Below are 56401 nucleotides of genomic sequence, written 5' to 3' on the forward strand. Positions count from 1 at the left end.
GTCATCTGGACAAAGCTAGCAGCACTGTGAGGATCATGTTCTTTGATTTCTCCAGTGCATTTAATAGAATCCAACCTGATTTGCTTTGTCAGAAACTCCAGAAGACTCAGGTGGAGGCCTCAACAATCTCCTGGATCAAAGACTACCTGACAAACAGACCGCAGTTTGTGAGACTGAAGGGTTGTGAGTCTAACCAGGTAGTCAGCAGCACAGGAGCATCACAGGGGACTGTACTCTCACCATTCCTTTTCACTCTGTACACCTCAGACTTCCAGTACAAGACAGACTAGTGTCATCTGCAGAAATACTCTTATGATTCTGCAGTCATAGGGTGGATCAGAGATGGACAAGAAGCTGAGTACAGGAAGGTGGTGGACTGCTTTGTGGCATGGTGCGGAAACAATCATCTCATTTTGAACGTGACTAAAACAAAGGAGATGATTGTAGATTTTAAGAGAAACAGGAATAAGTACTCGTACTCGTACTCGTCGTCTTCCGCTTTATCCGGGACCAGGTCGCGGGAGCAGCAGACTCAGCAGAGACGCCCAGACATCCCTCTCCCCAGACACCTCCTCCAGCTCCTCCGAGGGGAGCCCAAGGCGTTCCCAGGCCAGCCGAGAGACATAGTCCCTCCAGCGTGTCCTGGGCCGTCCCCTGGGCCTCCTCCCGGTGGGACGTGCCTGGAACACCTCCCACGGAAGGTGTCCAGGAAGCTTCCGGTATAGATGCCCGAGCCACCTCAACTGGCTCCTCTCGATGTGGAGGAGCAGCGGCTCTACTCCGAGCCCCTCTCAGATGGCCGAGCTCCTCATCCTATCTCTAAGGGAGTGCCAGGCCACCCTACGGAGGAAGCGCATTTCAGCCGCTTGTATCCGGGATCTTGTACTTTCGGTCATGACCCAAAGTTCATGGCCATAGGTGAGGGTAGGAACATGGACCGACCGGTAAATCAAGAGCTTCGCTTTTCGACTCAGCTCTCTCTTCACCACAACGGACCGGCACAGCGCCCCCATTACTGTGGCAGCCGCACCGATCCGTCTGTCGATCTCCCGCTCCATTCTTCCCTCACTCGTGAACAAGACCCCGAGATACTTAAACTCCTCCACTTGAGGCAGGAACTCCCCTCCAACCTGAAGAGGACAAGCCACCCTTTTCCGGTCGAGAACCATGGCCTCGGACTTGGAGGAGCTGATTTTCATCCCTGCCCCTTCACACTCGGCTGCGAACTGCCCCAGTGCGTGCTGTAGGTCTTGGCTAGAGGGGGCCAGCAGGACCACGTCATCTGAAAAAAGAAGAGACGAAATCCTCTGGTCCCCAAACCAGACCCCTCTGGCCCTTGGCTGCGTCTAGAAATCCTGTCCATAAAAGTTATGAACAGGACCGCTGACAAAGGGCAGCCCTGCCGGAGTCCAACATGCACCGGGAACAGGTCCGACTTAGTGCCGACAATGCGAACCAAACTCCTGCTCCATTTGCCCTAGTAAAGGGCTCGTGATTCCATACTCCTGGAGCAACCCCACAGGGCATCATGAGGGACACAGTCGAATGCTTTCTCCAGGTCCACAAAACACGTTTGGACTGGTTGGGCAAACTCCGATGAACCCTCGAATACCCTGTAGATGGTATAGAGCTGGGCTGGTCCAGTGTTCCACGGCTGGGACGAAAACCAAACTGGTCCTCCTGAAGCCGGGGTTCGACTATCGCCCGGACTCTCCTCTCCAATACCCTGGCCTGCCTTACCAGGGAGGCTGAGGAGTGTGATCCCCCTGTAGTTGGAACACACCCTCCGGTCACCCTTCTTATGTAGGGGGACCACCACCCCAGTCTGCCAATCCAGAGGCACTGTCCCTGTCCGCCACGCAATGTTGAAGAGGCGTGTCAACCATGACAGCCCCACAACATTCAAAGACTTGAGGTACTCAGGGCGGATCTCATCCAACCCCGAAGCCCTGCCACCACAGAGCTTTTTAACCACCTCGGTGACTTCAGCCTGGGTGATGAAAGAGTCCAACCCCGAGTCCCCAGCCTCTGTTTCCACCAGGGAATGCGTGATGGCAGGATTGAGGAGATCCTCGAAGTACTCCTTCCACCGCCCGATAATGTCCCCAGTCGAGGTCAGCAGCTCCCCACCCCCACTATAAACAGTGTTGGCGGAGCACTGCTTCCCCCTCCTGAGGCGCCGGACGGTTTGCCAGAATCGCTTCGGGGTCAACCGGTAGTCCTTCTCCATGGCCTCAACGAACTCCTCCCAGGTCCGAGTTTTTGCCTCTGCCACCGCCCGGGCCATGGCACGCTTGGCCCCACGGTACCCGTCAGCCTCCTCAGGAGTCCCACAAGTCCCCATAACAATACACCGCTCGGATTCCGATCGGGGAGGCCATTCCTCCCGATCACGCCTCTCCAGGTGTCACTGTTGTTTCCCACGTGGGCGTTGAAGTCCCCCAGCAGAATAATGGAGTCCCCGGGAGGGGCACTATCCAGCACCCCCGACAGGGACGCCAAGAAGGCCGTGTACTCCGCACTACCACTCAGCCCGTAGGCTGAAATGATAGTCAGAGACCTCTCCCCAACCCGAAGGCGCAGGGATGCTACCCTCTCATGCACTGAGGTAAACCCCAACACTAGACGGCTGAGCTGGGGGGCGTTAAGCAAACCTACCCCATACCGCCGCCTGTTCATATGGATGTTGATGAGACACTAAATTATGATAACGTGAAAACAGCAATTTTGAAGAAGTATGACATTAATCCAGAGACCTATAGACAAAGGTTTCGTTCCCTGTATATTTATCCTGATGAGAGCCCCAAAGAGCTATATGCGAGGCTAAAGGAGTTGTTTGGGAAATGGATTCTACCCAGAGGTAAAACAGTGGAAGAAGTTGGTGAAATATTTATCCTGGAACAGTATTTAAGAATGTTGTCCCCTGAGCTCAGGTGTGGATAAAAGAGCATGATCCGAAATCAGCTGCAGAAGCCTCCACCTTCGCTGATGTGTTTGTGGCTGCTCGAAGGAAGGGCCAGCCAAGGAGTAACACTTCCTTTAAAGACAAGGACACCTGCAGGCCAGCTCCATCTCGGCATCAACAGGGTTCAGCAACAGGTGTGAGTAAAATCCCCGCCAGAAATGAACTGCCCGCAAATATTCATAATAAATTTAATAAAATAATTCCAGTTTGTTACCTTTGTGGGCTGGAAGGGCACATCAAACCTATGTGTCCACAAACCCCTTTAAAACTGACCCAGATGTGCTTTGTGCCATGCCAAGCCTCGGATGTAAAACAAGAAAAGGGATTTCAATGAGAATGACCACAGTAAAAATCAATGGGAGAAGACATAAAGCCTTGATAGATACTGGCAGTACTCAGTATCAAGTAGTATGTGTACTTATGAGACCATCCCAATCTGTTGCGTACATGGTGATGAGAAGCCTTACCCTACTGCTGACATATTTATTGAAGTACAAGGACAAGCATATTCATTGAATGTAGGTGTGGCTGATAACCTGCCATTCCCAGTAGTTTTGGGTGAAGACCTGCCAGTGCTCTATGATTTGTTAAAACCAGCAAATGACTGTAATGTGGCTATTACGAGGACCAAAGCTAAAGAAGTCAACGAGTATCTTCCAACTTTGAGTACCTTACCTTTCTTTGATGCTGACTTAGAAACTAAACCCAGGAGATCTAAGAAATCAAGAAGTCAAAGAAAGCAAGAGAAGTTTAGAGGTACTGTTGTTAAGTTGCCAGATAAGGCTACCCCTGATGAACCATTGGGATTTCAAATGCTTATAAACATCATTCAAGTGCAACAAAATGACCCAGCGCTGTCAGGCATTCTTTTGAGAGCTAAGCAGAAGGATTCTGAGGGTGAGCTTGGCAACAACAAAGAGGGGTATTTTTTACAGAACGGCATACTTTACCATCGGTGTGGTCAGGCTAAGTGGCTAGTGGTCCCTCAAGAGGCCCGAGATGTTGTACTTAATCTGGGCCATTCCATTCCATGGGCTGGCCACCTAGGGAAACACAAGACCACTAGTCGTATTAAGCGTTACTTCCACTGGCCTGGCCTACGTTCAGATGTTGCAAAATTCTGTAAGAGCTGTCCCCAGTGTCAGAAGACATCAATTAAAAGCCCCTCCAGAGTTCCACTTCAGCCTATGCCCATTATAGGCACACCATTTGAACGTCTCGGAATGGACATTGTTGGACCCCTGGAAAAAAGCCACACAGGGTATCGGTATATGTTGGTGGTCACAGATTATGCAATCAAATACCCTGAAGTCTTTCCATTGAAAACAATAAAGGCAAAAGCTGTAGCCTTCTCTTTAATACAGTTATTTTCAAGAGTGGGTTTCCTCGTGAAATTCTCACAAATCAAGGAACTAATTTTATGTCTGTTTTATTGAAACAGGTATATAAACTATTGGGGATTAGAAGTGTGAAGACCCCCCCATACCATCCCCAAACAGATGGGTTAACAGAGCGGTTTAACCAGACCCTGAAACAAATGCTTCGCAAGTTTGTGGATGAAATGGACTTTGACTGCCCTACCTTTTTGCTTATAGGGAAGTTCCCCAGGCCTGCACTGGGTTCTCACCTTTTGAACTCCTATATGGTTATGAGGTCAGGGGCCCTCTTATCCTGTTAAAGGAGATGTGGGAAGGGACCCAAGAAGGAGAGAAGCCAGTTAATGTCATTTCCTATGTCCTACAGATGAGGGAGAAACTGGAAAAAATGAGTGCATTAGCTCAAACACATATGGCAGTTGCACAAATGTCCCAAAAACCTGGTATGATCATTCAGCAAGGGAAAGAAGTTTTGAACCAGGTCAAAAGGTGCTGGTAATGTTGCCTACAAATGATAGTAAGCTTCCGGCAAAGTGGCAGGGTCCCTTTGAAGTGCAGAAGAAGTTAGGTCCAACAACCTACCAGGTTGCCACCCCGGGGCTCCAACGATCTACCAGAGTGCTGCATGTAAATCTGCTTAAAGAGTGGGTCCCACGATTTGGGAAAGAAGCAGATGTCTTGTTCATCCAGCGTGTGGAACAGGATGAAGAAACTGATGAATACTTGCCATCACAGTCTGCCTCCAACGTGGATCTGAGCCACCTCACTGACGACCAACGCCATGTGGTAAAAACTCTCATAACTTCAGATGTATTCCAAGAATTTCCAGGTCGCACAAATTTGGTGGAACATAACATTGTCTTAAAAGAGAAGGTGCCAGTCAGACGCATGAGTTACAGGGTTCCTGAACGTCTTCAGGGAGCACTGAAGAAAGAAGTGGATCTCATGCTGTCCTTGGGAATTATTCGGCCCTCAAAAAGTGAGTGGTGTAATCCAGTTGTTCTAGTTTCAAAGAAAGATGGAACCATAAGGTTTTATATTGATTTCAGGTATCTGAACTCTGTTTCAAAATTTGATTACCACGAATGGATGAACTGATAGAGCGTCTGGGGAAAGCTAAATATTTATCCACCATTGACCTCTCTAAGGGTTATTGGCAGGTTGTTCTTGGTGAAGGCTCACAGGAGTTAACAGCTTTCCGCACATCCTGGGGGCTGTTTGAGTTAACTGTTCTGCCATTTGGTCTACATGGAGCCCCTGCCACTTTTCAAAGACTGATGGACCAGGTACTGTATGGTCTTGCTGATTATGCCTGTGCATATCTTGATGACATTGTCATTTACAGTGGAACCTGGGAAGAACACCTGAAACATCTAAGAACGGTTTTGGACCGACTGAAGACGGCAGGTCTTGCAATCAACCCAGCAAAGTGTTCCCTGGTCAAGACTGAAACACAGTATCTTGGTTTCACAGTTGGAGGTCTACATGGAGCCCCTGCCACTTTTCAAAGCCACAAGTTGATAAAGTCAGAGCTATTGCATCTGCTCCGCTTCCACAGACTAAAAAGCAGCTGAGATCCTTCCTTGGGATGACCACCTTCTACAATCGCTTTATTGCAAACTTTTCAGCTAGAACAGCTGCCTTGACGGATTTGACAGGTTTGCGGTGCCCAAATCAGGTTCAGTGGAGTCAAGAAGCAGTTGCAGCTTTTCGAGACATCCAGCAATCTCTGAGTAAGAATCCAGTTCTCCAGTTCATAGCCCAGATTTTGAAAAGGATTTTGTATTGCAAACAGATGCTTCTGAAAGAGGTGTTGGAGCAGTACTTCTACAGGGCTCACTAGAGGACCAGCATCCCATAGCCTACATCAGTCGCAAGCTACTACCCTGAGAAGAGCGCTATGCCACAGTGGAGAAGGAAGCTTTGGCTATCAAATGGGCGCTCGATTCCTTCAAATACTACCTTCTTGGGAGAGAGTTTATCTTGCAGACTGACCACAAGGCACTTCAATGGCTGAGCTGCATGAAAGACACTAATGGAAGAATCACGCGGTGGTACCTGGCTATGCAACTTTATCGGTTTAAGGTCCAGCACATTCCTGGGAAAGAGAATGTGACAGCTGACTTTCTCTCTCGCTGTCCTAGTGGCAGTTTCAAAGAGGGGGTGTGTGTGATGGCCACACCTGCAGCCACACAGTCGGTAACCCCCCACACAAACACTTTTTCATTTTGAGTTTTCATATACACATTCACTGCAGCATAAATACATGGGTTTCCGTTTATATTTTCATTTGACAATATTGAAATATATTAGTTCTAATTGTAGCGTGCACATTTGGTTAACTTTTGTATATATAATTTTGTCAAATATTTAAAATGTTTTGTGTTTTCTTTGCTGGTGCTGTGGGGGAGTACCTTGAACAGAAGCAATGGACTCTGGCTAGCACACTCCAATTCCAATTGACTGATTGGGTGATACCATCTGGAGTTCCACAATGGGGGAAGACCATGGAGTCTTTATTCTAATTTTTGCATAAGTTCTTTTTGCTTTTGTGATTTGCTTATTTTGTTTAGTTATTAGTCATTTAAGTAACTTTTGAAGCTAACTGTGTTTAGTTATTTTTGTAAAATTTCTGTATGTGTTTTCCTTCCCTCTTCCTAAGTGTGTCAGTCTGGTCTGATCAGCCAGTATTTAGGTCCCCTTTGTTTGTTGTGTAGGTGGTCAGTTTGTTTGTTTGAGCAATTAGTTTGAGGTTTTGTTATGTTTAACCCTGATTTTTTTGTCTTGAGTTTAGCATCTTTATTGGACCTATTTTAAGGGCACTGTAACCGTCATTTGAATTTTGTTATTTTGGGGAAATAAAACCTTCTTTGCACTTGTCAAAATAAGGTGAGATCTTTCCATGTAATCCATGCAACATATAGCAAACTTCTTATATTTGACTATAGAACAAATGTAATAAAGAATATCCCCAAGTGTAATTCATGGAGTTGATCTGAAGTTGATCTGAAGTTCTGGAGCTGGTGAAGTAAAGAGGACTGTAATGAACAAAGTATAATCTGTGAAATGTTATGTGTTTTATCTGTGAGAGGTTAGGTGGTTTATCTCTAGCAGCAATATGAACAAAAGTTCATATGTTGCAGGTTCAGCAGACTCTTTTCTGTTGCAGGTGTAAAGATTATGATATTTTGCATATAAACTGTAACGAACAAAGTGTAAGTTGTGAAATGCTATGTGGTTTATCTCTAGCAGCTTCAGCACACTCTTTTCTGTTGCAGGTGTAAAGATTATGATCTTTTGCATGTAAACTGTAACAAACAAAGTGTGAGATGTGAAATGCTACGTGGTTTATCTCTAGCAGCAATATGAACAAAAGTTCATATGTTGCAGGTTCAGCAGACTCTTTTCTGTTGCAGGTGTAAAGATTATGATCTTTTGCATATAAACTGTAACGAACAAAGTGTAAGTTGTGAAATGCTATGTGGTTTATCTCTAGCAGCTTCAGCACACTCTTTTCTGTTACAGGTGTAAAGATTATGATCTTTTGCATGTAAACTGTAACGAACAAAGTGTGAGATGTGAAATGCTATGTGGTTTATCTCTAGCAGCAATATGAACAAAAGTTCATATGTTGCAGGTTCAGCAGACTCTTTTCTGTTGCAGGTGTAAAGATTATGATCTTTTGCATATAAACTGTAACGAACAAAGTGTAAGTTGTGAAATCCTATGTGGTTTATCTCTAGCAGCTTCAGCAGACTCTTTTCTGTTGCAGGTGTAAAGATTGTGATCTTTTGCATGTACAGCGAGCTAAAATAACTGCTGAAAATGTATGATAACATGTTGAGGTTAGGGAACAGTGTGGGCGGTTTGGAACTTGCCATGACTGAGAAGCAGCTGAGTGGTTTTGGAACTTTCCATGACGGAGAAACAGAAAGACGTTCAAACAGAAAAACGTTGAAGACCGGATCAAGGTTGTCAGTATAACCAAATAAGGTATATTTCCTGGACTATAAAGACAGTGAGTGAGTGTAGAAACGTTGTTGTTTTCCTCGCAGAAGATCAGTGAACAAGATCGGAGATAAGCCACAGGTGGATCAGAGTACCAGAGTCACAGCCAGACTGATTAAGAGAGAGGATCAACCCGATGCCATTGAATGACTGTGTCTCAGATTTAAGGATCTGATTTCATCTAAAGCCTTTTTTATCCATACAACAGAAGTGAACTTGATCGGTGGCCAGCTGATTGCTCTATGATTCAGGCTTCTGGAAGTCCTGAATCTAACTCATTTGGGCCTCTGGATTCACCCAAACTTTTCCAATTAAAGAAGCCATTACGTCCAGAGGGAAACTGCAACCAAGATCTGGGTAAATCATCGAACGTTCGGAGCATCAGTATTTGTCACTTAAAGGAAGAAACCTGAGGATCAAGTCCTATTTCCTTCAAGAAATCACTCGTTGTTACCAGAGGGAATCATTCGGTCTATGGAAGAATCTCCGTCTTCAAAGCCTCTCAAACCCACTAGTTTCAGCTTCAGGGAAAGACAGGTTGAGTTGATTGATTTGTTTTTATTATCGTTTAAATAATCATTATTGCTGAATTAAAGCTGTTGCTTGCTCCTGCCAAAGCTCTACTAATTAAAGAAAGCATCTAAAATTCTAGTTAAGTTGTAGACATTCAATTATTTAAGTCACCGTATTGTTGGTTTTTCATTGGTGGTAAAAAGTCTTGTTGCTTGGTCCTAATAGATTATAGGAGGTTTTTAACGGTTGCCTTAGTCAAATAAGTTAAAACAGTGTCCTTGAAGCTCATGCCGAGCTACTAAAATTATCCTAGTCCATATACCAAGTGCCAGTTGTAAAATAGGGAATGAGCAGCCGTGAACAAAAGTGACTGTGCAAGGTGAGGATGACCGCGAAGGGCTACTCGGTCACCCGGGCCTCCAGTTGAAGAAGGGCGAGACTTTTGGATGAAGGCTGTCAGGGGCTAGGCGAGTCATTTCCCGACACCAGCTTAAACAGAACTTTCAGTAAGCCTGTTAGGCAAGGCCCTTCAGGTTTAGGGAAGTCCGGGCCCGTTGGATGGAGAGCTGGTTTGAGCAATACCTCTAAGGAAAGGGAAGTAAGTGGGAGGGGTTAGCTCATCGGACAACGAAACACTCTAAAGTCCTTGTCCTCATTATTGCCATAGTCAACTTTGGAGCAGAACAAGTCCAAACAGCAGTGTCTCTCTTCTCTGTTTCTCCTGCCACAACCCTCCCGAGTGGAGTGGAGCCGCACCACCTAATGGTGCGTTCACACCGAATGCAGATTCTGCGAATATTTTGCGTTATTTGTGTGCTTTTGCCCTCTTGACATTCCGCGTGAACTCCACGTTGCCATTTGGCAACAAGCGGCAATGCTTCGCCGCGTCATCAAATAGGAGGAGCTTCCATCTGCTGCTTGCTGGTTTCAACTGAACATGGCGGACATGGATTTCACGGACCTAATTACGGTGTTTTACCTGTGGGGAGCCGAAAAACGCCGCTGACGTCGACGTCCCTGCGTTCACCAGATTCTTCAGGGACAGGAACAGTTTGGAGAGTACCACCACCTACTCCGGGAGCTGCGTCTGGATGACGGTCGATTTCAGCGGTTCTTCCGTTTATCCAGGACCCAGTTCAAAGATCTGCTATCCTGCGTTGGTAGACGAATTGGCCTCTGGGATACAAACTACCGGCGTTGTATCCCCGCTGCTGAATGCCTGTCCATCTGTCTTTGGTGAGTAAATAAAAAAACAGCCGATTTTTAATGTCCACATCTCCTAAATATAAGATATTTGTGCCTAAACATAACCAGGCCAGGCCCTTTCTGTACTTGTCTTGGTAAAAATAATTAGTTGAGTCATACAACTCTGCCTTGCCGCACACTGCCACTATGATCTGGTCCTCCATCTTCACTGACAACCGCTTCTTTTCCGCTTCGGTCCTGCACCCTACGTCACAGCCACATCCAGTCCCTGATTGGTTGACGCGAATTTAGGGAAAAGTTCAGATTTTTCAATTCGTCCATCGCTCTTGCTTTGCTACCGCTTCGCTCGGCGCGCCTTCCGCACCGCGTCCTTCGTCTCCTTCGCACCGCCTCGCGCCGCTCCGCTCCTGAATGCGCCTCTACATAGGGATAACATGTAAATCGGCCACTCCTATCGCAGAATCTGCATTCGGTGTGAACGCACCATTAAACGAGCCAGTGGAAAAGGGGCATTATTGTTGCAGTCTATGCCCATCCTGCCATTATTCCGCAAACAAAGCCAAGTCACTCTCTTGATTGCATCTGCTATAGTACACAAGAGACCCCGGCAAAGGAAAATAACCGAGGGTAGCTCCTACCAATGAGCACCTGTCCACACTTTGCTCAGATGTGCATTTTGGACATTGAGAGTAATTTTGACGCTCGATGTAACAGCAGCTGGAATACTATTAGTTCATTTTTTTATCCCTAGATGTAGCTGTGGTACTGTTAATGCCATGGAGAAGGTTAAGGTAACATGTTTCTTTTAAGTGTTTTGTTTTTTATTTTCAAAATTTTTCGTAGCATTTTTGAGAGTAAAGACTTAATAATAGTTGATATTTGAGTGAAATCTAAATGGTAAATTCAATAAGTCTAGTTCAACAGCACAGTGATGTCACTTTCGGTTCCGCCAAGCTCGAAAAATAGTTGCTGCAAACGGATTTGCCAATTCAGAACAATTAAGAGGGATAATAAGTGTTTTCAAGTCCACCGTTTTGGGAAGGCAAGTATCCGTGGCAATGTCAGTAAACGGCATTGTGATCAAGGCACTAATTTTATTGGTGCCAAAAAATGAACTTTTCATGCAAGAAACTCAAGAACAGGTCAAATAACTGGGTATAAGCTTAATTTTTAACCCATCTGCTGCTAGTCACATGGGAGGTCTCTGGGAGAGACAGATTTGGACAATAAGAAATGTTCCATTCTCAACCAGTCAGCTTTAAGACTAGATACTTCATCATTGAGAACATTCATTTATGAAGCCAAGTTAATAGCCGACCCCTAACTCTAGAGTTTATCAACGACCCAGTGGGGTCAGAGCTGCTGACGCCAAACCATATTTTGACAATGAAATCAGCAGTAATCTAACCACCATCTGGTGAATTTGTCAAAGAAGATGTCTACCTGCAGAAAAGATGGAAAAGAGTGCAGTATTTGGCGAATGTCTTCTGGAACAAATAAAAAAAGGAGATCCTGTTAAACTTGCAGCAGAGAAACAAATGGAAAAAGAATCAAAGGAATGCAAAAATAAATTACATTGTTCTGCTACAAGAGGATTATGTTCCAAGAAACCAATGGAAACTAGCCAAATTAGTAGAAGTGACTCTACTCAAGACAACAAAGGAACACGTTCAGCAAGGACACTTTTAGAAAGACTCATACGTAAGACAATACTTTTACTTGAAGCAGATTAAGGACCCAAAAGTAATGCTTATTTGGTAACATTTATAAAGTTCACTGTTTGTTAACCTCTGTGTAGGATCCCATATGCTATAGTAGCAGTGTGATGGTGGGAATGAAAAAGCCGGCATACTCGATATCAAGTATCAAGCATCTTTTCGATCCTCAAATCGCGTTTGGTCTGAACGCATTTCCAATAAAGAACCCGCCTCTCAATCTTTTCTTTGTACTACAGTTTAGTCCTACTCAAAATTGTCCTCAGCTCATTCATTGTCCTCAGCTTGCATTAGTATAGATACACACACACTTAAACAGGAAACCCCTGTTGGTAAAAAGATAAAGCCCTTAGGCAGCACATGTGACTAACTGATACATAGAAGGTTGTTCCTGAACCCTCGCATGGGAGTAGTTGTAGGATATAAAAGTGAAGGAGCCTAAAGATTGGGGCTCTCTTCTTGGACTCTGACTTCTGCTCCTGTATCTCCTTGTAAAAAAAGCCCCAGCGCAGGTAACTGTACCTTTTCTCTGTCTTATTAGAATAAAGTGTTGAAGTCTATTTACAATCTTCTGTCGTTATTAGTGGATTTGCAATTGGTATTTAAAGGACTGGACTAAAAGGAAAATAGAAAGTTCAGTGCAACACTTTAATCTCAGAATTCTGACTTTTTTTTCTTAGAATTTTGACTTGGGAATGCAGATGGGCACCTGGAAGCAACTGGGTGGAACTAGCTTCATTGCCTGAGATGTGAGATGTGCAGGAGGACAACCAACTTTCTTGGGGAACATATGAGTTTTAAGTACCTTTTTACGTGGCCAAGAGCAGAAAGTAAATAAAACAAGAGAGTTGGTTTGGTGTCTAAAATGAAATGTTTATGGCTAGCTCTTAGCATGTTTGTTAGCTTATGTGATGATTATGAATACTGATTAATTATAAATATTGTATAATTATTAATATAAATACATCAATATATATATATATAAATTAATAGATTTATTAAATATTATAAATATTTATCAAACATTTGAATTAAAAATCATAATTCAGGAAAATAATGTCTCAACCAAAAATCATTACTTACAAATAGAAATCAGAGATGTCCTCTGGTGTTGTGATTATGGGCTCAAAGCCCTTAATAATTACAATTAGTCATTTATCATTAATAATTGCTAATTATTAACAAAAACCACTAAATGTCACTGTTTACTCAACCACTCCACCAAAGGTGGGGGAACTTTGACCTTAATTTGACAAATAAATCACTATTGCGCGAAATAAACACAAAGGCTTTTGATAAATATATATGTGAAAATATACTGAAGCCATATAGCCCTGATATACTACTATTCTGGTCCAAAAACCTTCGCCTAACTAGCAAGCACTACTTACAGAAGCCCTGAAAGGCAAGTGAGAAAAAATAAATCTTGATTAGAATATTTCTAAGTATTTCAGGTTTTTTTTTCTGTTCTGCCCTGAGAAAAAATATTTTTGAGAGGCTTATTTTGTCCTTGTAATACTTTCTCTGCTACTAGAGGCACTGGAATAAAACCACCAGCCTTCACTAACAGCTGTGTTGTTCAAATGGATGGTTTCCAAGAACCAATGTCCCATTTTCTAAATGAGATTGTTGTAAAGTAAAATAAAATACAGTAAAACCACACAAATAGTGTGCTTGTTGGCCATGCTATGTTGTTATCATACCAAGTTTGTATATTCATGTCCAATATAGAATTAACCACAGTATTGATCCTACAGATATCAAATATCAGATATCATTTGTCCTACAGACAACAAAAACTTGTTGTCAGTACTTGCTTATCATAACTTGTCACAATCACTTTGAAAGGTGTATGATAAATCACCAGACAAAAATTCAAATATGAACCCTTTAATGATTTATATATGTATTTATTTTTTTATGGATTTATATTTTAGGGACAACAGCTGAATAAAAAACTCCCCGGGAAAAATTACGTTTTTTACAAGTATAATTAAATATCCCATGTTTCGGTAGTGACGGCAGATTTTCGGTAGTGACAATACTGTTTCGGTAGTGACCACAATATCTTGTTTGTCAAAGCTGAATAAGACTGTCATAATTTTCTGTTAATAAAAATAACTAATAACTCATAAATGTTGTATATCTGACACACATCTGACATTAAACATCTGAAAATGACATAACAGTGCTTGAATTTTAGACTACCCCTCACTGAAGAGGTATTGGATAGTTTCGGTATTGATGAGACTGCAAGTGAAAAATCATAACCCTTATCCTATCTAAAAAAAGAAAACATCTCACAATATAAACAGTTTAAGAATCACTTTATTTTATTAGTAACAGCAACATAAACATTGAAAAGCTTTGCAGAGCTGAAAAGAAATGCAGAGTGATAATAATTCTCTGTATGCTCATCACTACAAGCAGTGCCTTCCACATTTCATCTCATATTATTTGTACATGTAATCTGTAAAAGGTGTTTTAACAATGTAACAAAACTGAAATATAGTGCTTTAATTTCATTTAGTTCTATAAGCACACAGTTCGATTTCATCTCTAAAAGTCAAAGTCAACAAAACAGCATCACCACAGTGAGGCTTCTGTTCCAGTCCACTGAGCCACCAGTCTCCACTGCTCCTCTTCTTAAACAACAGGATAAAGCCCACAGTGTGTATTTCATCAGCATGATGTTTTCTCTTATGCGTATGTGTGTGTGTGTGTGTGTGTGTGTGTGTGTGTGAGTGAGAGAGTGAGTGAGTGAGAGTTTCAATGTGTATTGCAGGTTAAAAAGATGAGAACACCTGCTTCACAAACGTCTACAGAACATGAAAACAGAAATGATTGAGTATGTGTATGCATGTGTGTGAAGCTCGGAAGTGTGTTCAGTACTCTAACTTTTCACACATAGCCTTTGTTGAAGAAAAATTTTATTTTCTAAAGAAAGAGAACGATGATAACCACTCAATCAGCTTTATTAATTTAGCCTTATAAGGTAGAAAGGTCTTTCACCATCAGACGTATTACTGAGTAGAGCCGAGACCAATCCCGATAAGACAAAGGCTGACACCTCCTTATATCAGCTTAGCAAAAACCCCATGTGGTCTGGCACCCCCTCTATGAAGAGCAGAGGTAAGAATCAACCTAACTTTCATGCAGACATCTCGACTCCTCTGTGATAAACATTTCCCTTTAGCTTGAAAATGCAGTGGGGATGATCAACAGGAGGGAGCAGGAAGGAAGGTGGAAACCATTGTCATTTCAGATGGATCGTCACCTCAGAAGGACAAAAGCTATTTAAATTTTTACATCACACCTTATACATTGGTGGGTTTATTTGGACATGCCTGCTCGTGACCTGTTGAGGTGGACAGAAAGACCTTTCAGAATCAGAATTTTTTATTTGTCATTGCTCCACATGGGTGCAACGACATTTTCAAAACAAAACAAAACAAAACAAAACAAAACCAAACAGTGCAGGCAAGTAGTGCAAATTAAAGAAAATAAAAATTAAAAAGTTTAAAAGTTATAAAAAGTTATACAAAATTTATAAAATAAAGGACTGTGCAGGTGGAAAAAATATATAGATACAAGAATATTTACAGGTTGTTCCAGTATTGCACGAGGTAGCATATTGCACTTATCGTTGAAGAAATTGCTCAGAATGTATTTACTGTTAATGTCATTATTGATAGTGACAGTTGTTACAGTGTACATGAGGCAACAACAGCTCTCGGAAAAAAGCTGTTTTTCGGTTTGTTTGTTTTTGTCCTTATTGCCCTGAAACGCCTCCCAGAGGGGAGGAGTTGAAAAAGATGGTGACTGGGGTGTGAGGAGTCCCTGATGATGCTGCGGGCTCTCCTGAGGCAGCGGGTGGAGTAAATCTCCTCCAGGGAGGGGAGAGGGCAGCCAGTCAGTTTCTGGGTGGTGTTGATGACCCATTGGAGCTGCTTCCTCTGCTGCAGTGCAGCTGGAGAACCACAGCGAGATGCCGCAGCTCAGCACTGACTCCACAGAGCAGCGGTAGAAGGACAGCAGCAGCTCTGGTCGCAGGTTGTTCTTCTTGAGAATCCTCAGGAAGTACAGTCTCTGCTGCGCCTTCTTCAGGATTGCCGTAGAGTTAGTAGTCCAAGTCAGATCCTCGCTGATGTGGGTGCCCAGGAACCTGAAGTCTGGCACCATCTCCACCATGTCCCCGTTGATGGTGATGGGCTGTGTGTCCTGTCACCTCCGAAAGTCAACGATGAGCTCCTTTGACTTGGAGGTGTTCACGAGATGTTCACGTTATTGTCCATGCACCATGCTGACAGATGCTCCACCTCCGCCCTGTAAGCCGTCTCATCCCCTCCTGAGATGAGCCCCACCACTGTGGTGTTGTCCGCGAACTTGATGATGGTGTTGCTCGGGTGGGTGGGGTGCAGTCATGGGTGTAGAGGGTGTAGAGCAGGGGGCTCAGCACACAGCCCTGTGGAGAGCCCGTGCTGGTCCTCAGTGGAGAGGACAGGTGGTGTCCTACTCTCACCTTCTGAGAGTGGTCTGTCACAAAGTCCATAATCCAACTACAGGTGCTGTTGGGGAGACCCAGGTGTCCCAGTTTGCTCACCAGCCGGCTCGGGATGATGGTGTTGAACGCTGAGCTGCAGTCCAGGAAGAGCAGCCTCGCATAGCTCCCTCGCTGCTCCACGTGGGTCAGCGTGGTGTGCAGAGTGGTGGTCTGCGCAGTCCCTCAACACCCTCCCAGTCACCCTGTCGGGTCCAGCAGCTTTGCGCGGGTTCACTGCCCTCAAGTCTCTCCTCCCCTCCTGTGTCTCCACAGTAAGGTCTGGTTGTCGAGGGGTGTAGACTGCAGTGTGGGCCCCGCTGGTGGTTCAACCTCAAAGCGGGCGAAGAAGTGGTTAAGCTCCTCCACCAGTGAAGCGTACCCAGAGATCACTGTGGTGTTGCTGGATCTGTAGTTGGTCAGGTGCTGGAGTCCCTGCCACATCTGTCTGCTGTTATTGCTGCTTCGATCCTCTGCCTGTAGTCGACCTTGGCTTCTCTGATGCCTGTCTTCAGCGCAGCACAAGCACAGCTGTAACGCTCCCCATCTCCAGACCTGAAGGCGCTGTTTCTGTCCCTCAGCAGTGCCTTGACATCCTTGTTCATCCAAGGTTTCTGGTTAGGAAACACCTGGATGCACTTCTCCACTGTGACAGTGTTGACACAGTGGTGGTTGTAGCCAAGCACTGCCGAGGTAAACACCTCCAGGTCCTGGTGGCTGAAAACGTCCCAGTCTGTGCTTTCAAAGCAGTCCTGCAGCTGCAGAGAGGCACCGTTGGGCCAAGTCCGGGTTGTGGGGAGTGAACGCTTCCTCAGCGGTGTGTAGGCCGGAATCAGGAACAGGGACATGTGGTCGGAAGCTCCCAGGTGGGGCAGCTGGGTGGCCCTGTAACCATGCTTAATGTTCAAGTAGGCCTTGTCCAGAGTCCTGGTTCCCCTGGTGGCACATTTAATGTGCTGGTGGAATTTCGGGAGCACTACTTTCAGTTCAGCATGGTTAAAATCCTCCGCGACTACATGCACTGCTTCCCAGTGTTTATTCTGTTGCCGACTGAGCGTGTTGTGGAGGTGGCCAAGGGCCGAGCTAGCGTTAGCATGCGGTGGTATGTACACAGCAGTTACCGAGACAACGGTAAGCTCACGGGGAAGGTAAACAGGCCTGCATCTGACCGTGATGAACTCCAGGTCAGCGGAGCAGTGCCTATTGATGTAAATACACAGTCCTCCTCCCCTGATCTTACCTGAGTCGCAGCTCCTGTTGTGCCGGTGTGCTGTGCGGCCTGCTAGCTCGGTAGCCGTGTCTAGAATGGATGAATGAAGCCAGGTCTCCCTGATCAGCAGGATGCAACAGTCCCGAATGAGCCTATTTGCTTCCAGCTGGAGCTTCATCTCGTCCATCTTGTTTGTGAGGGATCTGGCGTTGGAGAAGAAAACGCTGGGCAGCGACGGTCGGTGTGGTCGCTTCCACATTTGGACGAGGACCCCAGCCCGGCATCCACGCTTTTGCTTCCTCTCCCTGCAATAATCAAAGCAAAAGGTGGCTACTTTGAAGAACCTAGAATATAAGACATATTTTCAGTTGTTTCACACTTTTTTGTTCAGTATATAATTCCACATATGTTCATTCATAGTTTTGATGCCTTCAGTGTGAACCCTATAACCCTATATTCATAGTCATGAAAATAAAGACAACTCTTTGAATGAGAAGGTGTGTCCAAACTTTTGGTCTGTACTGTATGTCAGTACCTCTGGCTACCTGTGAATCTGCTGTTCTCTTTATGGTTGCTCCAATACCGTTAGCTGGCCCTTTACCATGACCAGCTTAAAGAAAACTCCAGTTCACAGTAGTAAAACCCATCTGGAAAGGAATGGTGCTCATGAAGTAAAAGCTCTTCTTGCCTCTATACTGCATGGTTGGCCCATCACAAACAAAGAAGAGTTTTTTTGTTCTTTTGGATGGTTCACCCTCAGGAATTTCAGAACCGGTTCAAGTTCAGCCCAAATGGCAGCAGGATCATGTTTCATTGAGGGTGACAAGGCACAGAGTGTCAGAGTATTTTCTTTGGTGTACAAAGCAGCACTGTGTGGTGTTGTCTGTCTATGAGATGCTCCAAAATGGACTTGCTGTACCTCCTTTGAATATTTGCACTGCCAATTTTCTGCATAGTCAATGTGAAGAATAGCCTCATCTTCTTTCAGAGATCTGTGCAAAGAGTGTAGCTGTGTGTATTGATCATGGATATTGAAGAGGCGGTTGCACACCTTCTCTTTCATTTCTTTTTCAAAATCTTCCAGTAGGTGCTTAATGCTAACCGCACATCTCTGTTTAATGGTTTTTGTCACAGTGATTGTCTCTGTTTTCTGTGGAAATATAAAAGCCTTATCATTATCATTAATATAAATGACTTATCATTAGTAGCTAAAGCTAAGATATATTTGGGATTTGCTGCTTATAGATTGATTATTATTAGGAGTTTTTAGTTATGCTTTTGACAGTTAGAAAAATCCTTAGACAGTAGCTTCTAGTGTGGTCACACAATGAGTGTTTATTATTCAAGGTTAAAGCTTGCAGGTGTTTTCTGTCTGTATCGTGAGAAGCCACCAGTATATTAGGGAGGCATGGTAACTCCTCTCCCTGAAGATTCGTGAAGACGTGTGAGAAACTGTCCTTCAGCAAAGGAATGTGTGAGAAAATTGAGAAGGGCTGCACAAGCATTGTAAAATGTATACTTCAGCAACAGAATGTGTGAGAAACTGAGAAAAGGCTGCACAACAAATGTAAAATGTATATTTCTGTAGTATGTGTATGTTCAATAAAAGAACGGTGCAGGGGAGAGACAAACAGATGTGTTCCTGACTACGCAGATGCAGCACCTCTCTCCCCGGCCGGGTGAATCAGCTTCAACCTCTAGTCCGTGTTTTGTTTTCTTAGACAATTAAGTTTAGTTTTTCTCGTGCAGAATTAAGATGCTTTGACCAAATAAACGAACACGCAGGAGTTTAGAAGGACAACTCCAACAACTTGGTGACCACCGACGTGATTTGGGAAAAGCGAGGACTTTCGGCTAAATCAGAACTTCACCAAAAGACGTCTGACACCGGGGTACCCCCGCACTTCTTACAAGGTAAGCAGAAACCTGTTTAAAACGAACTCTGCACTTTTGGCATTGTCGATAGGCCTAAATTCTTGGTGTCAGATGTCTGAGTAAGTGAAAAGTTCTGCTAAATTTAAAATGCGTAGACCAGTGTGTTAAGATAATATAAAAGAGGTCAAATACTGTTTAAGTGAGCAACAACATAAATTTTAGCCGAGATACTTGAATGTTGAGGCTGTAACATACTTTTCACTGAAGATACTTAAATGATGACGGTGTTGAAGGACCCCGAGACCCTGTACTGGCAGGTGAGGGAAGACAGTTGAGATACTTAAATGGTGAAACTGTAATAATAAGCGAGAATTCAACAGTTTTCTTGGAGTCAGAAAGCTAAGAACGGGCAAAACACAAAGGTTTGAATGCTGTGTTTTATTCGAGTTCTGTCTCAATAAAACCAGATTACAGATTGTATGAATCTGTAAGACCAGTAACAGTGAGAGCATAACTGCGTTATGAATGACATTTGTAACAAGACCAGCATGAGAAAACTATGAGCTGAATAGGATAATTCAGCAAGACTAGTCAGAAACTGGAGCGCATTTAGTGCACTCCAATAATAGAAAAAGTGCACAAACATAAAGACACATAAAATAAATTAGCTGTCTTCGGAAGAATAATCTGTGAGACAGACTTGTTAGGAGGAGTGTGTGAAAAATACAGTGTGACTGGAGAGAGGCACAGCGGTTCGCCAGACTCATTGGCAGGTGAATGAATGCAGCATTCCTGTATGGAAACCTAACTGGTGTCAACAATGACAGAGTGCTGATAAGCTGCTTGGTTTGGGGGAAAATTGAGGTGTCTTGAGACGTGTTTATATCACTCGCAAATAGTCCAGATACCAGGGACACAGCGTATTTTCTGGACGGCCTCAGTTGACCAGTGAATGAACAGAGTGGAGTGAAGAAAGGTGTGAATACAATTGAAATCTTGACGGAGCATCTGATTTTTTTCAATCAGGTGAACGGTTCATTCAGAAATTTTGCAAGGGTTAAAGTCTCCATCTAGTGGTCACACGGAGGAATTACACAAGTGGCTGGCAGTGCAGTCGAATTTCAATATAGGAACACACATTCTGACTTAAAAATGCGGTTGGAATGTTAATTACTTAAGCGAAAATAAAATGAATTTGTTGTATATAGGGTGAAGTGGCTTGTAGTGGATTGTTTTTGCATATTTGTGCATATTTCCTGTGGGCGAGTGGCTGTCAGAATTGTGTTGAATTGAGGAAAATACGAACTGGAATGTGTTTCTGTGAGGAGCTCTGACCGTGTGTGTGTGTGGGTACAGCCAGTGGAGAAGCAGCTGTGTCATTGCAGATGAATAAATGCACTGTGTTGTTAACGAAGACAACACAGTGATAAGCGGATTTTGTGCGCATATTGTGTAGAGGTCATTGAACATTTATTTCACAAAATAAAATAAAATACGGATTTGAAAAACTTTGAGAGTAATTGGTTTTGTTAAACACATTTTCCTTGGCCAAACAAACCTTTACTGGACAAATTGGGTTATTTTTGGAGGTAAGAAAGATTCTGATTGGACAGTGGTACCACACAAAAATTAAACTAATCTCGTGTTCCCTAAGATTGGAAAACGTTTGAGGGTGCTAAAACTTTTGGTGAAGAATTTATACAGGCTAGCAGGATGGATGGTGAATTTGACTGGGACACAGATGACTCAGATTGGGGTGAAGAGGCACCAATGTGGAAAACATTTAAGGAACAGGTGTGTGTGGTGAGGCAGTTGGTGCAGCAGACTCAGGAAGAAAAACAGGCAGAAAGGTTGATTAAGAAGATGAATCAGAAAATACAGGAGGAGGTCAAAAAAGATGGAACTGATGAAAAGAGCAGAAAAAACGTGGGAAGGTGGTTTTGGCTAAATATGAACAAGGCTAAGACAGAAAGAGAGTTGGCTGAGGAAAAATGCAAAAATAGTGGACGGTTTAAAGGGAAGTTTAAAGAAACAAGAGATAAAGCGGCAAAGAATGAGACGTTTTGGTCGCAAATGGTGCTGATATGGCAGGGAGGTAAACATGCTATGTTTGACAAACCCCACACAACACCCACCAACACACACACTGGACATAAACCGCCACCATATGGTCTTCCTCCTCCAAAATCCACCAATAAGGAATCTTTTCCTCCCACTCCAGTGGGCCTTTACCCCACATTGGACATTTCTGGGGGCAGACTGAGGATTACTGGTTTGCCTGAACAAAACTCTCCAGCAGGCGGAGCTTCAGCTCCCCCACCGCAACCACCCCCCACAACATCTTTCTCTACTGTGTCTTCTGGACCTCTGTCCGGTCATATATCTCCCGGAAATCCTTTCTCTTCATCCGATTGTACCTCTAAATCATCCACAGGTGAAAAACCGTCGCTTGACAAATACAGAGGGTTGCCTCTTGACAATTGGAACGTGCGTCAGATGAGAGAACGTCTCCAACAGATTGTTGACTCTGCAGGTCCTCTTGACTCATCTCTGCCCCCACAGCCGCATACCAATTACTGCGAGCTTAACCAAACTCCCACCCAACCCGCTCCTCAACACACTCCACAAACCATGGATCACCGCGGACCATCAATGCTTCCACCCCTGCGTATCCAGCCCCCCCAGTCAATGAGCCCACTAGTCTAGCGGAAGAAAATGAGGAAGGTGTGGGGCCCTCATCCATGCATAGTGGGCCCATACCTAACAGGTATCTTTTGCGTACGGTGGCGTCTAGGGAGCCAGGACATACGTACAATTTACCGCTTCTTGAACAGCCGGGGTCCAGAGGTCAAACAAAATATAAACCTTTCTCCTTAGGAGATCTCACCACTCTGTGCGACAAATTACCCCCTATTACAGAGGGTGCATCTATTTGGTTGCAAACATTGGATTCTTTAACTGCAGGATCCACTTTCGCTCTAAGGGACTACCGTGCAATTGCAGCACGTTGCATGAAACCACACAGCTGTAGAGAGGTTGAAGCGAATGCTCGCTCCCTTCTCTTCCCAGACACAGCTCCTTTCTCTTTCCATGCCCAAGACATAGGGGACGCGTTGAGGGAGTTATACCCTGTAACCAGGGGGCGCACTGTCCCTAAATTTGAATGGAATCCAAATACCAATCCAAGAGAATATTTGGACCAGTGTAAATCCATTTGGCAAACACAAACCGGTACTAATCCAGCCAATGAGGGCTCACAGAGGGATTGGTTCAGAGATGCTGTGTTAAGAGGCTTACCCACACAGGTTAAAACCAACATGGAGGACAATCCTGATTTGCTAGGGGCTGATACTGGAATATGGGACCGCCATTTAATTCACCATTTATCTAAAATAAGAGAGGAACATAAGAAAAATGAGGAAGAACTTAAAACCTTACAAACTCAGCTACTGAAAATGCAGTTAGCTGAAGCACAACAAAAAGCTGGAGAAAAGAAGAAAGAAGGTAAAACCCCTAAAATAATGTATGAAAGTGCTGTGTCCCAACCACCACAAGCACCTCCCTTTCCTGGCCACCAGGACACGTTTGCACAGGGGCCTATGGCCTCTGGTCCTTCTCAGGCACATGCTGGTCGCTTCAGGGGAGGGGGTGGGCCCAGGGGAAGGGGATTCCAGCGAGGACCGCCAAGGAGGGGGGGGGAATGCTGATGTGTGCTATTACTGCGAAGAGCCTGGTCATTGGAGCAGGGATTGTCCCTACAAACGCGGTGCGGTCCACATGTGGGTTATGGATGGCATGGACCTATGGGAGGGCCTGCAAGACGCCCACAAAGGGGACGAGGTGGTCCATCACATGGAGGCCAACAGCAGCAGCCTTCACTCCAATTGCCAGCCTGGGATGAGCCCAGTCACTGGCCAGAGAACCATTGAGGGTCCCCACAGAACCCCCCGGACAGAGGGACTGAGGACCCCTTACTGTCCGTGACGGTGTATGGACAAAGTCTTCCTTTTCTAGTGGACACTGGGGCAACATGCTCAACCATCCAAGAAGCCCCTCCTAACACTCTCTCCACATGGACTACCACTGTCATGGGGTTTTCTGGGGCTAAACAGGTCCTACCTTACACCAAGCCCCTAAGAACTGAAATAGGAGGGCAACTTTTGAACCACAGCTACTTAGTGTCCGCAGACACACCAGTAAATTTACTGGGCAGAGACATGTTGATCAAAATGGGCGCAACCATTCTGTTTGGTTCAGGTGCATCTTCCTAATGGCACCCAACTCTCATGTGGCAGAAACACATTTTTTTCATATGGACAGTATTTAATCCAGCCCTTGCCCGATCCTAAGGCTGACATTTACTGGGTCTTGCTACACCCAGAAACCACGGCATGCAGAGGTGTTCTCTCTTCCTTCCTTCAGTGGAAATCCTGGATCTCCACTCTGGCACCCTATGTTCCTTCCCCTGACCCACCACATGTCACGCTGTTTTATGACAGACATAACTGTGAATGCTACCAGGAAAGCTTTGCTGATGAGCTGGAGGGTAAGACATGGGACATTGTCACCACTGACATTTATGTAGCTCCAGAGGGCGTTGTCGCATCTGTACAGTTATCAAAAGAACAGGAAGAGTGGTTTAAAATGTGGTCTGATGGCGTTCCCCACGTTTCTTTAGCCCTCCATCCAGGACATGAAGCACGTGAGTTAGGGGGTGTGTTAAAACGCTCCCTCTCCCTACAGGATTGGCATCTCCCACTCCTAACCTCTCCTATTCACCTTCAGGGAACACTTATTGCATTCTTAATCATTCCACAGATGTAGGCACCCTGGAACATGTACAGTTAGACAGACATCATGGCAGAGAAAAATCAGATCACCCACTGGCAGCTGCAGTTGTACAGAGCATGCCCTCCACACTTTGGGCTGAAGGTCCTACGGACGTAGGTCTCATACACTGTACTCCTATTAACTTTCAGCTTACTTCTGATCAACCAATCTGGAGATCTCAATACCCTCATAAACCCGCTGCTGAACTGGGCATTAGGAGCACAATAGAGGGGCTGTGGAATGCAGGTGTGTTGGAGTCGGCTGACTCCTCCTCGTGGAATACACCTATCTTGCCAGTAGAGAAAAAAGGGACAGGAAAATGGAGGATGGCACATGATTTGAGAGCTATTAATGCAGCACTGTCCACTCCCACTGTCCCAGTTCCAAATCCTTATGTCGCTCTCACTAACCTTAATCCGGAACATGCATGGTTCACATGCATTGACCTGGCCAATGCTTTCTTTTGCCTGCCTTTAGCTGAGGAATGCAGGGACATTTTTGCTTTTACCTATAGATCACATAGGTATCGATACACTCGTTTGCCACAGGGTTTTGCTCTGTCTCCAGGAATCTTTAACCAAGTTCTTAAAGACTCTCTACAGGACTGCCCCCTTCCACCACACACCACATTGATTCAATATGTGGATGACATCCTTTTGGCATCGCCAACTGTTTCAGAATGTTTGGAGGCCACAGCTGTGGTCCTCTCACACCTTGCTAAAGCCGGTTACAAGGTCAGCAAAGCCAAACTGCAAACTTGCAGAAAACAGGTTGACTTTTTAGGTAGAGTTATCTCCCAACCGGGCACTGGGATGTCCCCTACTCATCGGTCAGCTGTTCTTTCCCATCCCAAACCCGTTTTTGTGAAAGACATGCTTTCCTTCTTGGGTCTCACTGGATGCAGCAGATCTTTTGTTCCAGGATACACTGATCTCACTGCTCCACTTAGGGCCCTGGTCAAAGAACAGGGCATGAGAAATCTCACTGCCCCACTTGAATGGACTCGCGAAGCTGAGGAAGCTTTTATAGCTTTGAAAACCAGCCTATCCCAAGCTGCACACTTGGCGCACCCCGACTACACATTGCCGTTCTATTTAGATGTTTCTGTAACAGCACACACAGTCAATGGCGTGCTGTTTCAGAAAAAAGGGGGAATAAGAACAGTGCTAATGTACATAAGTGTTTTGTTGGACAACATGGAACAAAGACATCGTGAATGCACCAGACATGCAGCAGGGATGGCTAAAATAATCCAGAAAACAGCCCATGTAGTTATGGGACACTCACTCCACATTCTCACATCACATGGAGTAGTGGCTTTTGTGAACTCAAAGAGATTCACACTATCACCACTGAGACAACAGAGACTGAGCAAGGTGCTGGAAGCTCCCAACATCACATACACACATGAAGGCATAAGCATGGCAGACAGAATGACATCAGGAGAACCACATGTCTGTGCAGAAAAAGTGGAGTTTAATGAAAAAATCAGACCAGATTTACAAAGCACATCCTTAACAGAGGCAAGAAACCTGTATACAGATGGTTGCTGTTTCAGACATGACACAGAAGGACTGAAAGCAGCGTATGCAGTTGTGGAGGACACAGGGACAGACTTTGTAACAGTGAAAGCGGAAAGGCTGACAGACACACAATCAGCACAGAAAGCAGAAGTCTTGGCAGTGATCGTAGCCCTAGAATTAGGAGAAGGACAAAAAATAAACATTTACACAGACTCAGCATATGCTACGGGCGCAGTGCATGTTGAACTGAAGCAATGGTTGAGAACAGGGTTTAGGACAGCAGGACAGAAACCCATCAAGCATGAACAGGAAATGAGAAGGTTGGCTGAAGCATTGCTCTTACCACAGGAGGTGGCAGTTATCAAGTATAAAGGACATGACAGCAGTGATACCAGAGTAGCACTAGGGAATCAGGCGGCAGATCAAGCAGCAAAGCAGTGTGCGGGGTATCAACCAAAAAATATATTGTTGTGTTCAGAGGTAGGGTGGACAACAGAGCCCACTCTGGAGGAAGTAGTGAAACTACAAAAGGGGGCCTCACCAGAAGAAAAGTTGATGTGGAAGGTGAGAGGAGGCAGTGAGGACCAAAATGGACTTTGGAGGAGTCCAGACGGACGTCCAATCTTGCCACCAGGGCTCACTACAGCAGCCCTGGAGGAAGCCCATGGCATGGGGCATGTAGGAACCACACAGATGCTGAAAAATCTCGAACATTGGTGGCATCCTTATTTAAAACCAATGGCAGTGCATTGGATAAATTCATGTGAAATCTGCAGACAGTTCAATGCCAAACCTACCCTGAAGCCAGCGCCAGGGAAATTCCCAGTGGATCCTATTGCAGGGAAATAAATCATCATTGACTATACAGATATGACTGAGAGACTGAATGGGTTCAGATATCTGTTGGTATGTGTGGATGCATTCACAGGATGGCCTGAGGCCTGGCCAGCAAAAAAGGAAGACAGCAAAACAGGGGTGAAGTGTCTGATTAATCACTACATCCCCAGGCACGGTTTTTCTGCCAAAATCAGATCAGACAATGGCACACACTTTAAAAATGAAGAGCTGAAAGAAGTGGAAAAGTTTTTGGGTCTCAAACATTCTTTTGGGACAGTGTACCATCCACAGTCCCAGGGCAAGGTGGAAAGGATGAACCAGACAATCAAAACCAAATTGGCTAAAATCTGTGCACAGACCAAAATGAATTGGGTCACAGCTTTACCATTAGCCTTAATGTCAGTAAGAAGCTCTGTAAATCAGAGGCATGGTCTAACTCCACATGAACTGCAGACTGGAAGACCTTTTCCAGGCCCAAAAACCAGGTTACCTTTTCTGACTGAATGTGAACAATCTATGTCTCACCGTGATTACTATAGATCTCGCCACAGCTTGGTTGCAGCATTCTCAAAACAGGTGGCCGCCCAACCATCCGAGGCTCGAGCCACAACCTCAGACGCGGAGTGGATCCTTCTGAAAGTCATCAAACGGAAGTGGTCAGAGCCCAGGTGGACGGGTCCATTCCAGGTCACAGAGAGAACCTCACATGCGGTGAGGGTCAAGGGCAAAGGAGACACGTGGTATCATTGGAGCCAGTGTGCAGCAGCAGAGGCACCACAGAGATCGCTGCCAGAGGTCCAGCAGAACCTGAGGGACAACACCAGCACACCTCAAGACCTTTCTCACCCAATTCAAGGGGCAGAATAATCCCCTAGGGTGAGAAAGTTTTCATTTACACCGAAAGGTTAGTCTACACCTTAGGTGCACCGTTAAATCAGTGGTCTCACCAAATAGGGGCAGAATAATCCCCTGGTGAGACCACTTAGCTCCAGGTCATTCTACACCTGTGAGTGAAGACCAGGACATCACACAGAAGAGGCGGATGTGATAGAGCTTTCCTCTCTTTCACTGGTGGTTGTAGCTGCTCTCCCACCAAAGAACTGAACTGAACATTCTGAAAAAAAAAAAAAAGAAGTTATTTTTGTGTTTCACCATATTGTTAATCCTTATCTTCTTTTACAGGTTTTTTGTGTTTCACCATATTGTTAATCCTTATCTTCTTTTACAGGTACCTTTGAAAAGAATGGGAGATCAAAAGTTAGGACCCAGGCCCCGTGAGGGTTGGGTCATGGGAGGTATAGGTGTTTTATCAGTTTTCATTGTCACATTGATTCTAGGTTTGTATTGTGAACTTCCTTTCCAGACATGCTCCAGTCATCCTCAGATCAGTAAAAGACAATCCAAACCCCAGGGTCCAGATAAATGCCTCCAGGCGTTTGGGGGAATAGAATTAAATTACACTCTCGGTGCGACCACGACTTTCCAATTTGATCTCTGCGATGTTATCAATTGTAGCTCTTACCAAATCCCAGGCAGCACATGGTCGACGAGGCTCCACTATTACCTATGCGCTAATGTTGAACTCTCCACACACTGCGCGTCCACAAGTACAGACACACCCACCCCTTTGTGCGGTAGGGGGTGGAAAAATACTATATATTACAGCGGATCATGGAATACCGATATTTTTAACCTTGACCCGACACCTAAACTTGAAGCGCTAAACATTTCTCTGATACGCGGTAGTTTACCGAATACCGCCTCAAACGGCCCACAGACATTTCTTTTATCACTTAAAGCCTTGACACACAACCCCCAAGGAACACACAATGTCTTCGACTGGGATGGAACATACAGAATCCGGAAGGCATCATCAAGATAAATTTCGTAAATCACTCCAATCAGGCAGAGTCAAGCAAGGGGAGGATAAAAATAGACTACAACACCTTAAAACCCATAGAAGTTATCCAGATGGCCACGGGAAATACCGACGATAACCTCTGGCTCCAATGGATATCTCAGACTGCCAAAGAACAAAGTGAATCAGATTGTGTGGCATGCGCGGCTGCAAGACCACATTTAACTACTGACCCGCTCCCCTGTATCCAGAGGACCAGTGGGGTTATAGCTGTATGCTACAGCTGACTAGAGTGGCTACTCCCACAAACTGTACCACTTTGGCCAGTCTGTTCCCACCCATTGCCAATAACACCAGAGCAGGCCCTTTCACCCCTCAACGAAGAAATGGCACATACATTTGCTTTACCTTCACTTCCACAACACCACAGGTAAATGTAGGACAAATTCCTCGCGATTGGTGTAACATCACGGTGCCAGGCTCAGTGATAGGTCCCTGGGCAAGATCAGGACTCTACTATTATTGTGGAGGACATTGGCTATTAACTAGGATTCAAAATAATACTATTGGAATGTGTGCCATGGTTAGGTTGCAGGCACCTCTCATTCTGTTAGGTAAAGACTTTAAGTATCTTCCCTCAAAACATGCAGAAAGCACAGCTCTCACCCGCAGAAGGCGACGGCATATTATGAAACGAAGCACTGCTGGATTTGATTTAAGTCAGGGCTCCCCCACCTATATAGATGCTATAGGTGTCCCTAGGGGAGTACCAAATGAATATAAATTGGCTGACCAAATTTCTGCTGGATTTGAGAATATACCAATCATTGCTGCCCTTTTCCCTGTGACCCCTAACAAGAATGTCGACCGCATCAATTATCTTCATTACAATATCCTACGCCTCGCAAACTTAACTCGAGATGCAGTTGAGGGACTCGCTGATCAATCAGGACCTACTTTCCTTATGGCAGTACAAAATAGGATGGCCCTGGACATGGTGTTAGCTGAAAAAGGGGGCATATGTGCTATGTTTGGAGACATGTGTTGTACTTTCATACCCAATAATACCGCCCCTGATGGTTCCGTCTCAAAAGCGTTAGAAGGGTTAAAAACACTTTCAGCCACTATGCATGAGCACTCAGGAATAGACAATCTGTTCGAAGACTGGATGACTGGTATGTTTGGACACTGGAAAGGGTTAATTATGTCAATGTTTATATCCATTGCTGTTTTTGTTGCTATTATGGTAACATGTGGATGTTGTTGTGTACCATGTATTAGATCTTTGATTGTACATTTTATTACTGCAACTATTGAAGGCAAGGCAACCACACCCCCTCATATGATGCCTTTATTGGCTATCCCTGATGACGACGAGGAACATGAAGGGGTGTTGAGAATTTGATTCAATTTCGCTGTGCTTAGGCTTCTGGTATAGATGTTTACTTTCTGTATTCTTTTAGTGAAGTCTTAACAGACTTCAAAAGGGGGAATTGTGGAAATATAAAAGCCTTATCATTATCATTAATATAAGTGACTTATCATTAGTAGCTAAAGCTAAGATATATTTGGGATTTGCTGCTTATAGATTGATTATTATTAGGAGTTTTTAGTTATGCTTTTGACAGTTAGAAAAATCTTTAGACAGTAGCTTCTAGTGTGGTCACACAATGAGTGTTTATTATTCAAGGTTAAAGCTTGCAGGTGTTTTCTGTCTGTATCGTGAGAATCCACCAGTATATTAGGGAGGCATGGTAACTCCTCTCCCTGAAGATTCATGAAGACGTGTGAGAAACTGTCCTTCAGCAAAGGAATGCGTGAGAAAACTGAGAAGGGCTGCACAAGCATTGTAAAATGTATACTTCAGCAACAGAATGTGTGAGAAACTGAGAAAAGGCTGCACAACAAATGTAAAATGCATATTTCTGTAGTATGTGTATGTTCAATAAAAGAACGGTGCAGGGGAGAGACAAACAGATGTGTTCCTGACTACGCAGATGCAGCACCTCTCTCCCCGGCCGGGTGAATCAGCTTCAACCTCTAGTCCGTGTTTTGTTTTCTTAGACATTTAAGTTTAGTTTTTCTCGTGCAGAATTAAGATGCTTTGACCCAATAAACGAACACGCAGGAGTTTAGAAGGACAACTCCAACATTTCCCACCCTTTTCTTTTTCATAGTGTTCTTTTTTTTGTGAGCCACTTGTACCACCATGTAACCCCTGCTCCTGAAGTCTTTTTGCTATGTGTGAGCGAGTTGTTCTTGCATGAGATACATTCTCTGCTACCTGCAGAAAGCTATACCTATAAAAGTGAAGCTTGGCACACGTCATGGCTTGACCATTGCATTAGCTCTGCTGATGCCCATGCTGTTGTAAAATCAATAGAAATCTTATATGAGTATTCTATGTCAGATCATGTTCCATTTTCAATGATGCTGGATATTGAACGTCTTCCAGAGTTTATATGGGGGGCAAATGATGCACCCACAGTTAAGTTCAAATGGTCCAGACTATCTAAAGATGACTTATTAGCATATTATATGAAAACTGATCTTCTTTTGAGTAAAATAAGTCTTCCTCTTCAATCTATTATGTGCTCAGATGTTAATTGCAGTGATATTTCTCACTGTACTGACCTTCATACTATGTATGATGGCATTGTGGATGCTTTGTATGAGAGTACAAGACCATACCTTACATGCAGAAAAGCAAATAACATAAGGCCAGGTTGGAATAAACATGTGGCCGGATATCATGCAGAAGCTAAACAGGCATATAAGATGTGGGTACAAGCAGGTAGACCAAGAGAAGGGACTCTCCTAGATTATAAAAAAAACTCACCAGTGCAAAATTAAAATATGCCATTCAATAAATTTCTAAATGTGAGCAGAACATGAGAGCAGACTCCATGGCTGAAAAACTGCTTTGTAATAATGCCATTGGCTTCTGGAATGATGTCAGAGCCTTAAACAGGTCTGCTACATTACTCCCCAGTGCCATAGAGGGCATATCTGGGGCTCATAATATAGCAGATCTATGGAGACAGCACTATTCTGCCTTATTTAATTGTGTAAAAAGTGAACCTTATGGACTGGGAAACATTGCTAAGAGTGATGCGGTTATAATAACCCCTAGTGAAGTCCAGCAGGCTATAGTGTATTTGTGTGAAAATAAGGCAACAGGTTCTGATAGCATTACAGCAGAACATCTGAAATATGCCAGCCAAAAAGTGGCTGTGCTGCTTGCAATGTGTTTTTTCTGGGTTTATGACCCATGGGCAGTTGCCTGATTCCTTATTATCTGTTACCCTTGTGCCGGTAATTAAGGACAAAGCTAGTAAGGTTGGTAGCCTTAATAATTATAGACCAATAGCTTTAGCTAGCGTGATATCTAAAGTATTAGAAAAATTCCTGCTTGGTCGGCTCAATCAGTTTATTAGTACAACAGATAGTCAATTTGGTTTTAAAGCCAAGTTGAGAACTGATTTCTGTATTTATGGCCTGAAAGAAGCAGCAAGAGCATATCTAAGGGAAAATTCATCGGTGTTAATTGGGTATATTGATGCCTCTAAGGCCTTTGATCGTGTCAACCACTTTAAGTTGACGCGAGAAATGAACCTCTGTATAACTGGATGTATGATTGGTGATACGTTGGTCAATCACTTCATGTATGCTGATGACCTGGCTGTCCTCTCACCCAGCAGTGTAGGTTTTCAGCAGTTACTGAACATCTGCTTTGATTATGGGTTGAGTTTTAATGTGCAGTATAATGCTAAGAAAACTGTTGTACTAGTTTGTAAGACTAAAGCTGACAAACAACTTTGCTTCCCTGATTTTTTTCTGTCAGGACAAAAGTTAAATGTTTGTTCCAAAACTAAATATCTGGGTCACTACATCACAGACCAGCTCTGTGATGATGATGACATTTATCGGCAGTGTTGCATGTTGTACGCCCAGGCAAACATTCTGGGGACGAAATTCCATATGTGCACTGATGAGGTAAAAATAAGCCTATTTAAAGCTCACTGTACATCCTTGTATACAGCTCCTTTGTGGTGTAAATTTAAAAAAGCTAGTATGCAGAAGCTTAAGGTTGCCTATAATGACGCTTTGAGAATTCTGCTCAAGAAACCCAGGTTCAGCAGTGCAAGTGAGATGTTTTGTAATGCACATGTCAGAACATTCCAGGCACTTGTGAGAAATCTGATATATAAGTTTATGTGTTGTTTGTGCAGCTCATTGAACAGTCTTATAGTAATGTTTTCACATCAATCTCTTAGTGCGCTAAGATACCAGTCGGCTCTGTGGAAACATTGGTATGCAAGTCTTTTATAATTTTTTTTTCTTTTCTATCTTCTCTTTTTTATATGTTGTGTTGTTGTTTTCTTGTGGAACATGAGTCTGTTGAATAAAGTAATCAATCTGTACATACAAGCCTTCACCTGTGTGTCACAGCACAAGTCCTCTGCCACTTTGTTCAAACTCTGTGAGTTAATGATGCCAAGCTGTTTAAGCCTCTCTGCTTTCATTTTCGCATTGTCATGCACTTTGCAGACACATTTCTCCCTGTCACTGTTGTTTGGAGCAACAATCCAAAATGGCTTTATCCTACAGAAAGGTGAACAGGATAGCTTCAGATGAGGCATCTCGAGCATCAGTTTTTGATACAAATTCTGCATTGTGTCAGACAGAAACCTCTTTTGTTTCTTCGTTTTAAATCTTGTGATTTGTTTACTTCTTCCCTGTTGATATCCGACAATTGTCATCTCGACTTAGAAATGTTTTGACAATGTCCATGTTTTTTTGTTTGTGATTTTTCTGATAGGTGAAGGTAAGACATGGGTAGTTTTCAGTCTTGTTGAACACCTTGTGGGAGACACCAACACATTTTCTCATTGTAGAGACAAGTTTGTACTTCCTCAGTAGCCCAGTTGTGAGAGATGTTATGAATGAATGTTTGTGTTTCATTTTATGACGTTTGGTTTTGTTTGTGTTAAACTCAACTATATTGGTGCTAGCAGGGTATCTGCTCACCACGTGCTCAGTTTTGTGTTCTGTGTTTGTGTGTTTTTAAAGTTAAGACAAACTTTATTTAAAGGGTGATTTTAAACATAGAAGATTGATCATAACGCGCCATATGCGCTTGTGCATTTTAACCCTTTTATTAACGGTATTTTAAAGGTGTGTGTTTGATTCAGGTGCTAAGCTATCAGCTTCTTTTGTTAGCTTTAACTGCTAACAGCTAAGAACACGTGTTTGCCTGCTAAAGAATATTTACCCAGAAAGGTTGTCAGTTTTCAATCCAGTAAATAATATATCCCAAAACATTATTGTACTAAACTTGATAACTAAGAAAAACACCATTAAGCCCCATTTCTCTAGAAAGGTTTGGCTCTTTTCCAAAATATTTCCTGAAATATTTTACCATTTCCTTAATAATATTTCTTTAAATATCATTTAATAAATAAAGGCAGCTAATGAGACACCGTTGAGAATTGGTCATCCAGAAGGTTGGTTTTATTCAGCAGATCATTCTTTAAAACATTATTTTATTAAAATAATATTTTATCTGATCTTGCATTGTGAATGGTGGTCTAAAGGTGTACTGATTATTGCCTACGTTGGTTCTAAGACTAACTTAACTTAATTTCCAGATTCCTCAAGATAATCCTTGGTTCTCAAACATAAACATTGTATGGTAATGTAGCATCACTTTTTTGGTCATGGTTTCAACCATCTTTAATCAACTTGTTTATATTGTATATAGACCATTAGTCTTCCCTATTCTTTAATTCTGCTTGGTAGTTAGTTGAATTGTTTTAACATAGTGAAGAGTTTATTGATTGAAATATGTTTGACTTTGAGTTGACTTATTTTTGTTAATAAATTATTGTATTTTAAGAAATTGTGTGAATTCATTCCATGTGTGTGCAGAGTTTTTCTGTTCAATAATGTCAGAGCTTGGCTCACCCTTTTCGATTTTGTCCTATTACCACAGCCTTACTGGGCTGGTATTCACAGGACGACCCTTAACAGACCGAAATATTATTTGATAAAATATTTAAGTATTAATATTAAATATTAAATAATATATTCATAATCATATTCACAACAACTTTTTGTCAATTTCAGCAAATATTTCTTCACATTCCTTAATGACTGTTCAGTGTGTGCACTCAAAAATATAGTGGTGTTCATACACAGTAGGTAAAGGTAAAGCCAAGTAAAGTGGAGTATCCACAAACAGAGGGAGGAGTTTCCATTTTGTCACTACTGATACAATCATGTCACTACCGAAACGTCATCACATGTTTTGGTAGTGACTGTTTCGGTAGTGACAATTTTAGATAACTTTGAGCTTAGTTTAAAGAGGCTAATCAGCACATGGTTAGCTAACACTTTTCTGAACTATTGCACACACATAAAAACTGTTTTTTCTGCCATAAAACCAAAAAAGGTGTGCAGAAAATAGGTGTTCGGTAGTGATGTCTATTAAAGTTACACACTGATTTTCAGACTTTTGAACACCTTTTCTTCAGAATGATGAGACCTAGCTACTCACCACACAGCCAAAACATGAGAGGGACAAAGGAACACTTCCTGATAAAACAAATTAGAGGTGTGGCTTAAATCAGTCTTAGCCTATGGACTAAAACCTACAATGTTTCAGTAGTGACAAGAAAATGAGGGACAAGATTTTTTACATAAATCTTCATGATTTACATAAAATATATAAAACCGACTTACTTTTTTACAGTTCACTTTCACATAAATCAAAAAGACCCTTTTAAAAACAACAATAGAAAATGTTATAAAAATCGTTTCACTATCATGATTAGAAATTTAGGAATTGGGGTTGGGGACAGCCACCTCCCAATGTAAAGTACCCTATAAATGATGATTTTATATATATTAAACATCTTTTAGGGTTTCAATAGATAATTGCAGGATCTTAGTAAACATTTAAATTTGCATAACTAAATGTTTTTTAAATTAGATTTTTTGTTTGGGGACAGCAGTTTGCACCAATTCGGTAGAATGGCCCATTTATGCTTGATACATGGAATTAAATATTTGCATTCTGAATTGCAGGCTCAAGCTGTCAAGCTAATAAATATGCTACTTCCTGATAGTAGAGACAGACAGTGTCCTTCAAAATAAGTGTCACAGCACGATGGCATTCAGGAACATTAGATTATCATACAATATAACACTTTCTACAAACATATACATCGAATAAGTAGTTTTTATATTCAGCTACCCGTAATTGTCAATCACAAAGCCTTATATCTCACATATACAAACTATAAACATCAAACAGGTAGCAGTAAAATGACACTGTGCCCTGCCGAGATCACACGTCCATAATGACCTAAAAAAAAAAAAAAAAACGGTAAACTTCTCATCCGTCCGAAATGGGGAAAATATGAAGAACTGTGCAGTCAACTGAATCAACAAAGAGGAAACTCATCTCCTTGGAAATAAAACCTCTGTGGGTTTTTCACCTGCACCGGGTATACAAATATATGAAGTATAAGTACATAAGTCTTCTAACCCTCTTGTATCAGACAGATTTCCAGCTTTCAAGCTCTTCCAGGAATGGCCTTGTGGAGGAAAAGTTCGCCTGCGAGCTTTTGCAAGTTTATTTTTTTATAATCCCGAGTGACGTCACAGCTGCGACGTCTGTTGAGCTGTGCATGTTGAACTGACCAGCCCAGCGGGTCTATCCCCCAAAATGGGTGACCCCAACAATTACATAATAATTGTGGAGGAATAAACGTGTCTCACAATGCTATATCACATGCAATTAATAGAGGGTTCAATAGCTGCTGGTTGCTGGAATTATCCCAGATGGGTGTGCTTTGTTTTATTTTATAGTTTTCTTCTAGTTGAATGCTTTCCAATGAAATTAACCACTAGATGTATGACAGATGGTAGCCACGTGCCAACATGAGTAATATATTTGATGTGTTCAATTGAGTACATTTTAGTACAGCGGAGAGAAAAAAAAATTAAAAAATAAATACAATATATATATATATATATATATATATATATATATATATATGTCAGAGTTAGACGCACTGATAAACTCAGAAAAGGTATTCAATAAAGACGCAAGCGAGTCAAAGTTATAGTGGTAGTGCAGCATCGGGTCGAATAATTAGTGATGCACTCTTTTCCAGAGTAGCACAGTGCTGATAGATTGAAACATGTTTTAATTGATGAGATCACTGTGTGTATGGAAGAGTGTACGCCAAAAGGCCATTATCCCAGCGATGAAACAATCTTTGAACTTTATGTCAAAGTCAATGCAAGCAACACATGCTCATCCAGGAATTAATGCTGCAAGTCACTGACTCGATGCAATCTGCTGGGTTTCCTTAGATAGAAAAACTTTAAACCAATTTGAATAATAAACTGAATATGACTGCTCTGTTAGTTAGGATTAAATGGAATGTATTTACCCGACATGAAATCTGTATGATTCAATTGAATTGACTTAGTAAGGTGCCTTGAGACAACATGTGTCGTGAATTGGCGCTATATAAATAAAACTGAATTGAGTTAATTTGACTTGTATTTGTAGCATCCCTGCACCTATATGACAGAACAGTGTCCAGAAGTTCCAAGTTACTGTCCCATCAAGTGGGAGAGACCATTACAATTATTAAATGTATATCTTTAACTATTTCTAATAAAATGTTAAAAAATAATGGCATTCATCCATGTTACTGTGTTCGTGTGCCAGTCTCTGGAATTCTAATTCCATTGTTTTCATTTTCTCACAATACATTATTTACCTTGTGGTTAATTATTATCCTGTAAAGTTAAATATTACTCTCAATTAAATAAGCTGATCACAGTCTTTAATCCGGTCGATGAAACCCAAGCCACATGTTTCAATATCGACGCGAATCAGGTTTGTGATACAGCTTTTTCAATATTGACGCGAAAGATTCTCGTTTTGTGTTCGCAAGAGCAAATCCTCACTCTTTCGGGCTTGCTATACAGCTTTTTCAATATCGACGCGAAAGGTTCTCGTTTTGTTGTCATATGAGCAAGTCCTCACTCTTTCAGGCTTGTGATACAGCTTTTTCAATATTGACGCGAAGGTGCTCGTTTTGTGTTCACGGGAGCAAATCCTAATACTTTCAGGCTTGCAATAACGTTTTTCAATATCGACGTGAACGGTGCTCGTTTTGTGATCTTAGGAGCAAATCCACAGTCTTTCTGGCTTGCGATACAGCTTTTTCAATATCGACGCGATGGTGCTCGTTTTGTGTTTGCAGGAGCAAATCCGTTCTCCTTCAGGCTTGCGATACAGCTTTTTCAATATCGACGCGAACGGTGCTCGTTTTGTGTTCTTAGGAGCAAATCCACATTCTTTCAGGCTTACGATACAGCTTTTTCAATATCGACCCGAATCAGGCTTGCGATACAGCTTTTTCAATATCGATGCGAACTGTGCTTATTTTGTTTTCTTAGGAGCAAATCCATTCTCCTTCAGGATTGCGATACAGCTTTTTCAATATCAATGCGAACGGTGCTAGTTTATTTTTCTTAGGAGGAAATCCTGACTCTTTCAGGCTTGCAATACAGCTTTTTCAATATCTACGCGAATCAGGCTTGCAATACAGCTATTTTAATATCGATGCTAACGGTGCTTGTTTTGTGTTCACGAGGAGCAAATCCTCACTCTTTCAGGCTTGCGATACAACTTTTTCAATATCGACCCAAATCAGGCTTGCAATACAGCTTTTTCAATATCGACTAGAACGGTGCTCGTTTTGTTTTCTTAGGAGCAAATCCTCACTCTTTCAGGCTTGCGATACAGCTTTTTCACTATTGACGCGATGGTGCTGGTTTTGAGTTTGCGGGAGCAAATCCATTCTCCTTCAGGTTTGCGATACAGCTTTTTCAATATCGACGCGAATCAGGCTTGCGATGCAGCTTTTTCAATATTGACGCGAATCAGGCTTGTGATACAGCTTTTTCAATATTGACGCGAACGGTGCTCGCTTTGTTTTCTTAGGAGCAAGTCCTCACTCTTTCAGGTTTGTGATACAGCTTTTTCAATATCGACGCAAACGGTGATCGTTTTGTGATCTTAGGAGCAAATCCTCACTCTTTTGGGCTTGGGATACAGCTTTTTCAATATCGACGCAAATCAGGCTTGCAATACAGCTTTTTCAATATTGATGCGACGGTGTTCGTTTTGTGTTCGCGGGAGCAAATCCTCACTCTTTCAGGCTTGCGATATAGCTTTTTCAATATCGACGCCAACGGTGCTCGTTTTGTGATCTTAGGAGCAAATCCTCACTCTTTCAGGCTTGCGATACAGCTTTTCAATATTGACGCAAACGGTGCTTGTTTTGTGTTCTAAAGACCAAAAACTCATTCTTTCAGGCTTACGAAACAGCTTTTTCAATAACGACGCAAATGGTGCTCGTTTTGTGTTCTAAAGACCAAAAACTCACTCTTTCAGGCTTGCGAAACAGGTTTTTCAATATCAATGCAAAAGGTGCTCGATTTTTGTTTGCGGGACCAAAAAGTCATTCTTTCAGGCTTACAAAACAGATTTTTCAATATCGACGCAAAAGGTGCTCGTTTTGTGTTCGCGGGACCAAAAAGTCATTCTTTCAGGCTTGCGAAACAGCTTTTTCAATATCGACGCAAAAGGTGCTCGTTTTGTGATCTAAAGACCAAAAAGTAATTCTTTCAGGCTTGCGAAACAGCTTTTTCAATAACGACGCAAACGGTGCTCGTTTTGTGTTCTAAAGACCAAAAACTCATTATTTCAGGCTTGCGAAACAGCTTTTTCAATATCAATGCAAAAGGTGCTCGTTTTGTGTTCGTGGGACCAAAAACTCAATCTTTCAGGCTTGCGAAACAGCTTTTTCAATATTGACGCAAACGGAGCTCGTTTTGTGTTCGTGGGACCAAAAACTCATTCTTTCAGGCTTGCGAAACAGCTTTTTCAATATCGACGCAAAAGGTGCTCGTTTTGTGTTCGCGGGACCAAAAAGTCATTCTTTCAGGCTTGCGAAACAGCTTTTTCAATATCTACGTAAACGGTGCTTGTTTTGTGTTCTAAAAACCAAAAACTCATTCTTTCAGGCTTACGAAACAGCTTTTTCAATATCGACGCAAACAGAGCTCGTTTTGTGTTCGCAGGACCAAAAACTCATTCTTTCAGGCTTGCGAAACAGCTTTTTCAATATCGACGCAAACGGTGCTCGTTTTGTGTTCTACACACCAAAAAGTCATTATTTCGGGCTTGCAAAACAGCTTTTTCAATATCGACGCAAACGGTGCTCGTTTTGTGTTCGCAGGACCAAAAAGTCATTCTTTCAGGCTTGCGAAACAGCTTTTTCAATATCGATGCAAACGGTGCTCGTTTTGTGTTCTACACACCAAAAACTCATTCTTTCAGGCTTGCGAAACAGATTTTTCAATATCGACGCAAAAGGTGCTCGTTTTGTGTTCTACAGACCAAGAACTCATTCTTTCAGGCTTGCGAAACAACTTTTTCAATATCGATGCAAACGGTGCTCGTTTTGTGTTCTAAAGACCAAAAACTCATTCTTTCAGGCTTGCGAAACAGCTTTTTCAATATCGACGCAAACGGTGCTCGTTTTGTGTTCGCAGGACCAAAAAGTCATTCTTTCAGGCTTGCGAAACAACTTTTTCAATATCGACGAAAACGGTGCTCGTTTTGTGTTCTAAAGACCAAAAACTCATTCTTTCAGGCTTGCGAAACAGCTTTTTCAATATCGACGCAAACGGTGCTCGTTTTGTGTTCGCAGGACCAAAAAGTCATTATTTCAGGCTTGCGAAACAACTTTTTCAATATCGACGCAAAAGGTGCTCGTTTTGTGTTCGCAGGACCAAAAAGTCATTCTTTCAGCCTTGCGAAACAGCTTTTTCAATATCGACGCAAACGGTGCTCGTTTTGTGTTCGCTGGACAAAAAACTCATTCTTTCAGGCTTGCGAAACAACTTTTTCAATATCGACGCAAACGGTGCTCGTTTTGTGTTCTAAAGACCAAAAACTCATTCTTTCAGGCTTGCGAAACAACTTTTTCAATATCGACGCAAACGGTGCTCGTTTTGTATTCTACAGACCAAAAACTCATTCTTTCAGGCTTGCGAAACAACTTTTTCAATATCGACGCAAACGGTGCTCGTTTTGTGTTCTACACACCAAAAACTCATTCTTTTAGGCTTGCCAAACAACTTTTTCAATATCGATGCAAACGGTGCTCGTTTTGTGTTCCCTGGACCAAAAACTCATTATTTCAGGCTTGCGAAACAACTTTTTCAATATCGATGCAAACGGTGCTCGTTTTGTGTTCTACAGACCAAAAACTCATTATTTCAGGCTTGCTAAACAACTTTTTCAATATCGACGCAAACGGTGCTCGTTTTGTGTTCTAAAGACCAAAAACTCATTCTTTCAGGCTTGCGAAACAACTTTTTCAATATCGACGCAAACGGTGCTCGTTTTGTGTTCTACAGACCAAAAACTCATTCTTTCAGGCTTGCGAAACAACTTTTTCAATATCGACGCAAACGGTGCTCGTTTTGTGTGCGCTGGACCAAAAACTCATTCTTTCAGGCTTGCGAAACAACTTTTTCAATATCGACGCAAACGGTGCTCGTTTTGTGTTCTACAGACCAAAAACTCATTCTTTCAGGCTTGCGAAACAGCTTTTTCAATATCGACGCAAACGGTGCTCGTTTTGTGTTCTACACACCAAAAACTCATTCTTTCAGGCTCGCGAAACAGCTTTTTCAATATCGATGCAAACGGTGCTCGTTTTGTGTTCTACACACCAAAAACTCATTCTTTCAGGCTTGCGAAACAGCTTTTTCAATATCGACGCAAACGGTGCTCGTTTTGTGTTCGCAGGACCAAAAAGTCATTCTTTCCGGCTTGCGAAACAACTTTTTCAATATCGACGAAAACGGTGCTCGTTCTGTGTTCTAAAGACCAAAAATTCATTCTTTCAGGCTTGCGAAACAGCTTTTTCAATATCGACGCAAACGGTGCTCGTTTTGTGTTCGCAGGACCAAAAAGTCATTCTTTCAGGCTTGCGAAACAACTTTTTCAATATCGACGCAAAAGGTGCTCGTTTTGTGTTCGCAGGACCAAAAAGTCATTCTTTCAGCCTTGCGAAACAGCTTTTTCAATATCGACGCAAACGGTGCTCGTTTTGTGTTCGCTGGACAAAAAACTAATTCTTTTAGGCTTGCGAAACAATTTTTTCAATATCGACGCAAACGGTGCTCGTTTTGTGTTCTAAAGACCAAAAACTCATTCTTTCAGGCTTGCGAAACAACTTTTTCAATATCGACGCAAACGGTGCTCGTTTTGTATTCTACAGACCAAAAACTCATTCTTTCAGGCTTGCGAAACAACTTTTTCAATATCGACGCAAACGGTGCTCGTTTTGTGTTCTACACACCAAAAACTCATTCTTTCAGGCTTGTGAAACAACTTTTTCAATATCGACGCAAACGGTGCTCGTTTTGTGTTCGCTGGACCAAAAACTCATTATTTCAGGCTTGCGAAACAACTATTTCAATATCGATGCAAACGGTGCTCGTTTTGTGTTCTACAGACCAAAAACTCATTATTTCAGGCTTGCGAAACAGCTTTTTCAATATCGACGCAAACGGTGCTCGTTTTGTGTTCGCAGGACCAAAAACTCATTCTTTCAGGCTTGCGAAACAACTTTTTCAATATCGACGCAAACGGTGCTCGTTTTGTGTTCTAAAGACCAAAAACTCATTCTTTCAGGCTTGCGAAACAACTTTTTCAATATCGACGCAAACGGTGCTCGTTTTGTGTTCTACAGACCAAAAACTCATTCTTTCAGGCTTGCGAAACAACTTTTTCAATATCGACGCAAACGGTGCTCGTTTTGTGTTCTACAGACCAAAAACTCATTCTTTCAGGCTTGCGAAACAACTTTTTCAATATCGACGCAAACGGTGCTCGTTTTGTGTTCTACAGACCAAAAACTCATTCTTTCAGGCTTGCGAAACAACTTTTTCAATATCGACGCAAACGGTGCTCGTTTTGTGTGCGCTGGACCAAAAACTCATTCTTTCAGGCTTGCGAAACAACTTTTTCAATATCGATGCAAACGGTGCTCGTTTTGTGTTCTACAGACCAAAAACTCATTCTTTCAGGCTTGCGAAACAACTTTTTCAATATCGATGCAAACGGTGCTCGTTTTGTGTTCTACACACCAGAAACTCATTCTTTCAGGCTTGCGAAACAACTTTTTCAATATCGATGCAAACGGTGCTCGTTTTGTGTTCTACACACCAAAAACTCATTCTTTCAGGCTTGCGAAACAGCTTTTTCAATATCGACGCAAACGGTGCTCGTTTTGTGTTCGCAGGACCAAAAAGTCCTTCTTTTAGGCTTGCGAAACAGCTTTTTCAATATCGACGCAAACGGTGCTCGTTTTGTGTTCTACAGACCAAAAACTCATTCTTTCAGGCTTGCGAAACAACTTTTTCAATATCGACGCAAACGGTGCTCGTTTTGTGTTCTACAGACCAAAAACTCAATCTTTCAGGCTTGCCAAACAACTTTTTCAATATCGATGCAAACGGTGCTCGTTTTGTGTTCGCAGGACCAAAAACTCATTCTTTCAGGCTTGTGAAACAACTTTTTCAATATCGATGCAAACGGTGCTCGTTTTGTGTTCTACAGACCAAAAACTCATTATTTCAGGCTTGCGAAACAACTTTTTCAATATCGACGCAAACGGTGCTCGTTTTGTGTTCTAAAGACCAAAAACTCATTCTTTCAGGCTTGCGAAACAACTTTTTCAATATCGACGCAAACGGTGCTCGTTTTGTGTTCTACAGACCAAAAACTCATTCTTTCAGGCTTGCGAAACAACTTTTTCAATATCGACGCAAACGGTGCTCGTTTTGTGTTCTACAGACCAAAAACTCATTCTTTCAGGCTTGCGAAACAACTTTTTCAATATCGACGCAAACGGTGCTCGTTTTGTGTTCTACACACCAAAAACTCATTCTTTCAGGCTTGCGAAACAACTTTTTCAATATCGATGCAAACGGTGCTCGTTTTGTGTTCTACACACCAAAAACTCATTCTTTCAGGCTTACGAAACAGCTTTTTCAATATCGACGCAAACGGTGCTCGTTTTGTGTTCGCAGGACCAAAAAGTCCTTCTTTTAGGCTTGCGAAACAGCTTTTTCAATATCGACGCAAACGGTGCTCGTTTTGTGTTCTACAGACCAAAAACTCATTCTTTCAGGCTTGTGAAACAACTTTTTCAATATCGATGCAAACGGTGCTCGTTTTGTGTTCGCGGGACCAAAAACTCATTATTTCAGGCTTGCGAAACAACTTTTTCAATATCGATGCAAACGGTGCTCGTTTTGTGTTCTACAGACCAAAAACTCATTATTTCAGGCTTGCGAAACAACTTTTTCAATATCGATGCAAACGGTGCTCGTTTTGTGTTCTAAAGACCAAAAACTCATTCTTTCAGGCTTGCGAAACAACTTTTTCAATATCGACGCAAACGGTGCTCGTTTTGTGTTCTACAGACCAAAAACTCATTCTTTCAGGCTTGCGAAACAACTTTTTCAATATCGACGCAAACGGTGCTCGTTTTGTGTTCTACAGACCAAAAACTCATTCTTTCAGGCTTGCGAAACAACTTTTTCAATATCGACGCAAACGGTGCTCGTTTTGTGTTCTACACACCAGAAACTCATTCTTTCAGGCTTGCGAAACAACTTTTTCAATATCGATGCAAACGGTGCTCGTTTTGTGTTCTACACACCAAAAACTCATTCTTTCAGGCTTACGAAACAGCTTTTTCAATATCGACGCAAACGGTGCTCGTTTTGTGTTCGCAGGACCAAAAAGTCCTTCTTTTAGGCTTGCGAAACAGCTTTTTCAATATCGATGCAAACGGTGCTCGTTTTGTGTTCTACAGACCAAAAACTCATTCTTTCAGGCTTGTGAAACAACTTTTTCAATATCGATGCAAACGGTGCTCGTTTTGTTTTCGCGGGACCAAAAACTCATTATTTCAGGCTTGCGAAACAACTTTTTCAATATCGATGCAAACGGTGCTCGTTTTGTGTTCTACAGACCAAAAACTCATTATTTCAGGCTTGCGAAACAACTTTTTCAATATCGACGCAAACGGTGCTCGTTTTGTGTTCTAAAGACCAAAAACTCATTCTTTCAGGCTTGCGAAACAACTTTTTCAATATCGACGCAAACGGTGCTCGTTTTGTGTTCTACAGACCAAAAACTCATTCTTTCAGGCTTGCGAAACAACTTTTTCAATATCGACGCAAACGGTGCTCGTTTTGTGTTCTACAGACCAAAAACTCATTCTTTCAGGCTTGCGAAACAACTTTTTCAATATCGACGCAAACGGTGCTCGTTTTGTGTTCTACACACCAAAAACTCATTCTTTCAGGCTTGCGAAACAACTTTTTCAATATCGATGCAAACGGTGCTCGTTTTGTGTTCTACACACCAAAAACTCATTATTTCAGGCTTGCGAAACAGCTTTTTCAATATCGACGCAAACGGTGCTCGTTTTGTGTTCGCAGGACCAAAAAGTCCTTCTTTTAGGCTTGCGAAACAGCTTTTTCAATATCGACGCAAACGGTGCTCGTTTTGTGTTCTACAGACCAAAAACTCATTCTTTCAGGCTTGCGAAACAACTTTTTCAATATCGACGCAAACGGTGCTCGTTTTGTGTTCTACAGACCAAAAACTCATTCTTTCAGGCTTGCGAAACAACTTTTTCAATATCGACGCAAACGGTGCTCGTTTTGTGTTCTACAGACCAAAAACTCATTCTTTCAGGCTTGCGAAACAACTTTTTCAATATCGACGCAAACGATGCTCGTTTTGTGTGCGCTGGACCAAAAACTCATTCTTTCAGGCTTGCGAAACAACTTTTTCAATATCGACGCAAACGGTGCTCGTTTTGTGTTCTACAGACCAAAAACTCATTCTTTCAGGCTTGCGAAACAACTTTTTCAATATCGATGCAAACGGTGCTCGTTTTGTGTTCTACACACCAAAAACTCATTCTTTCAGGCTTGCGAAACAACTTTTTCAATATCGATGCAAACGGTGCTCGTTTTGTGTTCTACACACCAAAAACTCATTCTTTCAGGCTTGCGAAACAGCTTTTTCAATATCGACGCAAACGGTGCTCGTTTTGTGTTCTACAGACCAAAAACTCATTCTTTCAGGCTTGCGAAACAACTTTTTCAATATCGACGCAAACGGTGCTCGTTTTGTGTTCTACAGACCAAAAACTCAATCTTTCAGGCTTGCCAAACAACTTTTTCAATATCGATGCAAACGGTGCTCGTTTTGTGTTCGCTGGACCAAAAACTCATTCTTTCAGGCTTGTGAAACAACTTTTTCAATATCGACGCAAACGGTGCTCGTTTTGTGTTCGCTGGACCAAAAACTCATTATTTCAGGCTTGCGAAACAACTTTTTCAATATCGATGCAAACGGTGCTCGTTTTGTGTTCTACAGACCAAAAACTCATTATTTCAGGCTTGCGAAACAACTTTTTCAATATCGACGCAAACGGTGCTCGTTTTGTGTTCTAAAGACCAAAAACTCATTCTTTCAGGCTTGCGAAACAACTTTTTCAATATCGACGCAAACGGTGCTCGTTTTGTGTTCTACAGACCAAAAACTCATTCTTTCAGGCTTGCGAAACAACTTTTTCAATATCGACGCAAACGGTGCTCGTTTTGTGTTCTACAGACCAAAAACTCATTCTTTCAGGCTTGCGAAACAACTTTTTCAATATCGACGCAAACGGTGCTCGTTTTGTGTTCTACACACCAAAAACTCATTCTTTCAGGCTTGCGAAACAACTTTTTCAATATCGATGCAAACGGTGCTCGTTTTGTGTTCTACACACCAAAAACTCATTCTTTCAGGCTTGCGAAACAGCTTTTTCAATATCGACGCAAACGGTGCTCGTTTTGTGTTCGCAGGACCAAAAACTCATTCTTTCAGGCTTGCGAAACAACTTTTTCAATATCGACGCAAACGGTGCTCGTTTTGTGTTCGCAGGACCAAAAAGTCCTTCTTTTAGGCTTGCGAAACAGCTTTTTCAATATCGACGCAAACGGTGCTCGTTTTGTGTTCTACAGACCAAAAACTCATTCTTTCAGGCTTGTGAAACAACTTTTTCAATATCGACGCAAACGGTGCTCGTTTTGTGTTCGCTGGACCAAAAACTCATTATTTCAGGCTTGCGAAACAACTTTTTCAATATCGATGCAAACGGTGCTCGTTTTGTATTCTACAGACCAAAAACTCATTATTTCAGGCTTGCGAAACAACTTTTTCAATATCGACGCAAACGGTGCTCGTTTTGTGTTCTAAAGACCAAAAACTCATTCTTTCAGGCTTGCGAAACAACTTTTTCAATATCGACGCAAACGGTGCTCGTTTTGTGTTCTACAGACCAAAAACTCATTCTTTCAGGCTTGCGAAACAACTTTTTCAATATCGACGCAAACGGTGCTCGTTTTGTGTTCTACAGACCAAAAACTCATTCTTTCAGGCTTGCGAAACAACTTTTTCAATATCGACGCAAACGGTGCTCGTTTTGTGTTCTACACACCAAAAACTCATTCTTTCAGGCTTGCGAAACAACTTTTTCAATATCGATGCAAACGGTGCTCGTTTTGTGTTCTACACACCAAAAACTCATTATTTCAGGCTTGCGAAACAGCTTTTTCAATATCGACGCAAACGGTGCTCGTTTTGTGTTCGCAGGACCAAAAAGTCCTTCTTTTAGGCTTGCGAAACAGCTTTTTCAATATCGACGCAAACGGTGCTCGTTTTGTGTTCTACAGACCAAAAACTCATTCTTTCAGGCTTGCGAAACAACTTTTTCAATATCGACGCAAACGGTGCTCGTTTTGTGTGCGCTGGACCAAAAACTCATTCTTTCAGGCTTGCGAAACAACTTTTTCAATATCGACGCAAACGGTGCTCGTTTTGTGTTCTACAGACCAAAAACTCATTCTTTCAGGCTTGCGAAACAACTTTTTCAATATCGATGCAAACGGTGCTCGTTTTGTGTTCTACACACCAGAAACTCATTCTTTCAGGCTTGCGAAACAACTTTTTCAATATCGATGCAAACGGTGCTCGTTTTGTGTTCTACACACCAGAAACTCATTCTTTCAGGCTTGCGAAACAGCTTTTTCAATATCGACGCAAACGGTGCTCGTTTTGTGTTCTACAGACCAAAAACTCATTCTTTCAGGCTTGCGAAACAACTTTTTCAATATCGACGCAAACGGTGCTCGTTTTGTGTTCTACAGACCAAAAACTCAATCTTTCAGGCTTGCCAAACAACTTTTTCAATATCAATGCAAACGGTGCTCGTTTTGTGTTCGCTGGACCAAAAACTCATTCTTTCAGGCTTGTGAAACAACTTTTTCAATATCGACGCAAACGGTGCTCGTTTTGTGTTCGCTGGACCAAAAACTCATTATTTCAGGCTTGCGAAACAACTTTTTCAATATCGATGCAAACGGTGCTCGTTTTGTGTTCTACAGACCAAAAACTCATTATTTCAGGCTTGCGAAACAACTTTTTCAATATCGATGCAAACGGTGCTCGTTTTGTGTTCTAAAGACCAAAAACTCATTCTTTCAGGCTTGCGAAACAACTTTTTCAATATCGACGCAAACGGTGCTCGTTTTGTGTTCTACAGACCAAAAACTCATTCTTTCAGGCTTGCGAAACAACTTTTTCAATATCGACGCAAACGGTGCTCGTTTTGTGTTCTACAGACCAAAAACTCATTCTTTCAGGCTTGCGAAACAACTTTTTCAATATCGACGCAAACGGTGCTCGTTTTGTGTTCTACACACCAGAAACTCATTCTTTCAGGCTTGCGAAACAACTTTTTCAATATCGATGCAAACGGTGCTCGTTTTGTGTTCTACACACCAAAAACTCATTCTTTCAGGCTTGCGAAACAGCTTTTTCAATATCGACGCAAACGGTGCTCGTTTTGTGTTCGCAGGACCAAAAACTCATTCTTTCAGGCTTGCGAAACAACTTTTTCAATATCGACGCAAACGGTGCTCGTTTTGTGTTCTACAGACCAAAAACTCATTCTTTCAGGCTTGCGAAACAACTTTTTCAATATCGACGCAAACGGTGCTCGTTTTGTGTTCTACAGACCAAAAACTCATTCTTTCAGGCTTGCGAAACAACTTTTTCAATATCGACGCAAACGGTGCTCGTTTTGTGTTCTACACACCAAAAACTCATTCTTTCAGGCTTGCGAAACAACTTTTTCAATATCGATGCAAACGGTGCTCGTTTTGTGTTCTACACACCAAAAACTCATTCTTTCAGGCTTGCGAAACAGCTTTTTCAATATCGACGCAAACGGTGCTCGTTTTGTGTTCGCAGGACCAAAAAGTCCTTCTTTTAGGCTTGCGAAACAGCTTTTTCAATATCGACGCAAACGGTGCTCGTTTTGTGTTCTACAGACCAAAAACTCATTCTTTCAGGCTTGTGAAACAACTTTTTCAATATCGACGCAAACGGTGCTCGTTTTGTGTTCGCTGGACCAAAAACTCATTATTTCAGGCTTGCAAAACAACTTTTTCAATATCGATGCAAACGGTGCTCGTTTTGTATTCTACAGACCAAAAACTCATTATTTCAGGCTTGCGAAACAACTTTTTCAATATCGACGCAAACGGTGCTCGTTTTGTGTTCTAAAGACCAAAAACTCATTCTTTCAGGCTTGCGAAACAACTTTTTCAATATCGACGCAAAAGGTGCTCGTTTTGTGTTCTACAGACCAAAAACTCATTCTTTCAGGCTTGCGAAACAACTTTTTCAATATCGACGCAAACGGTGCTCGTTTTGTGTTCTACACACCAGAAACTCATTCTTTCAGGCTTGCGAAACAACTTTTTCAATATCGATGCAAACGGTGCTCGTTTTGTGTTCTACACACCAAAAACTCATTCTTTCAGGCTTGCGAAACAGCTTTTTCAATATCGACGCAAACGGTGCTCGTTTTGTGTTCGCAGGACCAAAAAGTCCTTCTTTTAGGCTTGCGAAACAGCTTTTTCAATATCGACGCAAACGGTGCTCGTTTTGTGTTCTACAGACCAAAAACTCATTCTTTCAGGCTTGCGAAACAACTTTTTCAATATCGACGCAAACGGTGCTCGTTTTGTGTTCTACAGACCAAAAACTCATTCTTTCAGGCTTGCGAAACAACTTTTTCAATATCGACGCAAACGGTGCTCGTTTTGTGTTCTACAGACCAAAAACTCATTCTTTCAGGCTTGCGAAACAACTTTTTCAATATCGACGCAAACGGTGCTCGTTTTGTGTTCTACACACCAAAAACTCATTTTTTCAGGCTTGCGAAACAACTTTTTCAATATCGATGCAAACGGTGCTCGTTTTGTGTTCGCGGGACCAAAAACTCATTCTTTCAGGCTTGCGAAACAACTTTTTCAATATCGATGCAAACGGTGCTCGTTTTGTGTTCGCGGGACCAAAAACTCATTCTTTCAGGCTTGCGAAACAACTTTTTCAATATCGATGCAAACGGTGCTCGTTTTGTGTTCGCGGGACCAAAAACTCATTCTTTCAGGCTTGCGAAACAACTTTTTCAATATCGATGCAAACGGTGCTCGTTTTGTGTTCGCGGGACCAAAAACTCATTCTTTCGGGCTTGCGAAACAACTTTTTCAATATCGATGCAAACGGTGCTCGTTTTGTGTTCGCGGGACCAAAAACTCATTCTTTCAGGCTTGCGAAACAACTTTTTCAATATCGATGCAAACGGTGCTCGTTTTGTGTTCGCGGGACCAAAAACTCATTCTTTCAGGCTTGCGAAGCAGCTTTTTCAATATCGATGCAAACGGTGCTCGTTTTGTGTTCTACACACCAAAAACTCATTCTTTCAGGCTTGCGAAACAACTTTTTCAATATCGACGCAAACGGTGCTCGTTTTGTGTTCGCGGGACCAAAAACTCATTCTTTCAGGCTTGCGAAACAACTTTTTCAATATCGATGCAAACGGTGCTCGTTTTGTGTTCGCGGGACCAAAAACTCATTCTTTCAGGCTTGCGAAACAACTTTTTCAATATCGATGCAAACGGTGCTCGTTTTGTGTTCGCGGGACCAAAAACTCATTCTTTCAGAATTGCGAAGCAGCTTTTTCAATATCGATGCAAACGGTGCTCGTTTTGTGTTCTACAGACCAAAAACTCATTCTTTCAGGCTTGCGAAACAACTTTTTCAATATCGATGCAAACGGTGCTCGTTTTGTGTTCGCGGGACCAAAAACTCATTCTTTCAGGCTTGCGAAGCAGCTTTTTCAATATCGATGGAAACGGTGCTCGTTTTGTGTTCTACAGACCAAAAACTCATTCTTTCAGGCTTGCGAAACAACTTTTTCAATATCGATGCAAACGGTGCTCGTTTTGTGTTCGCGGGACCAAAAACTCATTCTTTCGGGCTTGCGAAACAACTTTTTCAATATCGATGCAAACGGTGCTCGTTTTGTGTTCGCGGGACCAAAAACTCATTCTTTCGGGCTTGCGAAACAACTTCTTCAATATCGATGCAAACGGTGCTCGTTTTGTGTTCGCGGGACCAAAAACTCATTCTTTCAGGCTTGCGAAGCAGCTTTTTCAATATCGATGCAAACGGTGCTCGTTTTGTGTTCTACACACCAAAAACTCATTCTTTCGGGCTTGCGAAACAACTTTTTCAATATCGATGCAAACGGTGCTCGTTTTGTGTTCGCGGGACCAAAAACTCATTCTTTCAGGCTTGCGAAGCAGCTTTTTCAATATCGATGCAAACGGTGCTCGTTTTGTGTTCTACACACCAAAAACTCATTCTTTCAGGCTTGCGAAACAACTTTTTCAATATCGACGCAAACGGTGCTCGTTTTGTGTTCGCGGGACCAAAAACTCATTCTTTCAGGCTTGCGAAACAACTTTTTCAATATCGATGCAAACGGTGCTCGTTTTGTGTTCGCGGGACCAAAAACTCATTCTTTCAGGCTTGCGAAACAACTTTTTCAATATCGATGCAAACGGTGCTCGTTTTGTGTTCGCGGGACCAAAAACTCATTCTTTCAGGCTTGCGAAACAACTTTTTCAATATCGATGCAAACGGTGCTCGTTTTGTGTTCGCGGGACCAAAAACTCATTCTTTCAGGCTTGCGAAACAACTTTTTCAATATCGATGCAAACGGTGCTCGTTTTGTGTTCTACAGACCAAAAACTCATTCTTTCAGGCTTGCGAAACAACTTTTTCAATATCGATGCAAACGGTGCTCGTTTTGTGTTCGCGGGACCAAAAACTCATTCTTTCGGGCTTGCGAAACAACTTTTTCAATATCGATGCAAACGGTGCTCGTTTTGTGTTCGCGGGACCAAAAACTCATTCTTTCGGGCTTGCGAAGCAGCTTTTTCAATATCGATGCAAACGGTGCTCGTTTTGTGTTCGCGGGACCAAAAACTCATTCTTTCATGCTTGCGAAGCAGCTTTTTCAATATCGATGCAAACGGTGCTCGTTTTGTGTTCGCGGGACCAAAAACTCATTCTTTCGGGCTTGCGAAACAACTTTTTCAATATCGATGCAAACGGTGCTCGTTTTGTGTTCGCGGGACCAAAAACTCATTCTTTCGGGCTTGCGAAGCAGCTTTTTCAATATCGATGCAAACGGTGCTCGTTTTGTGTTCTACACACCAAAAACTCATTCTTTCAGGCTTGCGAAACAACTTTTTCAATATCGATGCAAACGGTGCTCGTTTTGTGTTCGCGGGACCAAAAACTCATTCTTTCGGGCTTGCGAAACAACTTTTTCAATATCGACGCAAACGGTGCTCGTTTTGTGTTCGCGGGACCAAAAACTCATTCTTTCAGGCTTGCGAAGCAGCTTTTTCAATATCGATGCAAACGGTGCTCGTTTTGTGTTCTACACACCAAAAACTCATTCTTTCAGGCTTGCGAAGCAACTTTTTCAATATCGATGCAAACGGTGCTCGTTTTGTGTTCGCGGGACCAAAAACTCATTCTTTCGGGCTTGCGAAACAACTTTTTCAATATCGATGCAAACGGTGCTCGTTTTGTGTTCGCGGGACCAAAAACTCATTCTTTCAGGCTTGCGAAGCATCTTTTTCAATATCGATGCAAACGGTGCTCGTATTGTGTTCTACACTCCAAAAACTCATTCTTTCAGGCTTGCGAAACAACTTTTTCAATATCGATGCAAACGGTGCTCGTTTTGTGTTCTACACACCAAAAACTCATTCTTTCAGGCTTGCGAAGCAGCTTTTTCAATATCGATGCAAACGGTGCTCGTTTTGTGTTCTACAGACCAAAAACTCATTCTTTCAGGCTTGCGAAACAACTTTTTCAATATCGATGCAAACGGTGCTCGTTTTGTGTTCGCGGGACCAAAAACTCATTCTTTCGGGCTTGCGAAACAACTTTTTCAATATCGATGCAAACGGTGCTCGTTTTGTGTTCGCGGGACCAAAAACTCATTCTTTCGGGCTTGCAAAACAACTTTTTTAATATCGATGCAAACGGTGCTCGTTTTGTGTTCGCGGGACCAAAAACTCATTCTTTCAGGCTTGCGAAGCAGCTTTTTCAATATCAATGCAAACGGTGCTCGTTTTGTGTTCTACACACCAAAACTCATTCTTTCAGGCTTGCGAAACAACTTTTTCAATATCGATGCAAACGGTGCTCGTTTTGTGTTCGCGGGACCAAAAACTCATTCTTTCAGGCTTGCGAAACAACTTTTTCAATATCGATGCAAACGGTGCTCGTTTTGTGTTCGCGGGACCAAAAACTCATTCTTTCAGGCTTGCGAAGCAGCTTTTTCAATATCGATGCAAACGGTGCTCGTTTTGTGTTCGCGGGACCAAAAACTCATTCTTTCAGGCTTGCGAAGCAGCTTTTTCAATATCGATGCAAACGGTGCTCGTTTTGTGTTCTACACACCAAAAACTCATTCTTTCAGGCTTGCGAAACAACTTTTTCAATATCGATGCAAACGGTGCTCGTTTTGTGTTCTACAGACCAAAAACTCATTCTTTCAGGCTTGCGAAACAACTTTTTCAATATCGATGCAAACGGTGCTCGTTTTGTGTTCGCGGGACCAAAAACTCATTCTTTCAGGCTTGCGAAGCAGCTTTTTCAATATCGATGCAAACGGTGCTCGTTTTGTGTTCGCGGGACCAAAAACTCATTCTTTCAGGCTTGCGAAGCAGCTTTTTCAATATCGATGCAAACGGTGCTCGTTTTGTGTTCTACACACCAAAAACTCATTCTTTCAGGCTTGCGAAACAACTTTTTCAATATCGATGCAAACGGTGCTCGTTTTGTGTTCGCGAGACCAAAAACTCATTCTTTCAGGCTTGCGAAGCAGCTTTTTCAATATCGATGCAAACGGTGCTCGTTTTGTGTTCGCGGGACCAAAAACTCATTCTTTCAGGCTTGCGAAGCAGCTTTTTCAATATCGATGCAAACGGTGCTCGTTTTGTGTTCTACACACCAAAAACTCATTCTTTCAGGCTTGCGAAACAACTTTTTCAATATCGATGCAAACGGTGCTCGTTTTGTGTTCGCGGGACCAAAAACTCATTCTTTCAGGCTTGCGAAGCAGCTTTTTCAATATCGATGCAAACGGTGCTCGTTTTGTGTTCTACACACCAAAAACTCATTCTTTCAGGCTTGCGAAACAACTTTTTCAATATCGATGCAAACGGTGCTCGTTTTGTGTTCGCGAGACCAAAAACTCATTCTTTCAGGCTTGCGAAGCAGCTTTTTCAATATCGATGCAAACGGTGCTCGTTTTGTGTTCTACAGACCAAAAACTCATTCTTTCAGGCTTGCGAAACAACTTTTTCAATATCGATGCAAACGGTGCTCGTTTTGTGTTCGCGGGACCAAAAACTCATTCTTTCAGGCTTGCGAAGCAGCTTTTTCAATATCGATGCAAACGGTGCTCGTTTTGTGTTCTACACACCAAAAACTCATTCTTTCAGGCTTGCGAAACAACTTTTTCAATATCGATGCAAACGGTGCTCGTTTTGTGTTCGCGAGACCAAAAACTCATTCTTTCAGGCTTGCGAAGCAGCTTTTTCAATATCGATGCAAACGGTGCTCGTTTTGTGTTCGCGGGACCAAAAACTCATTCTTTCAGGCTTGCGAAGCAGCTTTTTCAATATCGATGCAAACGGTGCTTGTATTGTGTTCTACACTCCAAAAACTCATTCTTTCAGGCTTGCGAAACAACTTTTTCAATATCGATGCAAACGGTGCTCGTTTTGTGTTCTACACACCAAAAACTCATTCTTTCAGGCTTGCGAAGCAGCTTTTTCAATATCGATGCAAACGGTGCTCGTTTTGTGTTCTACAGACCAAAAACTCATTCTTTCAGGCTTGCGAAACAACTTTTTCAATATCGATGCAAACGGTGCTCGTTTTGTGTTCGCGGGACCAAAAACTCATTCTTTCAGGCTTGCGAAGCAGCTTTTTCAATATCGATGCAAACGGTGCTCGTTTTGTGTTCTACACACCAAAAACTCATTCTTTCAGGCTTGCGAAGCAGCTTTTTCAATATCGATGCAAACGGTGCTCGTTTTGTGTTCTACACACCAAAAACTCATTCTTTCAGGCTTGCGAAACAACTTTTTCAATATCGACGCAAACGGTGCTCGTTTTGTGTTCGCGGGACCAAAAACTCATTCTTTCAGGCTTGCGAAGCAGCTTTTTCAATATCGATGCAAACGGTGCTCGTTTTGTGTTCTACAGACCAAAAACTCATTCTTTCAGGCTTGTGAAACAACTTTTTCAATATCGATGCAAACGGTGCTCGTTTTGTGTTCGCGGGACCAAAAACTCATTCTTTCAGGCTTGCGAAACAACTTTTTCAATATCGACGCAAACGGTGCTCGTTTTGTGTTCGCGGGACCAAAAACTCATTCTTTCAGGCTTGCGAAGCAGCTTTTTCAATATCGATGCAAACGGTGCTCGTTTTGTGTTCTACAGACCAAAAACTCATTCTTTCAGGCTTGCGAAACAACTTTTTCAATATCGATGCAAACGGTGCTCGTTTTGTGTTCGCGGGACCAAAAACTCATTCTTTCGGGCTTGCGAAACAACTTTTTCAATATCGATGCAAACGGTGCTCGTTTTGTGTTCGCGGGACCAAAAACTCATTCTTTCAGGCTTGCGAAGCATCTTTTTCAATATCGATGCAAACGGTGCTTGTATTGTGTTCTACACTCCAAAAACTCATTCTTTCAGGCTTGCGAAACAACTTTTTCAATATCGATGCAAACGGTGCTCGTTTTGTGTTCTACACACCAAAAACTCATTCTTTCATTTCAGGCTTGCGAAGCAGCTTTTTCAATATCGATGCAAACGGTGCTCGTTTTGTGTTCTACAGACCAAAAACTCATTCTTTCAGGCTTGCGAAGCAGCTTTTTCAATATCGATGCAAACGGTGCTCGTTTTGTGTTCTACAGACCAAAAACTCATTCTTTCAGGCTTGCGAAACAACTTTTTCAATATCGATGCAAACGGTGCTCGTTTTGTGTTCGCGGGACCAAAAACTCATTCTTTCAGGCTTGCGAAGCAGCTTTTTCAATATCGATGCAAACGGTGCTCGTTTTGTGTTCGCGGGACCAAAAACTCATTCTTTCAGGCTTGCGAAGCAGCTTTTTCAATATCGATGCAAACGGTGCTCGTTTTGTGTTCTACACACCAAAAACTCATTCTTTCAGGCTTGCGAAACAACTTTTTCAATATCGATGCAAACGGTGCTCGTTTTGTGTTCGCGGGACCAAAAACTCATTCTT

At 42.5% G+C, this 56401-nt stretch overlaps 1 protein-coding gene across 1 annotated transcript; it reads left to right on the forward strand.

The window, feature by feature from the left end:
- Window positions 1-24315: 24315 nt before the first annotated feature.
- Window positions 24316-27339, forward strand: LOC124883402 (the record flags this gene model as incomplete). The annotated part of the gene is given in 1 exon segment (XM_047390531.1): window positions 24316-27339. A coding segment is annotated over 1 exon segment (3024 nt), but the record flags the coding sequence as incomplete, so codon positions are not given.
- Window positions 27340-56401: the final 29062 nt, after the last annotated feature.

This window comes from Girardinichthys multiradiatus, chromosome 17 (genome assembly GCF_021462225.1).
Source record: "Girardinichthys multiradiatus isolate DD_20200921_A chromosome 17, DD_fGirMul_XY1, whole genome shotgun sequence".
In the NCBI taxonomy this organism is placed as follows: domain Eukaryota; kingdom Metazoa; phylum Chordata; class Actinopteri; order Cyprinodontiformes; family Goodeidae; genus Girardinichthys; species Girardinichthys multiradiatus.